At 42.4% G+C, this 72,089-nt stretch overlaps 3 protein-coding genes across 3 annotated transcripts; all 3 read right to left on the bottom strand.

Annotated features, from left to right (window-relative positions):
* Positions 1-30,573: 30,573 nt before the first annotated feature.
* LOC308162412 (interferon-induced GTP-binding protein Mx1-like) lies at positions 30,574-36,046 on the bottom strand (the record flags this gene model as incomplete). The annotated part of the gene is made up of 13 exons (XM_080536568.1): positions 30,574-30,798; positions 31,049-31,186; positions 31,592-31,768; positions 31,876-31,952; positions 32,406-32,564; positions 32,784-32,901; positions 33,292-33,414; positions 33,551-33,629; positions 33,856-34,054; positions 34,253-34,391; positions 34,468-34,622; positions 34,749-34,886; positions 35,851-36,046. 13 exons carry the CDS (start codon positions 36,044-36,046, stop codon positions 30,574-30,576), a joined length of 1,923 nt encoding a protein of 640 aa, XP_080392694.1.
* A 1,052-nt stretch (positions 36,047-37,098) lies between these two features.
* LOC308162411 (nucleolar transcription factor 1-like) lies at positions 37,099-41,484 on the bottom strand (the record flags this gene model as incomplete). The annotated part of the gene is made up of 13 exons (XM_080536567.1): positions 37,099-37,110; positions 37,364-37,474; positions 37,562-37,682; positions 37,885-37,949; positions 38,110-38,265; positions 38,396-38,479; positions 38,909-39,090; positions 39,476-39,609; positions 39,812-39,876; positions 40,037-40,192; positions 40,323-40,406; positions 40,842-41,023; positions 41,409-41,484. The coding sequence occupies 13 exons, from the start codon at positions 41,482-41,484 to the stop codon at positions 37,099-37,101; spliced, it is 1,428 nt and encodes a 475-aa protein (XP_080392693.1).
* Positions 41,485-55,768: 14,284 nt separating this feature from the next.
* Positions 55,769-62,010, bottom strand: LOC308162410 (interferon-induced GTP-binding protein Mx1-like; the record flags this gene model as incomplete). Its single annotated transcript, XM_080536566.1, has 11 exons — positions 55,769-55,993; positions 56,230-56,472; positions 56,715-56,791; positions 56,953-57,111; positions 57,324-57,465; positions 58,292-58,414; positions 58,555-58,633; positions 59,165-59,363; positions 59,484-59,622; positions 59,699-59,853; positions 61,917-62,010. The coding sequence occupies 11 exons, from the start codon at positions 62,008-62,010 to the stop codon at positions 55,769-55,771; spliced, it is 1,635 nt and encodes a 544-aa protein (XP_080392692.1).
* Between the last annotated feature and the right edge of the window lie 10,079 nt (positions 62,011-72,089).

Here is a 72,089-nt window from a genome sequence, read left to right as displayed (position 1 = left end):
TCCATGATCACAATAGCACGCTGAACACTCTAAAAATTGAATGGAGTCTCAGTCATGTACCGTTAACAGATAGAATACGAAAAGCATATTTATGGTCGTAAAACGCTCATCAGGGGGGGGGGGCGTCGCTTATGGACGAATATCTCAGCGTCACAATGGGTTATAATTCCAAACTAAATTTTCCCATGATCACAATAGCATGCTAAACAAACTGAACTTTGAATGGAGTCATAGTCATGCACCGTTAACGAGATATAATACGAAAAGCATATTTTTCAATGTCGCTCAAAACCGCACAGCAGGGGGGGGGACCCGCCTTTCTTAAATCAATAACTATTTTAAACTTTGATTTCGATAATAATAGTCCACGAGTGAAGTGATCAAAATCACAAGGACAACATACTAATCTTTAAATGGAGTCTGTAGGTTATACCGTTACCGAGTTATGAATTAATAATGCTTATGAATATGATTTTGGGAAATCCTTAACGGTTTTCATTGATTTTTGAGATTTTTCGAGAAATCACTAACGGGGGGGGGGGCCCGGGTTTTGATGTTTAATAACTTTACAGTAAAATAGTTAATTACACAATTAAAGAGAATCGTAGGGCCGACCTTTTGCCCTCATTTGTGAGTTTCTACGACATTCCGTTTTATTACAGTAATCCGCAAAAGTGGGAAATGCTTAACTTAATCGCAAAAATTATGAATGGGACCACGAAAAGTCGTGGACTTCCTGGTTCTCCTCTCTCTACCCCGGTGAGCTATAATATGAATCCGATCATAGGTGTTGAATTTGATCGAGATTTCAGCAGTCTAAAAAGGACTCTCTGGTTCTTTTTCCGGACTAAAGTCCATCGTGAACACCACGGTTCTTCTCTCTCTACCCCGGTCACGCTCTCTCATGACGGCCGCTTACAGAGCACCATCTACGGACTAAAGACCATCGTGAACACCACGGTTCTTCTCCCTCTACCCCGGCAAGTTAGTTATTATTATTGTTATTGGCCTAATTTAATTATTATTGTTATTGTTATTATTGTTATTACGTATGCACAAACATAGTTTAATTAGTTGGTTGCAATAAAAGCCTATATTTTGGATTGATATCTCTACTGTATTTATTTGATTTCGTTTGACAAAAATATAGAAACAATATTTAATAATGTGTATATATATATCACTGGTGTTCTTTTAGGAATATAAGATTTTCAATTCCATCTCGAAAATGATCTATCTAGGGAGTTATATAAAATGCTGAGACAATACTATGACATTCATTGTGTTCTTCATTAATTCCAAGTCATCTTAAGACACCCCCCCCCCCCCCCCCCCCCCAAAAAAAAAAAAAAGGGTCAAACTCTCATGCAGTACCACATAACGACACATGGGGTCGCTTGACACAACGGCAGGCGGGGAACATAGGACCCTTTTTCGGAAGCGGGGAACCGGGGAACATAGAACCCGGGGAACATAGGACCCGGGGAACATAGGCATGCTCCCGTGTTGGACATGGAGTACAGCCAGGCCGAGACGGAGGACCTGAAGAGGAACGCAGAGAGTGGAGACCTGGCCAACTCCTTCAGACTCATCAGCATGGTCAGCCACATCGGGAGCACCTCCTCCTCCGGGCATTACATCAGCGACGTGTACGACATTATAAATACAATTAACAATGAACAATTAACAATTAACAGTCGTGGCTGACGTACAACGACCTGGACGTGTCGCGCACGCAGGAGGCGGCGGTGCAGAGGGACCGGGACCGGAGCGGATACATCTTCTTCTACATGCACACGGACGTGTTTGAGGAGCTGTCTGAGCTGGAGAAGGTGGGGGGCGGCGGCCCCCCTGAAGTGGCCAGAACAGTCCTGCAGCCCCTCTGAGCCCCCCCTCCAAGACTACACACCCATACAGGACGGAGCTCTTCCCTGTGAAGGGACAGGTTCGGTGTGGGGGAGAGAGAGAGAGAGAGAGAGGGAGAACCTTTCTGTGGTACTACTGATCGCCGTCCACACTCACCCCCCCTCTTCTTGCACATTCCCCCCCCTTTTTTAACCAATAACACCCAGGCTCCGGCAGCTTCTGTCATGAAGACTCGAGCTCCGGTTCCCAACACAGATAGCCCAACAACCTTACCTTGAGGCTCCGACACCCGACCCAGACTGCAACCTCTCACCAGCACAGATCATCTTCGGTCACCCCCTTCGAGGTTCGCTCTCCTTCGTTAACAGGCTGGAGAAGTTTTCGAACCCGCATATCCGTCCTCTCTGGCGTCAGGCATGGGCTGTGAAGGAGGATGCCCTTCGTACGCGGATGTCCCGTACCACGAGTCTCTGGGGGTTAATTCAAGACCACTTCGCCCTCTGGCACTCGGTGAGAGGGTGTTTATCCAGAATCAGCAGGGCCCGAGCCCCAATAAGTGGGACAGGTCTGGGGTGGTGGTGGAGTCGCTTGGCCACGATCAGTATCGGGTGAGAGTTGATGGCTCAGGACGCCTGACGTTGCGCAACCGGCGGTTCCTCCGTGGCTACACGCCAGTCGCCCCATGTACCCAGCGGCTGCCGTCGCCGCCTCCCCTGCCTCCTCCCTCCCTGGACTCTCTGCCCCTAGCTGCCCCCTCTGGTCCAGTGGTGCCCCAGGGTGACGCCCGGCTGGGGACGGATGGGCCCCGTGTTGCTGTTCTGGGCCCCTCTCTGCTAGGGCCTTCAGGCGGGGCGTCGTCTCTTCCCGCGCCCCTAGTTCCCGCTGGTGTGGCTCCCGCTACACCTCTTCCTGCGCCGTCGCCACTGCGGCCCGCCCGCCCGGCCCGTGCTAGGAGGCCACCTAAGCAATATGACGCTGAGTCTGGCCAATGGATTTGAGCCCGTGGACCCACGTGGATTCGTGGCTCCCCGGTCTGGGGGGGATGCAGGGTGGAGTGTACTCCCGACCGCTAGGGCGCGATGGAGTACTGGGTTATGTGTTATTAGTACTCTCTGTTAAGAGGTTAAAGTTAGGAGAAGTTGTGGCTGCCATTGTGGATGCCAGGTGGTCAGAGTATACACTGTGTTTCTCCTCTCTCTTTAGGACGTGTTTGCCGGTTATACGTAAGTCTGTTATTAGTTATATGTATTTTGTTATCAGATTTTGGTGAACAGTAATCGCTCATGTTTGTTTATATCTTGTTATGGTAATTGTATTTACTCATACGCTGTATTCTCACCCACAGGGTGTTGACATCTTTGTCTAAATAAAATATCATAAACAGACATTGAGGAGTCTTCTTCATATATAATGTTAGACAGGGAGCGCAGATTTATTTTTATGCCGTTCCGAAATGAACAATATGAGGCTGGGAGGGGAAAATCACAGTATACCCACTAGAAAACACTAGACTACACCACTGATCATAACATTCTGTCCTCCAGAACCATTTGTAACCCTGGGTTACTAACCTTGCATAGTATATATTTATGTGTAAATATATAAATAATATAAAAGAAGATATGGTTGACACTGAGCGTGTGTGTCTGTGCAGGCAGCTGTGTGATGTAGTGTCATGTAGTGGCAGCTAGTATGATAGGGTATAAATGGGAGAAGGAGGGAAAAAATGGCCGCCATTTTGGAGCAGCGTGAGTGTCAGTGTCAGCTAGTATAGTGGGCTACGAATGGGAGGAGGAGGAAACTGGGCACCATTTTGGAGCGCAGGTGTTCCATGGCCACAGGGGCGCCGCTAGAGATTCTGGGCCCCATGACAGAATATCATTTTGGGCCCCCCCACCTAAACCACCCATCAACCTAAACCCAGTTGAAGTTGATGAACTATTGATGCACTGCAAGAAATCCAATGATGGACATCTTTTGTAAATGTAATTTAAAATTACAGTTAATACAGGAATCAACAATTCAGCAAAGAAATCTCAACATTCTTTAACTTATTAAATTAAGACTTGAACAACACAAGGACAAAAGTATAATTAAATGAAGATTGGAACCCAATTATAAAAGTATAAATCACACAAAAAGTAAAAAATATAATTTTAATGGGGTGGTATTGTGTCTAAATAAATGTAGATCTTGTAAAGATCAGTTGGCCATAATACTGTCAGGATTAGATCAATGAAGAATTACAGCAGAGAGATATTTACTGACTCAGCATTGCTTGTTTCACACAAAGACAACCGTGTCTTATACAAGAGGGAGCAACACAGACATGGTGCCAGGGAAATTGAATAGTGAAATGGGAAGATTTTTATTTTTACACTGCGGCAGTACTGTGGAATAGTATACCTGGAGAGCTAAAAACTATATCTAGCCTAATGCACAACGATTCAAGATAGGAGTAAAGAGATCAAATCAAATCAAAGCTAAACGCTGGGCCTTCTTAGTAGCAACATCTTTAATAAGATCCTTGAAATCTAGTGTTAAAACTTGCTGTGCGGCTGTCATTGTCCTTTGTTACTTCTTGCTCTTCTTCTTCTGCCTCTTTACCTCTTAATTTTTTTAATTTTAATTAATTTTGCCATTTAGCAGACGCTTTTAATCCAAACAATTACGAATTACAGGGACATTCCCCCTGGAGTAACTGAAGGCTAAGTGGCTTACTCAAGGGCACACTAGTAGTGGTGAGGTTTCAGGCGGGATTTGAACTCACAACCTTCCGATCACAAGTCCAACTCACTATCCACTACTAGACCACCACTACCCCCCTCTCTGGCTGCCTTGCTTGAAGAGGGCCCTGGCATGGAGTATCCATAGGTACATAATTCATAATATGTCCTATAATAGTATTAACATAATAATACATACATTACACCAGATTAGCTAACTTAAATGTTATCTAGCTAGCTAACAATATTATTAAGATGCCAGTGGTCAATGTTATTGCAATTACTGGAAGAACTATTAACTAAATATGAATATTAGCTAAAGTTGTATTCAATGCTTGCATGGTAATGCAGGCAGCATACATTAAAATATTCAAAATCTGTTTGTTAACCCCAAACTCCTACTGCCCACCTCCTTCTCCTTCAACTGGGAAGCTGCATCTGTGCATGACGTCATTAGCATGGAACATTATACTAGTTAGCTAGCTATAGCAAGAGTGCATAGCTGCTGGATACAAATTCACTGAGCTCTAATAACCTATATTTGGACCAAAATTGCCCTCATCTCATACATTTAACTGAAATTATACTGACAGCTAGTGCACTGTAAGTTAACTATACTTGAAGTTAATGTTAATTAGCTATAGCGAGCTAACTAGATCATCCACGCAGTGATTAGATCACTAAACCACTGTTTTTAGTGATTTTTTAAAAACTTTTCTCTTTTGAGACCCTGACTTTGGCTTTGCCTTTCACGACATCGTCCACGCACGCACACGTACATTTGATGCATTTCCAATCTGGCTGTCCTCCATCTGTCCCACACACATACTACAGCAGGACATGTTGGTCATGGAAACCTTGTCAGACTATTGGCGGTAACGTTCCTCTAGTCTAGCAGCTCGCGCGCGGTGGACTGAACCATGCAGTGAATAAATAGAGGGGTAAATAATAAGGCTTAATTTTGTTAAACATAGAGAAACAAAACTCCAGTTTGTTTCTTTTGTGACTGTTTTAAATAGGCAAGTTTATAGTTTAATACATAGAATTATAATTTGAAGTCGGCTACATTAACGTCCTTATGATAATAATAATAATAATATTATTTAAATAAATATAATATATATATATAAAAATAAAAAAAAGATTCTCATGGGCCCCTGTCAGTGCTGGGCCCTTAGAATCGTCCTAACTTACCACCCCCTAGCGGCGCCCCTGCATGGCCAAGGCGATGTGGTAGGAGGCGATGGTGAGCAGACTCTGCAGCTCCGGGTCTTCGCTCAGCCGCTCTTTGTGGGTCTGCAGGAAGCTGCGCAGGGTCCCGTAGCTCACGAACTCCATGATCAACACATAGGGTGCTTGGACCACACACACACACACACACACACAGACGCGCATGCACACACACACACACACACACACACACACACACACACAGACGGACGTGCGCACACACGTACACACACACACACACACACACACATACACAGACGCACATGCACACACACGTGTACACACACACGCATGCACGCACACACACACACACACACACACACGTGCGCACACACAGACAGACACACACACACACACACGCACATGCACACACACACACACATGCACACACACACACACACACAAACATTGCTCTGTGTTACATCGACAGGTAGCCATCTAGTAAAATGTATTTGTACAGCACCTTTCCCTGAACCAAGGGTCACACAGTGCTTTACATAACAAGGAAGAAACACAATAAAACATCATACAAGAGCGAAAGCCACAGCAGGTTCAAACAGGCAAAACAAGTGAAAATAAAAACAAGTAACAGACAGCAGGTGTAACAGCATCAACAGGACACAGAAAGACAGGCCCTAGGGGCTATCCAAAAGCATGTCTATACAAGACAGTCTTTATCTGCTTTTTAAAAACCTTGACCGAGACCGCTGATCTAAGATAAAGGAGTGATAGAGGAGTGATGAAGGAGTGATAAAGGAGTGATAGGGGAGTGATGAAGGAGTGAGTCGATGTTCCTCTCACCCTCAGAGCTGTTCCAGTCCAGGAGCTGGAGGACGTTCTTGTGGTGCACAAGCTTCCTCATGATGGACACCTCCACGTCTACACGCTTGGGGGTGACACCTTGAAAACAACAACAACCACTTGGTGAAAACCAGGTTGTGTGATCTTGAAGCACAGCTTTCCAAAACGTCTGCCCCTCAAGAACAGTACTCGCCCTGTACGATATTGTGTGAACAGGGTTAGGGTTAGGGTTAGGGTTAGGGTTAGTGTTATGTGGTCCTGACCCTCTTTAGAGATCTTGCAGGTGAACAGGTCGTGGCCTTTGCAGGTTCCCCGGGTCATCCTGGCCTTGTAGAACACGCCCTCCTTCCCCGCCTTGATCAGCTGCAGCAGGGTCAGGTCTGACCTGCTGAAACGACTGCCCTGCGACCCATGATGCATTGTGGTTGTTATACAATGGAATATAATCAAACCATGTGTTCTGGTTCTTCTATACATTCTATGTATGAATTCACATGCTAAGTTAAGTTAAGTACATACATCTGTTCACTTTTATGATTGTTGTGTCTGCTGCCCTTGCAGAGGAGAGTAGGACACTTCTCGTAAGCAAATTAATTTCGATTGGTCATCGCATCAGTACGCTTACCGGTTGCGGGGGTCTCCATGGTAACATGGAGACAGACTTGGTTTTGTTCCGGTGCAACAGGGTCCGCTCGGCCTCCCCTTGTTCCTGCACCTCCTCGAACCTGCCAGGAGGGGGCTGTGATGAGGTGGCGGGGGGCAGGAGGGCCGGAGACTCCTCAGAGTGAACGTGTACGCGTCGCCCTGCTCCCCCCTGCAGGTGTCTAATGGTTCGGACCAAGGAACGGTACCTGAGGAGAGTGAGAAGGGATGAGGACCGATCCATATGGCACAGGAGGGGGGGGGGGGGGCTCTCTGTTCTGAGTATCTACTGCAGGAGGAGGCTGGTGGAGGTAGTAACTGGAGAACGGGCTCATTGTAATGCATGGGATGGATTATGTAAGGAATGGTATGAAAATATTTCTACCTCCACCAGCCTCCACTGATCTACTGTACTAACTGACTGCAGGGTTCCTACAAGTTTCAACAAGTCAAATGTAGACCTAGCACCTAATTTCTTTAGACCTAATAACTGAAACTTTGGGCCTTGTAAATCAGATTGCTGGATTTTAGACTTTAAGGCTTTTTAAGACCAGCACGGGAACCCTGTGACTGGCACTAATGTCTGAACCCTTATACTAACCCTAACCCTTATACTTGACCTCTTGAATATACTTGAAATAGAACACATATCTGTGTGTATGGGTGCTATGGGTGCTACATGTCACCTATGGGGCTATACCACTATACATCCACCACCATACAGACCCATTCAGCTAACATCCACCACCATACAGACCCATTGAGGTAACATCCACCACCATACAGACCCAAGAATCCCTCTTTCCAGTTTCAAGCTCTTGCTGAGGGACATACAGTGCGAGTCTTTTGACTTGTTCTTGCAATGGAGTTGACCCTCAGTTTTGCCCATTGCTGACCCCTCCCTGTCCCTAGCTCTTTAGCTGTCTAGTTTTAGGTTTTGTAGTTTTAGTTTAGTTTTAGACTGTAGGCCAGGTTTTCTATTGTATTTGTTTGTGGTGGATGTTGTTGTTGTATGCCTGTGAACAGGTCACACTTGAAAATGAGCCCTTGGGGCTCAATGTGTTTTTTACCTGTATAAATAAAGGTTAAATAAAAAATAAAAATGGAGGCAGCACGTCTTACTTCCTGAGCCACAGGGTCCCCAGCAGCAGCAGAGCCAGGATGGTGAGTGCTGAGACCCAGATGAGGCTGTAGTGGGCCGGGCCCAACACCTCCTCCTTCCTGTCTGCGGGACCGGCACCTGGCAGGGTTCAGAACCCCACAGAACCCAGGGTGAGGAGCTGGGCCACACAGTGTCATCTACTACCTAACACAGAACCCAGGGTGAGGGGCTGGGTCACACAGTGTTACAGGGCTCGACATTAACGACAGACGGCGCAGGCGCCAGACCAGACTAGATGATCGTGAGTGAAGATATTATCAAAGCGTACGGGTGATCGACAGGCACGTACGCTTTGATAATATCTTCACTCACGATCATCTAGTCTGGTCTGGCGCCTGCGCCGTCTGTTGTTCTTCCTGCACACAGGTAAAAATCTTACTACCTGACTACCAGAAATTAGACTTTGGGTACAATTATCTCAAATTATGTTACATACATGTATTGGAGTGAGTGGGTTATGAGGTAAAAACACAAAGACAAATAAGTAACTCACAAATTAGTGTTGAGTTGGCTACTTACTTATTGTGGCAGTTGAGTTAGTTATTGTGGCACCCATGTCATCTATGCAAGGTCGCTTTTTCGTCCAGTGACATTACCTGAGTGAATTCAGACATATGACGGGCTGAGAGACAGGTATCTGTTGCAGTGCTCTGAAATCACACACACACACACACGTACGTTCGCGCACACGCACACACACACACACACGCGCGCACGCGCACGCGCACGCGCACGCACACGCACACGCACACGCACACGCACACACGCACACACACACACACACACACACACACACACACAGAGACATGGACAAAGTAACAGACAGATATGAGTTCTAATGAGTTGAGCTGCTGAGAGTCGGTTGTCATTTAGATCGCCCGGTTGGCAAAGGTTAAAGGTTAACGGTTAGATGTGATTAGAATAAAGGAATAAAACCCCATCACTTACATTGCAAGCATCACAATGAGCCTGTCCTCCGATTTCTACCTCCACCAGCCTCCACTGATTTCCACCCAGATGTACCGCTGGGCATCTAACACTACAGGGTCTAACACTACACCCAGACTCTAGAACACTTCCACGTCTTGTAGCTATAGACTCTACAGCGACATCTGACTGATACACATCTCTTGTCTGTTTGTGGGAACCTGTGTCTCTCTCTGAGGTCTTGTGACAGAGAAGAGAGAGAGAGAGAGAGAGAGAGAGAGAGAGAGAGAGAGAGAGAGAGAGAGAGAGAGACAGAGAGAGAGAGAGAGAAAGAGAGAGACAGAGACAGAGAGACAGAGCGAGAGAGAGAGACAGAGAGAGAGAGAGTGAGAGGGAGAGAGAGAAAAAGAAATACCCTTTCTTTCTCAGAAAACAAAAGCAGGTGGAGGAGGCCTTTAGTTTGCGTGCCGACCACATCGCATGTAGGCTATAGGAAATGCACAGTAGCATCTCAGGGTTAACTCAGGGCATTGAGTTCCTTCAGACACATAACAGGGGAGGCTGGTGGAGGTAGACATCAGAGGACAGGCTCATTGTAATGCATGGAACGGAATGAGGAACGCTATCAAACGTCATTGTGATGAATACCTCGACTGGCACACAACAATAACACCTAGACACAGGTGAAGAGGTGCTTTCTGTGGCTTTAGTAGTAAAAAAGCAACAAAAAAACAGTTGCATGGGGGGTGGGCAGGGTCTTTCAAATACTTCTGAATGAATGAATGAATGGTCTTTATTGTCATTGATATAGTACAGGTACCAAACAACGAAATTTGGGAGGGGGGGCTCCCCTGGTGCTAGGAAAAAAAACTAAAAACAAGAAGGGAAAAGAGCTGGTTTACATAAATAAAGGCTATGTACACCAGTGGAGGCTGGTGACTTCCAGAATTGAGGAGGCCAATTTTTTTTCCGCTTGCTCGCTTCACTCGCAATGGAATGTTCCCGGTTCTTCTTATCTGTCTTTGTTAAAAAATTATTAATTTGTGTTTGGCGGTACTGAAGGGATTGGGACACTCTCAGGATGGTGGATGAAGCAGCTTTTATTGCCTGCACAATGGGTCATCAAATAAACAAAACAATTGGCATGAATCTCTGGTCCGCCTGCAGCAGCTATTGTCCCTTCTGCTCAGGCTCACAACATTCACCACAACATACTACATACAATCAATGACATGTCAAAAGCACTCAAACACTATGTCAATCAGACACACAACATACAATTCAGAACAATACTTCATCCATTTCTAATATTTATCCTGCAGAACAGCACTCATACGCGTGTGGCGGAAAAAGGTACTACACGGAGGCCAGGCCTCCTGTGCCCACCCATTTTCAGTGATTTGGCCAATCACATATTGCCATGAAAAAAATTGCATTACATTGACTTCTATGAGAAACCACTTTCCGACAGGAGGCCTGGCCTCCGTGTAGTACCTTTTTCCGCCACACGAGTGTATGAGTGCTGTTCTGCAGGATAAATATTAGAAATGGATGAAGTATTGTTCTGAATTGTATGTTGTGTGTCTGATAAAAAATATAATTATTGCTTTTTTAAATCTCTCTCTCTTCTCTAAAATTATTGGGGAGGCCAGGCCTCCTCCACCTCTATGGAGGAGCCTCCACTGATGTACACTATCCACTATACTATACTATACAAATAAAACACTGTGCTGTACTCTATGCTATGCTATACCTATTCTAACATTTCCTATCTCTGAACCTTATGTACCCGAGGGTTGTCATATTGCACATAGTGTTATTGCACATTCATTTAAAGTGTCGCAGTTTGCAGGTTTGAAATGTTCACAGTTGTGTTTCAGTGTTGCACTTGATTTCAATCTAGTAGCTGCCATCAAATTGTCTAGATTGTCCAGGGCCTAGAACCTAGGTCTTTGCTGTGTTCAGGGCCTGAATGGCCCTGGGGTAGAAGCTGAGCTTCAGTCTGTTTGTCCTTGCGAACATGGTCCTGAACCGCCTGTTCGAGGGCAGCCGAGCAAAGTGTTCGTACCCAGGGTGGGATGGGTCTCTGGAGATCTTGGAGGCCTTCCTGAGGCAGCGTGTGTTGTACAGCTCTTCCAGAGAGGGGAGGGGGGCGCCGGTGATCTTCTGGGCCAATCTCACGACTCTCTGTAGCGCATTCCTCTCTGCGGCTGTGCAGCTGGAGAACCAGATGCAGATGCAGTAGGTGAGGATGCTCTCCACTGCGCAGCGGTAGAAGGTCACCAGCATCTCCTGTCCGATGTGGTCTTTCCTGAGGACTCTCAGGAAGTAGAGCCGCTGTTGTGCCTTCTTGATGATGGCTGCTGTGTTGATCTTCCAGGACAGGTCATCCTGTATGTGCACCCCCAGGAATCGGAGGGTTGAGACTCTCTCCATGCTCCCTCCATCGACGAGCAGGGGCTGGACCTCAGATTTTTTCCTCCTGAAGTCCACGATGATTTCCTGGGTCTTTGACTGGTTCAGCAGCAGGTTGTTAACCTTGCACAGCTTGCCCAGCTGCTCCACCTCATCCCTGTACGCCGCCTCGTCCCCCCCCGAGATGCAGCCCATCACGGTGGTGTCGTCTGCAAACTTTACGATGGAGTTGCTGGGGTGGACGGGGGTGAAGTCGTAGGTGTACGACTTCTGACCAGAAGTAGGCTATTTGAAAGAAAGTTGCAGACTATCAGACAAACCATCGAGTTCCGGGTTGGTTAGATTTCCATTCCATGTATTACAATGAGCCCCGTCCTCTGATTTCTACCTCCGCCAGCCTCCCCTGAGTTATGTGAGTGACCAAGGTTGCAGTGGGTGTGAATAGAAAGAAAGAAAATCCCCCCCCCCCGTAGTTCTCAGCTCAGAGATGAATCTCATTGTCTCCGGAAGCCGCTGCTCCAATCAGAGACCCTGGGCTGTGGTTTCCTTCAGTCACAGTGACCTTATTCACACACGTGTGCTGCTTCTAGCTAGCACGAGAGCCCCCCTTTCTCTCTCTCTCTCCCTCTCTCTGTCTCTCTCTCTCCCTCTCTCTCTCTCTCTAGCTCTAAAACAGACCTCTATCCAAACCTCTGTTAGACCACTAGCTCTAAAACAGACCTCTAATAGACATCTATCTCTAAAACAGACCTCTAGACATCTATCTCTAAAACAGACCTCAATTAGATCTCTATCTCTAAAACAGACCTCTATTAGAAACATATTACAGTATGTTGCATGTTTAGTAGGTCTGCAACAAATGTATTTATTCATTATGTTTTATCTTTGACAACGTATTTCTTCCTCCCACCATCTCCTATTAGTTTTGTAGAGGGGTGGCATAATTGTGGTGAGCAGTTTCAGTGGTTTGATAACTGATGCTAACAAAGGCTAGCTACCTTACTCACAAAACAACAAATAACTGTTTGGCTATCCTAAGTAAACAACACAAAATCCTAGTAAACAACACATGTAACTCACTAAAACTTACCCAAGAACACAGCAGAAGGTCTGTCTGCAGACGACTCTCCCATGAATAGTGAACTGATGTGGAGATCAATGTCTGAAATTCCATTGTCTTCTTCGTCATCGTCAGATTCGGAGTTCGGAGGTCCCGTTATGTATAGTCCAATATTAAGGAGTTCATTAATTGCCCACTGTCGATATTTCTGCCTGCTTATGAATTTCTGTTGATAGCATTAGCGAGAGCTTCAGCATCCATCTTGTAAACTTGTCAACAAACAGCTCCACACGCACATGGCTACTTATATACAGCTGGGGTGAGCGTGGCTACACTCACTGCCACACTAATACCCCCCACCCGACTTTGCTAACTAAATGTAGGTATTTAGTGAATGTAAAACTATTGGTTATGATGATATCGAGTGGGTTCTTCATCGCTTCATTTGTCGTCCTATGCCAAAAATCAACAACAAAAAAATCACAACAAGACTTGTTTGGCTCGATTGTGAGGTTTCACAAGTAGTGAGTATGGGGCCCTTTTCTTTGATCTCGATTTCCTTTGTTCTTTTTTATGAGGGGGGGGGGTCATAAAACATGGGCTCTTTTACAGAAGGGGGGGTTTATTTACCCCCCGCGTTGTGGTTTTATTAACCCTCGCCATTTGTTCAGAACACGCAGGTGTTTAGGAAGGGGGGCCAAAACGATAGTTGACGCAGGTGTTAGTTGACACACACGCACACACACACACACACACACACACACACACACACACACAGGGTTACCCTAACCCTACCCCTTAATTAGGAAGGGGGGGATGCCCCAAATGACTAGGGGTGAAATGTAGCTGTCTAGCTGTGTTTAAATAACGAATATTGTTGTTAGAAAGAGACTTAGGGTTAGAAATGAAATTAGAGGAAAAGATGCCCAGTGGGAGCGAACTCTCTCTCCGGTCGATACAATATATAATAACATATAATACTCACATTATCATGTCCTTTCGGGCTTTCATGTGGACAGGGGATGTCATACTGTCTCCCTAAAAAAGTATGTACATAGTACATCTATGTATGTCTATCTGACTCTAACTCTAACTCTTAAGAGAGTGAACGGGGGTTTCGTATCAGCAGTCAGATATGCGTTCAGACAGCCTCTGTTGTTAGACAGACACATCGAGTTGCTTTTCATGCCTCTCTGCTACTCCCAACCCCTCTCTCTCTGAAGCGTCATTCTGACAGCAAGAGACAATCTTGGTCTCTGACAATCTTGGTTACCAGAATGGTCCTAGAGTTTGCGTCGACATCGACTGCGCAAAATGGGGAACGTGTACAATCCTGTCAAACTTTGCCAAAAGGACACCCCCGCAAAAACACATCTAGAATGCCAGGTTTGATCAACCTGAATGTGATACCTTCCAACCAGCTGCATCCCAAAATACCCTGCATCCCAAAATTGCCATTGTAAATTACAGATAGACCTGTTAGAACATCAGTTGGCTTTTAGCGGACCTCTTGGACACCCAATTTATACCAAGTTATACCAATAGTAGCGGCCAATAGTAGTGACTACCCCATCCCTGGCATATTACTTTTTCAGCTATCGCCAACATTCACAATGTTATTAACATGTTTATAGAAATAGACTGTAAATTGTAGTAATGACAACAATTGGCTTTATCGCAACAAAACATGAATCAAATGAATCAAAGTAATCGCGTTATTTCCAGATTGTAAGCTTTCAAATGATGTGTCATACATAGACATCGGGGAAAAATGTAAGACAACATGAGTATTTGAAACTTGTTAACCCTGAAAACTAAACATTTCAGGGTTGTAGATGTTGCTTGGCCGAGCATTGAGATTGTTTCATCATCGCGTCTTTTTGAGAACGCACTAACGGTACCCAAATGCTTGGACGCACAGCCGAGTGCTGGCGAACGGGTTTTGATTTGATTTGTTGGTGAACTTATAATACAGGGCAGGTATTATAAGGCTACTGTGAGCAGGCTACTCGGAATTCACCTCAACACCTCATATCAGCACGGCTGTCAACCGATTGTCAAGTCAAAAACAGAACTGTATCATTTTACGCCCGAAAATAAAACCTTAGCCTAACTCACTCAATGAGCGACATCTGAGACAACTCAGGAGACACTTTTCAGGAACCCTCTGCCTAATACCATCAATCATACTATCATATACCACATAAATTATTAGATTGATGGTATTTTATGCGGTATATGATAGTGTGATTGAAGTGCCCCATCGCAGACAGGTTTAGAGAGAACAACAATGAATGAATCAAATGAATCCTGCTTTTTTATGAGGGTGGGGTCATAAAACATAAGCTCTTTTACAGAAGGGAGGGGGCTTATTTGCCCCAGCGTTGTGGTTTTATTCACCCAGCCAGTTGTTCACAACACCCCCCAAACGGAGGGTTGGGTCAAAACGAAAGTTGACGTAGAGGAGGAGGTGTTAGGAAGGGGATCCCCCCAAATGACTGGCAAGGGTTGAAATGTATTTAAATAGACTTGCTGTATCTATCACTTTAATGTCAAGGACTCAACAATGGATACTTGTGATGATTTCGCATGTATGGATTTCAATGACATCGGATCAGACGCCGAGATCGACCGGCTGGGATCGCTAGTGTTGGCACCGCGGAAGAGGAAGAGGAAGAATAAGCATTATCCTGATCAGACATTCGGACTTTTCATGAGATCACAGGCTGAAAATGTCACTGGTTTTGTCACTTTGAACGAGGGGCGCACCGCCTGTTATTCCTTCAACAATGATGACCGTGTGGTGCAGCTCTATGTGTTAGAAGCGGGGAGCAAACATGATCAAACGACTGCAGTTGTGCCGTTCAGTGCTGGAGATTGGAGAATGTTACGTAATCATGTAATGCCTAAAATGGCAGGAGCTGTGGACCCTCCCTGTCAAACATTGTGGATTGCTGACAACCCTGAAATGACATACTATGTGTGTTTGAGTTGCATCCAGGACATTGACAATGGTGACAATGGTTCTAAGTACAAACCGACTAATGCAATGAAAAATGTGGCGTTGTGTTACGGTGGTATTGGCAGAAATAGATATACATTCAACATGGAATATGTCGCAATGTGGGGGCATCTTAAAATGTTAGTGACCTGGGATGAGTGGATCATTATGGAGAAAATAATGGTCGAGATAGACCAGATCTTTGAATGGTCGACTGTCAGGAAGTTGTTGCATTACCCCGACGATGAGATGATGGAGGTTGATTAACAAGACTTATTTACTTCTCGTGTGTGTGTGTGTGTGTGTGTGTGTGTGTGGTTTGTGGGACTGTTTACACCGTGGTTTGTGTCGATTATAATAAAAACGTTTTAACATGAAGAACATTTATTCGTATGGCTTTATTTCATTCTGGGGCATTCAAGTCTGGGGGCTCCGAGGTGTCACAGAGAACGTGTCATGTGGAATGGCGGGGTGTTGCTCAGACGTCTGTCTAAAATAATGTTTGGTTAAGGTGTTGGTTTTAATAAGTTTGATATGACCATGTGATATACAAGTTTCAAACGATACGCATGGCGTCTGAGTCTGGCTTTAGTCACAGCGTGAGTTCGCTCGGCAGATCACACCCTCGGCAGACGCTCATAAAGGTGTTGATTTTAACCCTCATTTTAAAAAAAGGTTCACGAATGCTTCAATAAGCATGATGACGTTTGGAGGGGAGCTGTTTAAATGGTATATAAGACAGCTCTTGATGCAGACACTTTCATGAGAGAGAGAGCAGAAGGTCTGTCGAATTCTTCCCTTTCACTTCCGCGAGAGATCCTGACGAATTCTCCAGCCTCGAGTGCATTCAGAGACCCGAAATCGCCATGGATGTTAATATGTAAGGTAAGGCAAGGCCTTTAATGTGTATTAATAATCAAATGATTAATAATCAAATAATGTTTACACTATGTATACAAGTTATTAAAATGAAAACATCTGTGAAAAAGTTGCAACCGTGTGTATGTGTGTGTGTGCGTGTGTGTGTGTGTGTGGGGGGGCGTGACTGTTTAATAATATGGTTGTATTTATATGCGTGTATCCCAGGTTTGACGCTGGCATCCCAGACCTAGGCGATCTGTCTGAACACTTTTGGGCCGGAGTAATATCTGCTGCAGAGACACTGCAAAACACTGCTGTTGATGGGTCAGAGTACTACGACGATGAACTCAGTAGAATCTACTTAGACGATTTGGATAGAGAATCGGCCGACGCTGAACTCAGTAGAGGCTTCTTGGGGGGAGAACAGGACGTCGCTGATCCCCCCTATACACAGAGGTATGATGTTTGAAAGATTAGCAGAAAAGGAAATGATTTTGAAACATGTGTGACAAATGTATTTCTAACAATATGCTGAAACTATCTATATCCATAGATTACAACGAGTGATTGAGAGGGTCAACAACACACCCCAATCGTCAGACAGCGGACTGGACACCCCTCCATACACCCCGGCTATCAGGCCTGCTGAAGCCCCCCTTGAAGGTCTAGACGGAGGGGAGTTGAGGTCGACGCCACTCTTGTTGAATATTGCTGATCATCGACCCAGGTCTGAACCTTGTGTTGCAAAGATAACCCCCAACTCGTTTGGTCGTGTTGTAAATAATCGTAACTTGTTGGCTGCATTGAAAAAGCATCAGTTTCTTAATGCACAGGGTCTTAACGATCTACAGCAAGCTGTGAAGCATAACCAGGACGCTATTGACAAGGTTATCCTACTTACGTCTGTAAACAGCCAATGTTTGCAAAGGCTAGAGTGTAATGGGTTGACTTATAAGGAAGATATTGACAATGTTGTGAGACTTAATGCAGTAGCCACTCATCAATATTTGCAAAGGCTAGAGAGCAACGTGGGTATTTTAGAGCGTATGCTGTATAGTGTAAATGTCTGGTTGGGTCAAATTGAAGCCAAGACGACAGCGCTGATAACCAATGTAGCAACTCTGTCTAGTGCCCTATCAGAGGTGACTGGTCTCAATTGGGTGTCCGCGTATACGGCGATTATGACTGTTTTAAAAAACGTAAGAATTCAACAAGACCCTACTGTGGCTGAGGCTAGAGATGCTGAATTGGGGCATGCCCCCCAAGCATCGACCAGTTTTACAGATGGTAATGGTTCAAAGAGACCTAGGGTGTAAGTCACCCATATTTAGGCGTAGTGTTGTGTAAATATGAATTGTTTTCATTTATTATTTTTCATCTAACTCTTCTTAGGTACCTACTCATTTCTTAATATTGATTTATCTGTATTTTATACTTTTTGATAATGGAGCCTCAGGACAAGAGGCGTAGAACAGACATCCAGGGGTCTGGGGTTTGTCCAGATACACAGACAATTAGGTCTAATATTGAGGCAATTAGACTTATCAATCAACAGCTTGCGAGTTTTAACACACAACAAGCCACAATTGAACAGTCTAATATGACAAACAGAGACAGCATGTTTTTAACAAGACAGTGACATGGTGACGCCTCACCCCCCACAGCAGATGTGTGTAACATGGGCGTCGTCAGCTTGATTAATTATGAGCTTGCGAGTTTTAACACACAACAAGCCACAATTGAACAGTCTAATATGGCCAACAGAGACAGCATGTTTTTAACAAGACAGTGTCATGGTGATGCCTCACTCCCCACAACAGATGTGTGTAGCATAGAGTTAATCAATCAAGGTTTTAAAGCATTTAACAGTCGACATAGTGTAGACGGTGGTACTACACTAGCAGCTAGTCAAATAGCAGCTAGTCAAATAGCAGCTAGTCAAATAGCAGCTAGTCAAATAGCAGCTAGTCAAATAGCAGCTAGTCAAATAGCAGCTAGTCAAATAGCAGCTAGTCAAATAGCAGCTAGTCAAATAGCAGCTAGTCAAATAGCAGCTAGTCAAATAGCAGCTAGTCAAATAGCAGCTAGTCAAATAGCAGCTAGTCAAATAGCAGCTAGTCAAATAGCAGCTAGTCAAATAGCAGCTAGTCAAATAGGTGGTGCCCTGGGGGTTTGTGGTGTTAATATTGCAAATAGTGACTCATTAAATTCACGAGATGTTGAAAACATCAGATTGTACGGTGGGATTGTGGGCGAATATAGAGTTACAGCCAGACCCCATTTCAGGGGTTTAACATTGAACAGAAACCTCAATTTTAGAGGGGTTGCTACGAATGACATTGTTAAATACATGGATGGCATAACAGCCAGAATGACAGAGATCATAGATTTTAGCAGAAGGGTGGGGGGTGATAATGCATCTCTGAATATTACCATAAGAGGTTCTAGCATACAGAGCTCTGGTAACAGACTGTTAAACACTAAACAAGGTTACGATAGCGAGTTAATCTTACAAGAGTTTGGCAAGATTTTACAGAGTAATGACAACATTATGATTGATGACAGCTTAGAAGCTGTAGTCTCTATTGCACGTAACATGAGTGGTGGAGGCCGCACAAAGAAGCTGACCAGACTAGCCCGTGATGAGATTTTGATCAGAAAGAAACTAAATGTATACTCTCCAAACAATACAGCAGACAATATGTGTTTCTCACACTGTCTATCTAGCCCGACATATGAATCCTAATGTGGCCGACAGAGCAATACCCCGCCTAGCGACCGAAATACATGCAAAAGCAGGGTTTACACAGGATGCTGAAATAGCCCTGGATGACATAGCCTCGTTTGAGAGGGTGTTAGATGTTAAAATAGCTGTAGTAACCATGAGTGTAAACAATCAGATGCAGTGGTTTATGACAGGTAGCGCGTCAAACAACAATAACGCATACTTGTACCTGCAAGACAATCATTACCACTTAATAACTAGTGTCCACAGGTTCTTGGGGACCAGCTATTTCTGTAAACATTGTTGCCAAGGTCACAATAGTTATAGGTCGCATCGTTGTCCACATCATTGCTCGACGTGTGCAACGGAAGGTTGTTGTGACAATGGTAGATCGTGGGTGTACTGTTGCGATTGTAACAGATGGTGTCATTCCCTAGAATGCTACAACAGACACAAAGAGAGTATGACCACCCCCAGAGGTAGCACAATACCATCACAATGCAATACATTGATATTTTGCAAAACCTGCGACCGAATTTATCACCGCGCAGGTAAAAAGCATAAATGCGTCATAGGTAAATGCAAGTATTGCAGGGTAAATCTCGTCCCAAATTCCAAGCATGAATGCTTTATACAGCCTATGAAAGCTGGTAAGCCAAACAACAAACTAATCTTCTACGATTTTGAAACTAGATTTGAAGACGGCAAGCATGTTGCTAATTTTGTCTGTGCTATGACATACGACGGTAGAGAATTCCATGCTACGGGGGAGGATTGTGTTGAAAAACTTGTCAAACATTTCAGAAACAGTTTGTTTGAGGGCTATACATTCATTGCTCATAACGCTGCTGGGTTTGACCATCATATTCTGGCAGAATATTTATCGAGCGTGGGGTTGGTAGTTAAAATCATAATGAGTGGGGGTCGATTGGTGCTAATGATTGATGATGTGTTCAAACAGCGTTATATTGATAGTTATTCTTTTATACCTATGAGGTTGTCAAAGACCGTTGCTGCATTTGACTTACAAACCCAGGATAAAGGCTTTTTTCCTCACAAATTTAACAAACGTGTGAATGATCGTTACATAGGCCCATACCCTTCAAAGGACATGTACGGCTTTGAGTATATGTCCGATAAGGATCAAAAGGTTTTTGACAGGTGGTACGAGGGGGTCAAAGATTAGGTGTTTGACTTTCAGAAACAGTTGCACGCATATGGCGTGAATGATGTTGTATTGTTAAGAGAGGCTTGTCTAAAATACCGGCTTGAATTCCTGGCGTGCACAGATGTTGATCCATTTAACCAATCAACACTAGCCGCCTGTTGCATGGCTGTTTACAAAACACAATTCCTGCCAAAGGATCTTGTTGCCTTGACTTATGACAATGCGTACATAAAACAACACAAGACCTATTCTGCTGTGTCGATTGAATGGTTGGAGTATGTTAAACACACTCGATCTGTTTGTGTACAACATGCTTTAAACGATGGGGAGAGAAAGTTTGGGGCATACCACGTTGACGGCTATTATGAGAAAGACGGGGGTAAAGTGGCTTTGGAATTTAACGGTTGTTTTCACCATGGACACAATTGTAAACATGATCCAAATCATTTAAACCCTCTCCTTCAAAAGACATATGGAGAATTGAGAGCAGAGGCCGATGTGAGAGCCGAGACACTTGAGAGGGTTCATGGGCTGACTGTCGAAATCATGTGGGAATGCCAATGGCAGAGGGCTAAACGCCATGATCAGCAAGTTATTAATTTCATGTCAACATACACACACACAGAGCGATTGAAACCTAGGGACGCACTCTACGGGGGCCGTACTAATGCCTATAAACTCTACCACAAGGCTAGTGTTGATGAGAAGATACAATATCTAGACTTCACATCGTTATACCCCTTCTGCCAAGCTCGTAAGTCTTACCCAGTGGGTCACCCCCAAATCATCTTCAACGATTTTGAGCCCCTGGAGAATTATTACGGTTTAATCAAGGCTACTGTATTACCCCCCAGAGGGCTGCTCCACCCTGTTCTACCCTATAGATGCGGAGGTAAACTAATGTTTCCCTTGTGCTGCAGCTGTGCAGAGAGCGAGAATCAGTCAGGGTTGTGTACCCATACAGATGACGAGAGAGCCATTTCAGGTACCTGGGTTAGTATCGAATTGTTAAAATCTATAGAGCTTGGTTACATAGTCACCAGGGTAGACGAAGTATGGCATTTTGCTCAAAAGAGTGATGACTTGTTTGCAGGATATGTAAAAAAAATCTTGCAATATAAGCAGGAAGCCAGTGGTTACCCTGAACATGTTGTGTCTGATGTCGACAAGCAAACCTATGTGGATAATTATTACGCCAAGGAAGGGATAAGACTCGATCCTACTAAAATAGTTTTAAATCAGGCCAGACGATCTATCAACAAACTACTCCTAAACAGCTTGTGGGGTAGATTCTCCATGAGAGAGAATCTCCCCAACACTGAATTGTTGAAGGATCCTGAAGATTTTGCTAGATACATATTTTCAGCCGATGTGGACTTGAAATACTTTGCATTCATATCTGACACAGTTGCATTGGTCCAGTGGGCTCATGCTGACGGGGCTTTATGGAATACAAAGGATATCAATGTCTTTCTAGGAGCTTTCACAACTGCACATGCCAGGCTCGAGTTGTATGATCTGATGTATAAACTGGATGACAGACTTTTGTACAGTGACACGGATTCGGTGATCTTTGTCACAAAGCCAGGTGATTGGGTCCCTCCACTAGGCCCATACTTGGGGGATTTAACTGACGAGATAGGGGGCGGCGACCATATTGTGGAGTTTTGTTCAGGGGGGCCTAAAACATATGGTTATCGAACTTTAAAGGGTGTTACATGCATGAAAGCTAAAGGTATTACCCTGAACGCTGAGAATTCCAAAGTTGTTAAACTAGACACTCTGGTGGAGCTAGTTGATCATTTCGTAGCCGACAGGCACAGCACAAGTCATGTGTTGGCCTGCACTGATAATATTGTACGTGTTAAGAAATCTCTCACATTGAAGAACACAACCGTTGTCAAGAGGTTTAGAATAGTCTACAACAAAAGGGTTTTAATGCAAGACTACACAACCTTACCGTATGGTTTTTGAATCATGGCCGATTTTGGCAATAGTGATTTTGATTTTAGACTACAGCATCCGTTCAGCTTGCTGTTGTCGGGCCCTTCTAACTCGGGTAAAACCTATTTTGTTAAGGAGCTGTTAACTAATGCAGAGCTTTTACTCTCGCATCACATTGAAAATATTGTATACATATACTTGCTGGCAACCGTTATATGATGATTTGTTAAAGATTAGGGATATCAATTTTGTCAAGGGGATTCCCGAAAGACTAGACAATGATGAAATCCTGCCGGTGTCCAAGAATAATTTGTTAATCATTGACGACGTCATGAATGACGCCAGTAATAGCCTCGAAGTTGAGAAGGTTTTTACCCAGTATGTTCACCATAGAAATCTCAGTGTTTTATATCTAGTACAGAATTTGTTTTTCCAAGGTAAAACCAGTAGGACAATTAGCTTGAACACAAACTATTTAGTGTTATTTAAAAACCCCCGTGATAATAATCAAATCTCTGTATTGGCTAGACAAATGTATCCTGGTAATACTAAATATTTTATGGAGTCATTTAAAGATGCTACAGAAGTCCCTTATGGGTATTTGTTGGTTGATTATACAGCTAAAACGCCAGAGGCCTATCGTCTCAGAACAGCGTTATGCTCCCCTTATCAGGTTGTGTACAAACAGAGGAAGACGAGTGGCTGAAATGTCTGAATTCTGAATCCAGAATCTCATAGAGACTTGTTGTGGCATGATTGGGTCTAGATTTGTTATTTTAATTTATTTTATTTACTTGTTTTTTGTTTTAACATTTTTAACACTTGTTAACATTGTGAATGTATTTCTGCTACAGCCAATTTGTATACAATGTTTGTATTTTTTATTTTTATTGTGAATGACTGTGAATGACTATGTTATTGTTTGACTAAAAACCCTTGCGCCAATTTGTATACAATGTTTGTATTTTTTTTTTTTTATTGTGAATGACTGTGAATGACTATGTTATTGTTTGACTAAAACCCCTTGCTTGACTAAATAAAAATGATTGTAATGATACATGAACTCTGATAATTTATTTGACCAACATTTTATTGACTTGCACAATCTTACACAATTGTCTGAACATGTTGAACACAACTAAACACATTATGAACACACACACACGGTTGCAACTTTTTCACAAAACGTGTTACCATTGTGTCATTTTTAAACAGATTAGAAGAATATTTAGATAATCAATCTAATAATTTATGTGGTATATGATAGTATGATTGACGGTATTAGGCAGCGGGTTCCTGAAAAGTGTCTCCTGAGACACCTGGGGGAGCTGGGACAGCTGGGACACCTGGTGTCTCAGTGTCTCAGGTGTCCCAGCTGTTCCAGCTGTCCCAGCTGTCTCAGCTGTCTCAGATGTCGCTCACTGAGTGAGGTAGGCTAAGGATTTATTTTCGGGCGTAAAATGATACAGTTCTGTTTTTGACTTGACAATCGGTTGACAACCGTGCTGATATGAGGTGTTGAGGTGAATTCCGAGTAGCCTACTCACAGTATGCTTATAATACCTGCCCTGTATTATAAGTTCACCAACAAATCAAATCAAAATCCGTTCGCCAGCACTCGGCTGTGCGTCCAAGCATTTGGGTACCGTTAGTGCGTTCTCAAAAAGACGCGATGATGAAACAATCTCAATGCTCTGCCAAGCAACATCTACAACCCTGAAATGTTTAGTTTTCAGGGTTAACAAGTTTCAAATACTCATGTTGTCTTACATTTTTCCCCGATGTCTATGTATGACACATCATTTGAAAGCTTACAATCTGGAAATAACGCGATTACTTTGATTCATTTGATTCATGTTTTGTTGCGATAAAGCCAATTGTTGTCATTACTACAATTTACAGTCTATTTCTATAAACATGTTAATAACATTGTGAATGTTGGCGATAGCTGAAAAAGTAATATGCCAGGGATGGGGTAGTCACTACTATTGGCCGCTACTATTGGTATAACTTGGTATAAATTGGGTGTCCAAGAGGTCCGCTAAAAGCCAACTGATGTTCTAACAGGTCTATCTGTAATTTACAATGGCAATTTTGGGATGCAGGGTATTTTGGGATGCAGCTGGTTGGAAGGTATCACATTCAGGTTGATCAAACCTGGCATTCTAGATGTGTTTTTGCGGGGGTGTCCTTTTGGCAAAGTTTGACAGGATTGTACACGTTCCCCATTTTGCGCAGTCGATGTCGACGCAAACTCTAGGACCATTCTGGTAACCAAGATTGTCAGACACCAAGATTGTCTCTTGCTGTCAGAATGACGCTTCAGAGAGAGAGGGTTTGGGAGTAGCAGAGAGGCATGAAAAGCAACTCGATGTGTCTGTCTAACAACAGAGGCTGTCTGAACGCATATCTGACTGCTGATACGAAACCCCCGTTCACTCTCTTAAGAGTTAGAGTTAGAGTCAGATAGATATACATAGATGTACTATGTACATACTTTTTTAGGGAGACAGTATGACATCCCCTGTCCACATGAAAGCCCGAAAGGACATGATAATGTGAGTATTATATGTTATTATATATTGTATCGACCGGAGAGAGAGTTCGCTCCCACTGGGCATCTTTTCCTCTAATTTCATTTCTAACCCTAAGTCTCTTTCTAACAACAATATTCGTTATTTAAACACAGCTAGACAGCTACATTTCACCCCTAGTCATTTGGGGCATCCCCCCTTCCTAATTAAGGGGTAGGGTTAGGGTAACCCTGTGTGTGTGTGTGTGTGTGTGTGTGTGTGTGTCAACTAACACCTGCGTCTACTATCGTTTTGGCCCCCCTTCCTAAACACCTGCGTGTTCTGAGCAAATGGCGAGGGTTAATAAAACCACAACGCGGGGGGTAAATAAACCCCCCCTTCTGTAAAAGAGCCCATGTTTTATGACCCCCCCTCATAAAAAAGAACAAAGGAAATCGAGATCAAAGAAAAGGGCCCCATACTCACTACTTTCACAATTGCCGACATGAGGACCTTTTAATGAAACGGTGTCACATAGCCTATGTATTCTCCTTGAGCAGTCAACATCAACTATCAGCTATTTCGCTAGCAAAAACGAAAGCTAACTTATTTGCGAAACAGCGCCCCCGCCACCACGTCGGCGTAGTGCCGCAACTGCAGTTAGAAATGACAGAAATCCACCGACACGATCTCTGCCTCTCTCCAACCTCCTTCAACTACGAGTTTTACTCCGCTTGCCCATCACACAGGGTGTCAGATATATATATATATATATTATGTCATTTTCGGTGTCACTTTAACTTGTGAACTTACCTTTAGCTGTCACCATGATTAATTGTAGACACATCACACTCGAGGGAGTGCTGTTATACTGAATATCAGCACGGCTGTGATTCGGTCGTAGGTACGAGGTTCACAGCCGTGATATTCAGTATAACAGCACGACCTCGAGTGTGATATTGCTTAATTATGACCATATACAACAGTTCTACAGCGCAATGTATTAGTTAACATAAATGACAACAGATTATGATTTGTTTGTTTATTTAATCATTTATTTTGGCTCCGTCAACAAAAAATAGTTCCGCAACTGGACTGTTGCCTAGTAACCTGAACACAAACATCTGCAGGCTAGCTACTTTGTATTAACGGTCATTTCGGAGTGATACATAATAGTTAAAAGTCCCAGTGCTGTTATACCAGGGACGTGCCGTCCATATAAGCAGGGTAAGCAGTGCTTACCCAACGAAAAAATAAATAAAAAATAAAATAAAAAAGAAAACCGTGAAAATATTAAAATAAAAGTGCTTGTAACCGTTTGTTTGTTTTCATTAAAAGAGTCGTATTTTAGGTCCCAGGGCAGCAGGAGTCATTCATTTTGATGTTGCATTTTTAGCGCCACCTGTAGGAGTAAAGCACTTCCTACTCTGCAAGCACTCCTCTCTTTGCTTTCCCTTGCGTACATTCGAATGCGTGAAAATGTCCTTTTTATTTTTTTCCGATGCCTCAGCCCGCTGTGTAACGTGACCAGGGTAAGCATGCTTTCAGCCAATCAGAGTAGTTCTTTCATTCCGATAAGAGCTACTGATTGGCTATCATTTTCAAGTTCACAAGGTCACAAGTTCATCAAGTTCACACTATTCTGCTCTTCCCGGCAGAATAGTTTATGCTAGCTCAAACAAAGGATAACTTGCGAATATGGACATTACTGTCAGTGTCAGCGACCTAAAGGGATTTTGTAGACTGGGCTGGACTGCAAAAACAGAACTACTGGCTAAAGGCCGGCCAAAGCCACCGCTCAACGATCTGCACACCCAGAAAGGGAGAGTCGCTAGGGGGTTCCAACAAGTCTGGTATGAGCGGAAGAAATGGCTATGTGGCTGTGCAGAGACCAATCGCCTCTTTTGCTACTCCTGTACACTGTTTTCTACAGGTTATAGTGTGTGGATTCAGAAAGGCTACGAGGACCTTAACAATCTTACCAACGCGCTCAATAAACACGAGAAGACGGCAACACACATCAGAAGCCAAGTAGCCCTGAAAACCTTTGGCACCACGACGCGCATCGACTCAGCTCTGGATGAGCAGACGAGACTGGCCACAGAAATTCACAACCAAAAGGTAAAAGAGAATAGAGATATTCTAAACAAATTAATAGATGCCACCTGCTTCCTAGCTAAGCAAGAAGTATCATTTCGGGGAAATGAGGAAGGCAAGGAATCTCTGAACCGTGGGAACTACGTGGAACTGCTACATCTCATTGCCAAATTATGATTCGAATTTAGCCACCCATTTAAGATCATCCACTGTTTTCTCTGGTCTTTCAAACAAGATCCAGAATGATCTGATTGAGGCAATCGGAGACGTTATCATCGACAACATCAAAAATGAGATTTCTGAAGCCCCATTTGTTGCTGTCGAGGTCGATGAATCGACTGACGTAACCAACAGAGCCCAGATCTCAGTCATTCTGCGCTACGTGCTCAATCAAGAGGTGAAAGAAGCCTTTTTAGGTTTCGATGATGTGAGTAATGATAGAACTGCCGGGGCTGTCGCTGATTATGTTTTGAGCGCTTTGGATACATTTAACTGCTTTGGAAAATTAGTTGCCCAAACATACGACGGAGCAGCCGTTATGGCGTCTAGTTTAAATGGGGTTCAGGCCAAGATTAGAGAAAAGATCCCAGAGGCTATTTTTACGCACTGTTATGCTCATAAATTGAATCTCGTATTATCGCAATCGGCGAGGTCTATTCCAGAATGCCAGGTATTTTTCAAAACAGTGGAAGGCCTTTCATCGTTTTGTTGTATTGTTCTTCCCATGATGGATGTGTGTTTATCTTGTAGATAGTAATAGTTATTTGTCTGTATTATCTTGTAGATAGTACTAGCTTTTTTGTCTGTCTTACATGTAACGATGAATTGAGAATCAAGGACCCCAATTGAAATAAGCCAGTGGCTTTCTTGGGTTTTTATCCTGTTAGTTGACCTTGTATGTAATATGTACTTTCATGTACCTACTTCTGCAAATCTTCTAATAAAGTTTTCAATCAATCAATCAAATCATTTTTCAACAAATCGACAAAGCGCACAAAACTCCTGGATGAGGTCGTCAAACGCCGATTACCAAGAGCAGCACCGACACGGTGGTCTTCACACTCACGCCTCGTTCAGACAATCAACCATCAATATTCGGATTTGCGGACCATGTTTCAGTCGATAATCGATAATCCTACAAACTGGGATAATGAAACCCTAATGATGGCTACAGGCTATGATGCATGGCTGGCAAAGGCCTCGACGTGCTTTCTCCTAGACATTTATGAGGAGATTTTCAACATCACTGATGTGCTGTTTAATGTGCTGCAAAAGAAGGGAATGGACATTGGTTATTGTTGTTCTAGGATCCAAGATACAATGACCGCTTTGGAAAACAAACTTCAGGACTTCGATGCGCGCTACGCTCAATTTGACCAGAAACGCAGCCAGCTAAATCGCACTGAGGGGCGAGCGAAACCCAACCAACCCATCAAAGACCAGAGGAAGATACTTTATAACAGGATTTGTTTTGACACGCTCACACAGATGAAGGCTAGATTTAGCAACTTCGAATGTTTGAATTTCATTGGCCTTATTGACTGCAAGCAATTTAACCAAATGTCAAAAGAATTTGACAAAGCCAAATTTGAGAGCCTGGCTTTGTATCATAAATATTTCGATTTCGTTAGACTTAAGGCAGATTTAGTTGGACTTTACCAAATCCAAGAGGTGAGGGAGAAAACACCTGAGGAGATGCTTGGATGGATCATTCAGCATGACTTGGCTGAAACAGTTCCAGAGGCAACAAATTTGATTAAACTAGTCCTAACCATTACCAGCAACAACGGCATCTGTTGAGAGGTCATTTTCAACTTTGAAGAGAGTGAAGACCCTCACTCGAAATCGCACTGGACAAGGACGCCTTTCATCACTGGCCCTGATCTCAATTGAAAAAGAGAGACTTTCAAAACTGCAACAGGCGAGTGACTTCTACACTAAAGTGACAGAGGTGTTCCTTCGCAAGGAGAGGCGAATGGACCTCGTTTTCAAGTAAAGGTAAGATATCATTTTTAAATTTACTTTGCTGGTTTATATGATTTATATGATTCGCGAGGCTGGTGGCGATCTTTAGCAGGCTGGCTACTTGAAAATATCTTGGTTCAAAAAAGATTGAACAATGAGCACCCCTGATATAGTCGAAACTGGCAACTGTTTTTTTTGTTTTTGGTAATCTGATCACAAAGTGACACTACCGTTTATTAGCGGGTTCTAGGGCATCAAAATTGCATTTCCTTGAAACTGCGTTCACTGATAGCGTGTATGTGTAATTACGTGTATTTCTATATTTTATGCTTACCCAATCTAAAAGCTCACGGCACGTGCCTGTGTTATACTGTATATCAGCACTCATGGAATGCCTCTTGTCCAATCAAATTACTTGGTCAGAACTAACTAGTGTATAATTTTCATTAAAAATTGGATAAATATTCTCAAAATTACAATGGGGTTAAATCACAACCACTTTAGTTATCTAAAAATATGATATGGGCTATACTCTACTTTCACCGCTAGATGGTGCTGTCTCGCCAGTAAAGTCGTGATTCTGATTCCAGGCTATATAATGTGTAATAACCATGTTTCTATCTGAATTAACAATAATAGAAAACGACCCTTACTGATTTATTTAATTTGGGTTACGCTTAAATGTTGCTTAAAAAGCACAACTCAATGCTGATGGTGGTTTAAAAATAAATGTTCAGGTACCCAGAATCACTTTTATTTCTGTCACGTTCAGTAGTCTACATATTTGATATAAAATACAGACATACTGTTAGAGGTTGCATTATGACATTTATTCCATCATCTACACCAGGACGTGTTGAGTCACATCGTAGGGCTCAGTGGGGTGTCTTGCTTTGTCTTTTAAGAAAACAACATAAAAATACTTTTTGACCTATCTCTGGTACAATGACAATGGTAGCTGTCAATTCACAAGCAGCTTGTTGACAAGTCATAGCACACATGAATAACTGTATCTTCTGTATACCTCTCAACATGGCCAGAATGAGCAAGAGGTAGGCTAAAATAAATGTAATAAAACTGACCAAATATAGAGCCTCTTTGACCTCAGTGTGCATTAAAGAGCAAGTGATTGTTTATCGCTTATGCACTCTTTGTATTCTATGGTCCCAGGACACCAGCTAAACGATACAGTACATTAATAAAATAACAAAACATGTATTTACAACTTGCATACAAATAAAGTAAGATAAACACAAATACTCAGCATTTCTCTATTACTACTTCAAGCACTCTCAAGATGACAAGCAAACTCTGCATGTCAGGCCAGTGTCTACTCTAGAACTGTCTACTCTAGAACTGTCTACTCTAGAACTGTCTACTCTAGAACTGTCTACTCTAGAACTGTTTACTCTAGAACTGTCTACTCTAGAACTGTCTACTCTAGAACTGTCTACTCTAGAACTGTCTACTCTAGAACTCCACCAGATAGATGCGTGCTTGCGTCAGGCGTTTGAGACGACTCTGCAGTTTCGCCCTCTTGCTGCCAATGTCAGTGTCCTCCATCAGCAGCTGCTCCATGTTGTCCTTGTCCTGTATCATATGCAGCATCTCACTCTGCAGCTGAGAGGCCGACTCCTGCAGGATCAGGTAGCGGATCACCATGTGGACCTGATCCGCCAGACGCTGGCTGGCAATCTGGTGAAGACCAGAAATAAACATGACTAAATGGCAGCAGGGGGCAGGGACTATGAACTTCCTCTCACACCATCACACTTGTACACACACAAACATGCATGCATGCAGACACGCATACAGACCAACACAAAGGACACACACACACATACTTGTGCAGTGCATGTGTGAGTTTAGAAGAGGAACATGTTGGGGCTCCTAGGGAGCCATGTGAGCTTGAGAGGGTCACATCAAAGTACTGATTGACACTTACTTGATAATAGGACTTGAGTTGCAGCAGCATCTCCTGCAGAGAGGCCTGGTTGTCCCTGTAGTATACAGGACTCCTCCCTGTAGGGAAGCAGCTCATTTGAATATAACATTGATACCAGACAAAGATATACCAGAATGTCTGCATAGAGATTAGCATTGGGGGTATGTGACTTTGCCTGTGGTATATGGATGCCGTATGTACATAACTATGTACATATTTAAATACTGCCGTATGTACATAACTATGTAAATATTTAAATACTCGTATTAATAAAAAAAAAAACACAAGTAAAAACACATTGATGCTCTCTGACTTTGGCCCTAGTGGGATTCAGAGATCATCCTCACCACTCTTTAAGACAGCCGGGGCTTTTTCCACAGCTAGTACGCTGTTTCCCCTGCTGATCCCTCTGCTTCTGCACACAGCAGAGAAGTGATCTTGCTTTCCACAGGAACTGCATGTGTGTCCATATGAAGGGCATTTTTCCCTTTTTCTTTCGTGTTTTCCTCCACAGTATTGGCATTGTATGAAGTTCTGTGTCACTGCTTTGCGTATGTCCTCTTCCTCTTCCTTATTCTCCTGCTCCTCCCTCTTCCTTTTACCCAGGCTGTGGCTGTAAGTGCTGTCCTGGGTGTACACTATCAGCTCCATCTTGAACTGGGTCCTCAGCATAGACTCGGCTGTAATGTCATTCTCCAGCTTAATAGCTTCGATCTTAGTCTAGAGGAGAAGCAGGCGTTCATCTTACAACAAATGGTGGTGCAAAATAATATACGCCAACTGGTGATGGACGACTGTATGGCAATATACATTAAACAATTTTATACCTTAGCTGTTTTCAGGAGGTGAGGAAATCCGGTGAAACTGGTCCGAGCCAGCCGTATGAATTCCTTTCTCATAGCATCTAGAGAAGTATCAAAAGAAAACACTTGAACTTTTGCCAAACAACAAGACAGAACAAGAAACCGATCCAAGTGTGCTGATACTATTCTGACTTACTTTTTTTCTCTAACAGTTGTTTTTTTTTAAATGTTTTTTTGTGGGGCAGTCCCACTCATATTTTTCATTTTATTGGACAGGCATAGTGAAGACAGACAGGAAAGTAAGGAGAAGAAGGGAGAGAGGTCATGTTAGCAGGGCATGGGCCAGATTCAAACCCACGCCGACATGGGCATATGTGTGCACTGTAGACCGCGGTGCTAGACCACTGGACCACCCCAGGCCACGTAACAGTTGTTTTTAATACTTTAATCCCAACAGGCACTCTTGCAGCTCACTGAGAGCTCTGCAGCGGTCCTGTAAGCTTTCTTCCCATATTTCCAATTCCTATATTTTTATATTCTTAATAAACACATACCTGATATGTCCTTAAGCTTCTTGACCGCTGGTTCTTCCAGGTCTTTCATCTGGTCCTTCACCATAAACTCAAATGTCTCGTAGTTGGTAAACCCTGGAAGCTCTCTTCCACGGTACATGTCCTCATAGTCAGCCACCTCTCTCTCAATCTTCTTGTTAACTGCAATATCAAATCTCTTAGATTCTAAGACTTAGAACAATATTTTGATGTATACTCAATTGATCAAGTTCATGAGCAACTACGTATGCAACATGCAAAATGGCAAAAAATAAATTTATATTTCAAATCAAGGTGTCAGCATTGGAAGTACAAGTTCTTAATTTTAGGATTTCTTTTTACATTGTGGGCAAAATATTTAAATTTAGATACGGTACCCACAGGTCACTCCAGAGTGGTCCAGATGGACCTTCCACTTCCCAAACTCTTCCCAAACTCTTTTCTGCAGCTCATCTCCGGTGGCCATACTGATAGCATCCTGGGTGAACGCTGTCACTTTCTGAAACATGAACATGAACATCAGGGAGAGAGTGGTGGTGTGTGGAGAAATAGCAACCAACAATTAATTGATCTAATTTAATTTAGAATTATTTTGGGGAATTGAAGAAAGCCACTGAAGTTAATTCTTATTGAGTCAGACCCCCCCCCCCCCATTTTAGAATCTTAGATGTTGTCAGATCCCATAAGAAAGGAGGTGGAATCGCCTCCTTTTTCAGAGACAGTTTTAACTGCAAACAGGCATCCTTCTGAGAATTCTTATCATTTGAATATCTTTCAGTCGTTTTTAAATGTTCCACTCAAATTCTTTTTTCGACAGTGTTGTGCAGCACGAACCGCATACTAGTCGCACAAGTGACGCAGAAGCATGTAGAGGCCTTAATGGACGTACATCGACCAGGAAGTTGAGCCTCTCTGCTGCGTCAGAGGGAGGTCCAGTGCTGCATCTCTCCAGTTCCATGCGTGTCTGCGCCAGCTTAGCTTCAATCTGTTCCTCCAAACGAGGAAGGGATTTCTAGAAAACAAAACATGAAGACCTTCAAAGTTCATTACATGTCTGTCTTAAGATGTTCAAAGGCCACAGAGGAATATAGGAAGTTCCACAACTTGGAATATAAAGTGCAGTGAAATGTAATGAAAGACGAATTCACCTCAAAATGGTGCACCAGTTCCAGGGTTAGCTTCTCCGCCAGTTTAGGGATGGTTGCATGGCCTTCATCATAAAGTGTACTGTAGAATAAGAAACATGCTAAACCCAACAAACAGCTTAAATCCCAGCTTATAAATTGCTTATAACGAGCTTAAACACACTTAAATAAGTGTTCACATTTGTAAAATGTTATGTGGGGCAGTGAGTTTGTTATAGGGGAGCGTGTTAGTCATAGGAGCCAAAGCTATAGACTGCACCTTTAAGGTAAAATAAGGGCTATTTGAAAATATATGTAAATGGTCTGACCTGAGATGTGCGTGCTCTTTGAAGAAGACCTTCTCCCTCCTTGTGGCTTCGGTCAGTGAGACCTGCTCCATGATCTCTTTCTGGCCCCGGCACTTGACTATCATGTAGCCTTTAGTCAGGGGGATGACCTCATTATGAACAATCTCAACCACGGTCTCCTCCGTGCCTTTGTCAACCAGGTCAGGCTTGGTCAGGATGCCTGTGCAATGATAAACACACACACACACACACACACCCACACACACACACCCACACACACACACATACACACACACACACACACACACACACACACACACACACACACACACAGTTATATCATCATGATTCATAAAGATCCAGCCTCCTTTCTAATAATCAAATGTGCACTGCATAAGATTAATGTTGATTTATTTACCTAAAGTCCTTTCCCCCTCTGGGTCCACCTCCTGTGCCATCTTCAAAGCCTCTGTGGTTGCTATGTCAACGTTGCATGGCACAACTACCAAGCTGATTGTTTCTTGCCTTGTGATGAACTTCCGTATCAGTCTCTTGATCTGGAAATGTAGATGTACATTGTCAAAACTGCCTTTTGTTTTCACAATCTTTAGTGAGGGAGGACCGTGCTTTTACCTGCTCCCCGATGTTCTCAGGTTGACCCTTGACAGCCACCCTGGCGATGCCTGGCAGGTCTATGAGTGTGAGGTCTGGCACATCAGGGGATGCTATCTCCAAGCTGATGAGGTCATCACTGATCCCCACTCCCACACCAGCCATCTCATCCTGGGCTGGAGGAGGGGAGGCACAAGAGTACAGAATGTCACTGAGAAGTGATGGAAAGGGAGACATAGGGGAGAAACACACTGACTACTGCCAGGCACCCCATGATGTGAAGTGCAGTAAAGTGAACCCACCTTCTCTGATTTCATACTCCACATGTGAGGGGTCGTCAAACTCCTTCACATAGTCCCTGTAACTGATTTTTCCATGCCATTCCTCTCCTTGTCTCGTTCTCTTCATCTTCAGCTCAAGAGGGCATCTAGTCACAATACCTACATAAAGGGGAGGAGGAGCGGAGAGAAAAATGAAATAAAATAATAGAAAAGTAGACCTCGGCCTACACAAAAAAAAAAGATAAAAATAACAAAAAGTAAACAATTTCACTACATAATTTGTGATTACGCTAGGTGTTTATACGTAAATACGTTGTGAATGATTGGGTCTGTTCATATTAATTCCCTTTACACACCCCCTCTGTCCACCTGCACTTGTTTTTATGCCCCCATACGCTCATGTCTGATCATTCTCTGCTTTTAAGCTTTTCTGTGTTAATGTTAATACTGTTTTCTAATGTTTGTTGGCCTGTTTCGTAAGTGCTTATTGCTGTTGTTGTATTTGGTGGCTGTGTCTCAGTGGTTATTGTTGTACCGTATTTATGTTTGCTTGACTGTGTCTCAGTGTGTATCGTTGTATTGGTTTGTTTACTGGCTGTCTTGGTGTCCATGTTGTATCTGTCTTAGTGTCCATGTTGTATCTGTCTTAGTGTCCATGTTGTATCTGTCTTGGTGTCCATGTTGTATCTGTCTTGGTGTCCATGTTGTATCTGTCTTGGTGTCCATGTTGTATCTGTCTTGGTGTCCATGTTGTATCGCTGTGTTGAGTCCCAGCGCTTGTTGTTGTATTATTGTCTTTCCTGACTGTGTATCAGTGCTTACTGCTGTATTGTTGTGTTTGCTTGGCTGTGTCCCAGTGCGTTCTGTTGTATTGTATTGTCTTGTGTTGCCTGTCTGCTTTTTGTGCTTACTGTTGTGTTCCATTCTTGATGTCCGTTAGTGCTTTTGTTGTATTGTTTGTGTTACATGCTTATTGTTGTTTTGTTTTTAACATGTTTTATCTTTCAGCCCTCCTCCCCTTTCCCTTTATGAGGCAGGCCGGCATTGTAAATAAGAATTTTGTTCTTAATTGTCTCGCCTGGTAAAATAAAAATATAAAAATAAAAGACTTGTGTGAACTCACCGCTCCCCCTGGGTAAAGCCACCCCCGACAGCGCTTCCAGCACGGAGCTCTTCCCCGAGCTCTGGTCCCCGATCACGGCTATGGCTGGCAGCGCCAGGTCCCTCTCCACCCCCAGGGAACGGAGGGAGTCGATCAGGTCGATGCAGGTGCAGGGACGCACCTTCTCCTCATACTGGTGGTTCAGCGTGTTATTCATGAGGAGATCAGTGTTTAAAGTGTTTAAAGTGTTTAAAGGAAACTTAAAGCTCAAAGCCGCGGGTGAAGTCAATGCACTTGAGATGGAGAGAGGATGGATGACTTCTCTCATGTGACGGTGAACGAACAGGTTCAGTATATAAATGATACAACTGTTCAGGGGAGTGGCATGGGGGGGAAACCGATTCTAAAGGATGCAATGTGAGGAGAAAGCTCATTAACTTTCGTTTCCTCAGAGAGTCACGTGCCTATTGTCAGCTGACCAGGGTTTTTCCTGGCTCAAAATGAGGCGGATGCCTACATATTCCTCCCAGAAAGTGGTAAAATGCTTATGGTGCTTATCATTCATCACCTGAGAGATACGAGCTAACTTGACCCCAAGTGGCGCTTGGCAGGACAAATGCCGTGACTCCACAATCCGAAAAATATGATTCATTCAAACTTGGATAAATATTCTCAAAATTACAATGGGGTTAAATCACAACCACTTTAGTTATCTAAAAATATGATATGGGCTATACTCTACTTTCACCGCTAGATGGCGCTGTCTCGCCAGTAAAGTCGTGATTCTGATTCCATTTATTACCATAAATCCTCTTTTAGTAGCCTGGCTGTTCATTTGCTTAATCACAGAGTGCATCTGGTGTGTGTGTTTGAGACAGACTAACACCGTTGCTGTTGCCAAACTGCTGCTCAAGCCCACGATATGACAGAGCTGAATATATCATACAGGTTCTGTCTACTGAGAACAAAGATGTTAAACAAAAATATATACAAATTAAAATGCCAAATGAAACTAAGATCATTCATTCAACATGTTCTAGATCCCCTGGAACAAGTAGTCACAACACTGAGAAATAAGAAGGAATCAGTAGGTAGTCGGCGCACGCATCCACGCCGCTGAGGTGTGTGTATCAATCCTTCTGTAGGATCCATTGCGACCGTTAAGTCAAACAACGACTCTGAAATGAACACTCAGAAAACTAAATCATGACTCTCAAGTCAGTAAAAAAGAGTCGCTCAAAAAGAGTGACATCATAGGGGTGATTTTCCTTAAAACCCACTCTACAGAATGCAGAAAAATCACAGTTTTCACATGTGTACACTTTTATCGGCGCTGGAGATAATGAACGTGATGTTTAAAAACGGTGACGTGTCCCTTTAAACCTCCTAACTTTGACGAAATCAACGCACTTTCTCTCACTGACACAAACGGCGCTCGGCAGAAAAAATCGTGAGTCAACTTGACGAGCGTCACTGTCTATAATGCCTATGATGACAGGTGAAGCTGACAGCCTTTTACCTCTCAACTTCTCACCTCATATTCTCTCTGTAGCTCCAGGGCCTTGCTGATCCACTTCAGTCTCTTCTTGTCAGAGAGCTGGGACCACTGTCTCCTCAGGGCCTCCTTGAGCTCCTTCTGGCTTACCTGGCAACAAAAGTGAATCGGTTATTGTGAGATGAGTGTTTTCCGAATTCCGTACTTGTAAAGTCAGGTTCCCCTGGATACACTTACGTCAGGGTGTAGCTTCATGTAGGTCTTCTTCTCGTGGTTGTACCACAGCTGCTGGGGCGTCTTGGGCTTCTCTGGGAGATCAGACTTCTTCTTCTCCTCTATCAACTCGGGGTGGTCCTCTCTGAAGTGAAATAGAGCCAAAAAGCCGGTTTGTTAAAGGAGCATTAAAAGTATTGGATTTAAAGTGCAATAATAAAATCAACTCAACATCTGAACTAGACCAAGTTATCTAAACTTGACGATTATCTTTAATAGCTATAGTTTAAGTGGTCCACTTAGACTGCCCACCATGACAAATGTCAACAGGAGAGAGAATGACTCACTTGAATCGTGCCATATTCTTCTCAAACGACTCCTTCTCTCGCTGAAATTCTGTGATATACTTTTGCTGTTGGGAACAGAACAGAAAAACACAATTAGTCAGTAGCAGAATGATTTCATTGCATGTCTTCATAAGGCTACATTTTTTTACATTGTTGATGGGATGGAATCTGTCTTTGAATAAATATTTATTCAAAAAGACATGATGACTGCAAATTGATCTTCACCTTTCTCTTCTCTGGGAGCTCCTTGTATTTCTTGGACAGAATTTTGGTGAGGTCCAGGTTGCTCATCTCTGGGTGGATCTTGGCATACTTGGCTCGCTTCTCCATGAAGAACTGGAAATATGGTGTCAGAGGCTTCTTTGGGAAGTCTGGGTGGGTCTTTAAAACAGTAGAAATATAGCATCATTCACACAAGAATTCACACACAGAAAGGTAATTTAGCAATTCCACTACTCCAACTGTCAAATCATTGCATTTTATATGTACAACAAAATATCTGATCCTTTACCTTCAATTTCTTCCCTTTGTAAGGGTTCTTTACATACTCAATGGCATCAACTATGAGCTCCGTCAAGGTCCTATACTTCCGTACCTAAAAAAAGTAAATGAGATACAGTAAACCTCCAAATGAAACTCAGATTTAGATACATTTTCCATTTCAGTGACTGCAGCAATACAATTACTGTCTCATAGATCAATTTGCTGTTGACATAATCTACTCTACATCACAGGGCAATTCCCTTACAACTGCCCAAATTCCTAATTATACATTTTCTAGCCACATTTCTTGGAGAGGAAACTCGCAGTCACACACAAAAGTGTTACTGTAACATGGGTAATTCATTCTCATGTCTCCTTTACAGACAGATGTAAAACATATATATTTTTTAAATGTATGAAGTTTGCAAATGCTTCCCACATGATTTGTTTCATGATAGTCATTTACTGTAGGTGAAAGTTTGTTTACTCAGTCTTCATATACATTATAAAATGGCCTTTCTGTGAATTCTGATTGGCTAACCTCGGTGGACACCTTTGACCACTTCTGTTTACACATGTCACTGGTGAACCCTCCAAAGCAGACCTTCTCCCAGTCAAAGTGGGACTCTGTGGTCTTGTATTTCATGGCATCCACATCAGGCAACAGGCTCCGGATCCTCTCCAACAGGATCAGGCAGTCCTCCTTACTCCACGTGTCCAGAACTGCACAGGTACAGGTACAGACACAGAACATGTCAAGGCCAGTTTTATTAGACAGACACAATTTAACCTTGTGCTGACCCAAAATAAAACTATAAGCCCTGACAAATATACGGTCAAATGTATCAATCACATGTGAACGGAATTCAATGGATACATCTCAACAAAAGTATGTTATTATTACACTTGTTTCATCAAGGCAAGATAACATGAGGAGCGTGGAGAAAAACAGGTTTAACTGTGCCAGACTTCCAGACAAAATATAGGCTAAGCTTATAGCTTTTGATCTTAACAAAACAAAAAGCATTGTTTGGAGGAATGGCATTCTGCAAGAGATTGTCTAATTCCACATGTTGGTAATGAACATGGACATGTTAAATCAGCCTACCTGGCTCAACCTTTATCCTTTGACCAGTCTGAGGCTGTGGCGCAGTGGACACACCAACACTGCTGCTGCCATTCATGGCATTCTCTGGGAGATCAGACTTCTTCTTCTCCTCTATCAACTCGGGGTGGTCCTCTCTGAAGTGAAATAGAGCCAAAAAGCCGGTTTGTTAAAGGAGCATTAAAAGTATTGGATTTAAAGTGCAATAAAAAAATCAACTCAACATCTGAACTAGACCAAGTTATCTAAACTTGACGATTATTTTTAATAGCTATAGTTTAAGTGGTCCACTTAGACTGCCCACCATGACAAATGTCAACAGGAGAGAGAATGACTCACTTGAATCGTGCCATATTCTTCTCAAACGACTCCTTCTCTCGCTGAAATTCTGTGATATACTTTTGCTGTTGGGAACAGAACAGAAAAACACAATTAGTCAGTAGCAGAATGATTTCATTGCATGTCTTCATAAGGCTACATTTTTTTACATTGTTGATGGGATGGAATCTGTCTTTGAATAAATATTTATTCAAAAAGACATGATGACTGCAAATTGATCTTCACCTTTCTCTTCTCTGGGAGCTCCTTGTATTTCTTGGACAGAATTTTGGTGAGGTCCAGGTTGCTCATCTCTGGGTGGATCTTGGCATACTTGGCTCGCTCCTCCATGAAGAACCGGAAATATGGTGTCAGAGGCTTCTTTGGGAAGTCTGGGTGGGTCTTTAAAACAGTAGAAATATAGCATCATTCACACAAGAATTCACACACAGAAAGGTAATTTAGCAATTCCACTACTCCAACTGTCAAATCATTGCATTTTATATGTACAACAAAAAATCTGATCCTTTACCTTCAATTTCTTCCCTTTGTAAGGGTTCTTTACATACTCAATGGCATCAACTATGAGCTCCGTCAAGGTCCTATACCTCCGTACCTAAATAAAGTAAACGAGATAGACATACAGTAAACCTCCAAATGAAACTCAGATTTAGATACATTTTCCATTTCAGTGACTGCAGCAATACAATTACTGTCTCAGAGATCAATTTGCTGTTGACATAATCTACTCTACATCACAGGGCAATTCCCTTACAACTGCCCAAATTCCTAATTATACATTTTCTAGCCACATTTCTTGGAGAGGAAACTCGCAGTCACACACAAAAGTGTTACTGTAACATGGGTAATTCATTCTCATGTCTCCTTTACAGACAGATGTAAAACATATATATTTTTTAAATGTATGAAGTTTGCAAATGCTTCCCACATGATTTTTTTCATGATAGTCATTTACTGTAGGTGAAAGTTTGTTTACTCAGTCTTCATATACATTATAAAATGGCCTTTCTGTGAATTCTGATTGGCTAACCTCGGTGGACACCTTTGACCACTTCTGTTTACACATGTCACTGGTGAACCCTCCAAAGCAGACCTTCTCCCAGTCAAAGTGGGACTCTGTGGTCTTGTATTTCATGGCATCCACATCAGGCAACAGGCTCCGGATCCTCTCCAACAGGATCAGGCAGTCCTCCTTACTCCACGTGTCCAGAACTGCACAGGTACAGGTACAGACACAGAACATGTCAAGGCCAGTTTTATTAGACAGACACAATTTCACCTTGTGCTGACCCAAAATAAAACTATAAGCCCTGACAAATATACGGTCAAATGTATCAATCACATGTGAACGGAATTCAATGGATACATCTCAACAAAAGTATGTTATTATTACACTTGTTTCATCAAGGCAAGATAACATGAGGAGCGTGGAGAAAAACAGGTTTAACTGTGCCAGACTTCCAGACAAAATATAGGCTAAGCTTATAGCTTTTGATCTTAACAAAACAAAAAGCATTGTTTGGAGGAATGGCATTCTGCAAGAGATTGTCTAATTCCACATGTTGGTAATGAACATGGACATGTTAAATCAGCCTACCTGGCTCAACCTTTATCCTTTGACCAGTCTGAGGCTGTGGCGCAGTGGACACACCAACACTGCTGCTGCCATTCATAGTGCAGTGTCTGAGGGCAGATCAACTAACGCGCTTTTTTACAACCCTGAAACCCAACAGAAAACACTTTCATTCAGTCATTAAACCAAATTTTGGTTTAAAGCTGAGTTCTGCCACTGGCAAAAACTATAGCTATCTAACCGAACACGGGAGACGTTCAGTGACAAGTCGAGACATAGCCTACCTTCGAGCTCTGCGCGGTAGAACAACTAAACTAAAACAGCAATATGCGTACAAGGTTGGGGCGCCAGACCCACTTCCGGGAGCTGGACGAGGGACTTCCGGGAAGACGGTGCTGGATGGCGAGAATGGCGGATCATGGCAGAGGAAGAGGGTGGGACCGGACTGTGAATGGACGTGAGATGACAGGTGGTAGGAACAAACCAGGAAGTGAGGAGGACGCAGGAATGGTTGTAGATGGCGGGGAATTTGAGAGTCCGATAAATAGGAAAGCTAAACGTAAAAAGAAGAAACAGCATCATGATGAATACAGTTCACGTACTGAATCCGATGATGATGTAATTGTTGAAGAGATAATTGATCGAAAGGAAGAGAATAATAAAGTAATTCTGAAACTGCTTGATGAAGGTGCTTCGTTTGGTGAATGGAATCCGATGCGTCTAACCACATCGATAAAGAGAGCGATAGGAGATGTGAGTAGTGCAAGAGTTCTACGGAATGGATCACTTCTGGTGTTTTGCAGAGATGGTTTGCAGCGAGGCAAGGCTACAAAGCTTACTATGCTTGAGGGTAAGAAAGTGCTAGCAACATTGACCAGTGATAAAAAGATGGTTCGAGGTGTGATATCGGGCATTCCTTCAAATGTGTCCATAGAACATATTAAGGATCACTTGAAGGGAGCTAAAATCAGTGAGGTAAAGCGCCTGAGAACCACTCGCAATGGAGAGAAGTGCGATAGTTTGTCAGTTCTTCTGATATTTGACGAGGAAAGGTTACCTTCTAAAGTATTCATCGGATATATGTGCTATGATGTTAGGCTATATATTCCCCCACCACTGAGGTGCTTCAAGTGCCAAAAGTTTGGGCATGTGGCGGCTGTGTGCAAAGGCAAGCAGAGATGTGGAAGGTGTGCTGGTGACCATGAGTATGGGAGATGCGAAGAGAATGCCAAACTAAAGTGTTGTAACTGCGGGGGGGAACATAGCTCTGCTTACGGGGGTTGTGAGGTCAGTAAGAAAGCAGCGGAAGTACAGCGTGTAAAAGTTTCTCATGGGATCACATATGCTGAAGCAGCTAAAAGAGTGATGAAGCCAGGTGGATTCGCCGCTAGTGCTGAGATCGTCAGGGCAGAACAAGGAGAGGAGAGCAGCATAACTAAATCATGTGAGGGATGTAGTAAAGTAAAGGAAGATACATTGGTGGTGGGGAAACATGATTTTGTACTCTTTATGGTTGATGTAATTAATTGTTCCTCACAAGCGAACAGTAAGACAGAGAAGATAAAAATAATAGTGAAAGCAGCGAAGAGATATCTGGGAATAAAGGGTCTGGAATGTGATGGAGTTGAGAAGATTCTAAAACTAAATGCACAACTACACTCATCACCTGGTGATGCTGGTCCTTCATAATGTGCTTAAGTATATTACAGTGGAATGCAAGAAGTCTCATTGCTAATGGACAGGAATTTAAAAAATTTGTTGTAGACTTACAAAAGAAACCTAATGTAATATGTATACAGGAAACATGGTTGAGACCGCAATGGGATTTTGTAATACAGGGTTATGTAGGTATTCGGAATGATAGGAAGAATGGGAATGGTGGTGGTGTGGCTACATTTGTTAAAAATGGGACAATATTTAAAGTAATTAACTTGGGGAAAGAACATGAGTCAATAGTGGTGAAAATTTGGACAGGGAAAGATGAGTTTGTAATAGTGAACTATTATAATCCATGTAAAAGATTATGTCATGACACATTAGATATGGTGGGTGCACAAGCACAGGGTAAAGTGATATGGTGTGGGGACTTTAATGCACACAGTGCATTGTGGGGGGGTGAAAGAACAGATGCAAATGGTTTAATTATAGAGGGATTTATAGAGGATAAGGGATTGGTGTGTATGAATGATGGGAGAGGTACTAGATATAATAGTGCTCAAAATAAGGAGAGTGCAATAGATTTAACACTGGCTTCAATGGGAATTGCAGGTATCACAAATTGGGAAGTGTTAAGGGAGTCTACAGTGGGGAGTGATCATTACCCTATAAGTATTATGCTTGGAGTAGAAGTAAATCAAGAAGAGGACATTAAGATACCGAGATGGAAGTTGGATAAAGCTGACTGGGAGAACTTTCAGCAAATTAGTTGGGTCAAGGTTGAACCGTTACTTAGAGAGGAAATATTAGATGTGGATGAGTTTAATGAGAAGTTGGTGTCAGCCATTATAGAGTCAGTACAGGAAACAATACCGATGAGTAAAGGGTGTAAAGATAGGAAGAATGTACCTTGGTGGGATAAAGAGTGTTGGCAAGCAGTTAAGCATAGGAATAGTTCATTTAGACAGTTGAAAAAACATCATTCTCTGGAATCATTAATTCAATATAAAAGGGCACAAGCAGTAGTTAGGAAAACTATAAAAACAGCTAAACGGACATACTGGAGGAAATATTGTAATACGATAGGAAGGGAGACTAAGCTGTCTGATATATGGGGAATGATCCGAAGAATGAGTGGAATTAAAAGGAATTATGTAATACCAGTGTTGACAGGTAGCAATAAATCAGCAGTCAGTAATAAAGATAAGGCAGAACTTCTGGCAGAAACACTAGTGAAAGTTCACAGTTCAGGTAATTTAACAGTAAATGCTAGACACCGTAGGGATACAATTCTTGCTCAGAATATAGATGTTAATGTAAAGAAGAGTGCAACAAGGGATAGTTTAGATTTACCTTTTACATTGCTTGAATTAAAAAGGGCTGTAAATGTGAGGAGGCAATCATCACCAGGGAAGGATGGTATTTGCTATAGTATGTTAGCTCATATGAAGGATCATGCATTATATGTAGTATTAAAGTTGTTTAATAAAGTGTGGGAATCAGGTAAAATTCCAAACAAATGGAAACACTCAATCATTGTACCTATTTTAAAACCAGGTAAAGACCCATCAGATCCATCAAGCTACAGACCAATAGCACTTACATCACAGTTAGGGAAAACTATGGAGCGAATGATCACAGAAAGGCTAACATACTATTTAGAAAGTAAAGAGTTGTTCTCTCCTTTTCAAAGTGGGTTCCGTAGAGGAATAAATACTATGGATTCCATTTTACGTCTTGAGTCAGAAATTAGGAAAGCTCAAACTAACAAAGAAATGGTGTTAGCTGTCTTTTTCGATGTTGAGAAAGCTTATGATATGTTGTGGAAGGAAGGATTGCTAATCAAATTAAGTAAACTGGGGGTAGATGGTAGGTTATATAACTGGGTGTTAGATTTTCTTTTTGGCAGGACAATACAGATAAGGGTAGGGACAGAACATTCAAAGGAATACAGGGTTGAGAATGGGACTCCACAGGGGAGTGTTTGTAGTCCAGTATTATTCAATGTCATGATTAATGACATCTTTGAACAAATAGAAAAAGGAATAGGGAAGTCTTTGTATGCAGATGACGGGACCTTGTGGATAAGGGGGCGGAATCTGAGATACATAGAGAAGAAAATGCAGATTGCAATTGAGAAGGTGGAACAATGGGCAAATGAGTGGGGGTTCAAATTATCTATACCTAAAACACAGGTAATAGTTTTTTCTAAACGATCGAGAGAAGTGTCATTGAAATTATATGGGCATACTTTAGAACAGGTTCATGTAATTAGATTCCTTGGTGTTTTATTTGATGAAAAGTTGACCTGGAAACAGCACACGGATAAAGTAAAAGATAAATGTAAAAAGGTCAATAACCTGTTAAGATGCCTGTCAGGGAGAGATTGGGGAGCAAGCAGAGCAGCATTGTTTAATGTGTATCAGGCTTTGATGAGGGCTTCTCTAGATTATGGATGTTTAGGATACATGTCAGCAGCAGTAAGCCATCTTAAAAAGTTGGATGTGCAACAATCACAAGGACTTAGAATATGTAGTGGAGCTTTTAAAACATCCCCAGTAGCAGCAATACAAGTTGAAGTTGGGGAACAGCCACTGTGGATACGCAGAATTAAACTATTGTTAGCTTACTGGGTTAATCTCCAAGGTCAGAATAGTTCACATCCAACTAGGTCTATTGTACAAGATTGTTGGGAGCATAATAAGACTCATTATATGAGTTTTGGATGGATAGGGAATACAATAGCAAAAAGGTACGATTTAGATAAATTACGGTATAGTCCAGTAATCCCGCACTCAATTATTCCACCCTGGTTATATGTGAATCCATTAGTAGATTTAGATATACAGCAAGAACTACGAAAGAAGTCCAAACATGCACATCCTGGGAATGTGGTACAAAACTATATTGGTCAGCACTATACAGGCAAGTTCTTAATTTTTACAGATGGCTCAAAAGACCCAGAGACAGGACGTACAGGAGCTGCAGTATTCTTCCCACAGTATAAAACAGGAATTAAAAAAAGAACCACTGATCATTTATCAGTGTACACAGTGGAGCTCCTAGCAATATTGACAGCATTAGAATGGTTGGTAGAGAATAGGGTTAGTAATGCACTCATTGCCTCTGACAGTTGGGCAGCACTGTCAAGTATCAGATCGTTGAAATCATGCAGACAGGATATTGTTTTCAAGATCCATCATTTAATTTATGTAATATATAGTATGGATATCACTGTTTGCTTTGTTTGGGTTCCTGCTCATGTAGGGGTAGAAGGAAATGAAGATGCGGATATATTAGCTAAGCAGTCACTTAAATCAGAATCAATAGAAATGGATATTCCACTTAGTAAAGCTGAGGTAAAATCAATCATTAAAAAACACATGCAGGAACTATGGCAAGAAAACTGGAACAGAAATGAAACAGGAAGGCATTTGTTTAACATTCAAAAGAAAGTCGGAATAGGAAGTAGGATGGGCAGGAACCGGAAAGAAGAGACAGTGATATCCCGGCTCAGGATAGGTCATACTGGGTTGAATGACACACTTTACAGAATAGGAAAACACCCAAACGGCATTTGTGCACACTGCAATAACCCGGAATCTGTTCAGCATGTGCTGCTGGAATGTGGAAAATATGAAGAACAGAGAAAGCTCCTGAAAGCAGCAATTCAGAAAGTTAAGTTAAGGTTTACTGTAGGGAACTTACTTGGAAACACAGATAAAGTAAATAACCAGGTAATTAAATATCTGAAAGAAACAGGATTGATAGGTAGGATTTAACCCTACCCCTCCCCACCATTTTGTTTATTTCTTTCATTTACATTTTTCCCCCTACCCCTCCCCACCATTTTGTTTATTTATTTCATTTACAATTTTCCACCTGTCAAGCTAACGTTCCACACAGTCCGGTAGGGGGTGGTAATGCGCCACACAGTCCAGTAGGTGGCGGTAATGCACCTTAAGCTGGTTGCCAACCGCCAATCAAATAAAAAGAAGAAGAAGAAGATGACACGTGCACTGTTATGTATTGAAAGTGTAATTTTGAGCTATGTGGACCACCGTAGTTGGAGTGATAAAAAGCGGATAGGTAAATGCGGAAATGATTATGCCTGTATACCTGCGATGTGTTCAGTAAAGCTACTACGGATATAATCAAAGTGTTTCGCCGCCTCTGCCTCCATTCTTGATCGGGAATTATCGATGTTATTGTCTACATCAGAGGTTCCCAAACTTTTTTTAACCAAGGCACCCCTGAAGCTTTCCCCCTTCTCCAAGGCACCCCAACTCTACGAAGATTTAAAAAAAATGCCTCGGAGCTTAAACTAAAAACAATACACGATGAATTGGTTTGAAAATGTGTGTTTATATATAATACATAAGTATTGCCCCAATGAATTTTAACAAGATAATAAAAGTCATAAATGAACTGTAATGGATGGGCAAGAATGCATAGGTCAGTCAAACTACCGCTAAATTAAATAAAATGGTGGCCCTCAAGGATTGTACAATATGGGAGGAGACTCAGAGGGAATTCTTCACACAAATAAAATATCAACGGCCTGTATAATCAATCAATGGAACAATGCTTTTTTTTGGGGGGGCTTAAAATAATGCCTTAAAATGTAATTCTCATTTCAATGCTCATTCTGAGATTATTATTTCACATCTGAACCAAACGGGTAACTCACAACTATAATAATTTAACAATAATAATCATGACAGAATTGTAAAAATTGAGAGAAATACAAAACAAAGAAATATGTTGTATCAATATCATCTTCCAATTGTTCTTTGTATGGCAAGTCGTGCTCACTGACAAAAGTTATCAGTTCATCTCGGAGCTCATAGACACGGGATAACACCTTGCCCCGCGACAGCCAGCGGACCTCTGTGTGTAATAAGAGCCCCTCATGCTCGGACCCCATCTCATTGCACAATGTGCTGAACAGCGGTGACTTCAGCGGGCGTGATTTTACATAATTAACAATTTTCACAGCTTGGTCCAAGACTTCAGTGAGGAGTAGTTAGTTAGTAGTAGGCCTAGTTAGTAAATTAATATCTTTCAAATCTGAGAAATATATATTTTATTTGCTTATGAACTCCATTGCACATGTAATAAACAAACGTTTATTAATGTATTATTATTATAATGTTATATTATAGTTTTTTACTTACTTGTTTTTTTTTCCTTCTTTTTTTTTACGAGCAGATTTGGCGGCACCCCCGGACAGGTGCCGCGGCACCCACTTTGGGAACCTCTGGTCTACATACATAACAAAACAATTGGCGACGAGAATCGACGAACCTGTGCGGCGGTTTTGTTTCCCCCTGGATTACAAATTATCACCGGCGGGAGTCACGATCAGGGCGGTGTGCGTGCTGTGAAGTTCGGGAAAAGAGAAACTCACACTGCGCATATTGGAGGAGAGTAAACAAGTAAGTGAAACGGACTTACTTAAAGTGGGAAAATGCCGATGACTGGAGCATTTGGACAGTTTGATGACACTTTAGAGACTTGGAATGCTTACACTGAACGGCTTGAGTTTTTAGTTATTGCAAATGACATTAAAAATGACACGGTGGTGGCAACCTTCCTCAGTATAATAGGAGCTAAAACGTTTGGCTTGCTAAGGGACTTACTCCAACCAAACAAGCCAGGTGCCTATTCTTACACGGACATTGTGACAACGTTAAATGGACATTTTTGCCCAAAGCCTTTGGTGATTGCAGAGCGGTTCAGGTTCCACAAGAGGAATCAAGAGGAAGGTGAATCCATTACTCAATATGTAGCAGTACTGAGGAAATTGACTGAACATTGTCAGTTTGGCACATCACTGTGTGACACTCTGCGTGACAGACTTGTGTGTGGATTAAGGAGTGAGGCAATACAGAAGCGCCTGCTCACAGAGGAGCACCTCACATTTAAGACAGCTGTGGATATTGCAATATCAATGGAGCTAGCTGCCAGGGAAGCACTGCAGCTAGGGGCTGCCTCAAGAGTGCATGGGGTAGCAGCCACACATGATAGACAGAGAGGGGGTACCCTGGAATGTTATCGTTGTGGGAAACGTGATCACCTGTCATCAGAATGCTGGGCAAGGGAGCTCCTATGCCATCACTGTGACAAGAGGGGACACATTGAGCGGGTTTGTAGAGCTAAGAGAGAGAAGTCAACAAAGGACACCTTTAAAGATAGGAAAAAGTCAGACAAGGCAAACACAGACAACTGGCGGTCAAAGAAGAAACTGCACAGTGTTAAGCAAGGACAGACAAGCAGCAGTGGAACAGACTCAGAAGAGGAGTTACCAATAAAGGTGTTAACTGTAAAAGGAGGCTCGGCAGCCTATAGTGTCACCCCGTTATTGGAAGGACATCCCATTACGATGGAAATCGATACGGGAGCCGCTGTATCACTAATGTCAGAGACACTGTTCAAGAAAAAACTGAACCATATGCCATTGACTCAGGCAAAGCTCATTCTAAAAACATACACAGGTGAAACCGTCCCCATGGTTGGGAGGGCTAAGGTCCTAGTTGAATTAAATGGACAAAAAGTTAGGCTTCCGATCTATGTGGTCAGAGGGGACTATCCAGCACTGATGGGCAGACCATGGCTGGAGGTGATGCGTCTGAACTGGAGAAAGGTGAATGCAGTATCAGAAGATACCACCGGCCTATCAGCAGTGTTAAAGCGACATGCAGCTGTGTTTAAAGACGAGCTGGGGAGCATGAAAGGTATCTCAGTCAAGCTGCAGGTCAAACCTGATTCCAAACCACGCTTTATGAAAGCCAGGACTGTTCCCTATGCACTCAGGCCAAAGGTCGACGCTGATATACAGAGGCTGGTGAAGATTGGGGTCATTGAGCCAGTACCATACAGCGACTGGGCCACCCCCGTGGTCCCGGTAATCAAGAGAGATGGATCAGTTCGCCTGTGTGGTGACTTCAAGGTAACTGTTAACCCGGTGCTGACTGTTGAACAATACCCTCTTCCAGTGATTGAGGACCTGTTTGCTGGGTTGGCTGGTGGTAGGGATGGACGGTTTTTCGGTTAAACCGAAAACCGGGGTTTATAAAAATAGAAACGGTTTTTTATCAAAACCGTCTGAAACCGTTTTTTTTTTTTTTTTTTTTTTTTTTTAGAAGAATAAAATAGAATAAGAATAAAACTGGAACATGTCACATGTTTGTCGTGTGTGAAAATAACAATGATACAGTCTGAATCTGCCGCGCAATGAGTGAGAGGTTTGGTCAGTTGTGAAGAATAACTGAGGATTAATATCTAATTGGGATTATATTTAAGGGTAACGAATCACTCTATGGGAAAGATAGTTGCCTTCAGTTATTGGTAGATAGGAAAGTTTTTTTTACAATTACTCGCTTACATTTAATAAGATCATTTTCGCTGCTCTCTGTAAAGCGCATTGGGTCACTTTTGTGAGAAATGCGCTATAGAAATAAAATGTGATTTGATTTGATATCAATCAATCAATCAAACTTTATTTATGTTCTATAGCACAAATCATGCATTGAATGTAACTCCAAGTGCAGTATTTACTAAACCACAATATAATAAAACAAGAGCTATACGGATCAAGAGTGTTTGTGCACAGCGCCACTGTGTGTGAAGGCGCTACTGAAAGTGATGACAGAACGCATGTCTCAGAAGATACGCGGTCACTTAGTGACGCAAAGGTAGTTCTGTATTTATCTCTATCTGTATTAGTACATTTATTTTGAAAGCTCTATTTTGACAGCTCTACCATGGGCACTTTTATTTTGATGGGGCATTCTTTGTTGATTGACTTACGACAGTTCAGGACGAGTCAGTCTCGCGGCATGTGGTTTTTATGAAAAGCTTTAAGTATGTTCACTGCATAATTCTAAGTCTAATATTTCAGTGATTATTGAGCAGTATTCAAATATTTAAATACATTGAGCAGCAGCTGAAACTTTGTCTAAGAACCAAGATATTGAGAAAGCAGTTCATTCAATGAAGACGCTGTTCCAAGAGATGATCTTCCGTGCAGGCGTGCACCCTGGATCAGCGGAGCTGGTGTGTTAAGTGTTCATGTGTTTTCATGTATGGTGTAGCTTACAAAAGTCTGCCTTTCCACTTATATTTGTGAAACTAAGTAGCCTAAATGTGTTGCGACTGTGCTTACGGTGTTTTAATGGTGTTCGACATGAGTGTATTGTAGCAGTAGGGCTCAATTATTTGAAATTGGCGCTCTTTTTTTCTTTTTTTTTTTTACATATTATTATTATTATTATTATTTTTTTTTACTGTATTTTTCGGTTAACCGGAAAACCGCGGTTTTACTCTCTGACGGTTTTTCGGTTTCAATAATTGGAAACCGTCCATCCCTAGCTGGTGGTAAGAAATTCAGTAAAATCGATCTGAACCAGGCCTACCTACAGATGCATGTTGAAAAAGAGTCACAGGAGCTCCTCACCATCACCATCACCACCCACAAGGGTCTCTTTAGATATCACCGTCTGCTGTTTGGCATCACCTCCGCCCCGGCAGTGTTCCAGAGGGCCATGGATCAGGTCCTGAGTGGTCTCTCTGGTGTGCAATGCTATCTGGATGATATCTTGGTGACTGGAAAGGATGATGAAGAACATCTGCTGAACCTGGATAAAACTCTGGGAAGAATATGGCTTACGTGTTCGCCAGGAAAAATGCGACTTCTTCAAGGCAGCAGTGGAATACCTGAGCCATGTCATCGATGCAGACGGGCTCCACACAGCGCCCTCTAAAGTGACCGCCATTTCAGAGGCTCCTGCTCCCGAGAATGTGAGCCAGTTGAGATCTTTTCTTGGGCTTCTAAACTATTATGGCAAGTTTATTCCACAGCTGGCTACGCGGCTAAAGCCGTTGCACGAACTACTGAGGGAGGGCAAAACATGGTCATGGTCAAAAGAATGTGACGCAGCGTTTAACATAGCCAAAGCAGCATTGACCGACAAGAGGGTGTTAACACACTTCGACCCGTCCTTGCCTCTCCAACTCGCATGTGACGCATCGCCATATGGAGTGGGCGCCGTGGTGTCCCATATCACACCGACTGGAGAAGACAAACCCATCGCGTTTGCGTCACGTACGCTGAGCACAGCAGAAAGGAACTATCCACAGATAGAGAAAGAAGCATTAAGCATTATCTTTGGAATTAAAAAGTTCCACACTTACCTGTTCGGAAGGAGGTTCACCCTGCTGACCGACCATCGTCCTTTGACATCCATCTTGGGTCCGTATGCAGGGATACCGACCCTGGCAGCAAGCCGCATGCAGCGCTGGGCACTGCTCCTCAGTGCTCACAACTATGACATTAAGTACCGGAGGTCAGGGGCACACGCCAATGCGGATGCTTTGTCACGCCTTCCACTTCCTGATCACCCTAAGAGCAAGGAGCAAACCATTTTCTACTTTGACATGGTGGAGAGTGCCCCGGTGACTGCTCACCGTGTCAGGAAGGAAACAAAGGGGGACCCCATCCTCTCCAGGGTGTTTGACCGCGTTATGAGAGGGGATCTGTCACAGGTTCCTGACGCACCACCGGATCTTCAGCCTTACCTTTCGCGGGGGAAGGAGTTGACGGTGACGGCTGGATGCTTGCTCTGGGGCATGCGGGTCATAATCCCGACAAAGCTGAGAGAACCAGTCCTGAGAGAGCTACACTCAGGCCATTGTGGCATCGTCAGGATGAAAGAGCTTGCACGCAGTTACTTCTGGTGGCCTGGGCTAGACTATGACATTGAATCTAAAGCCAGATCATGCCCATCATGTCAAGTCATCAGAAACGCACCAAGCCTGGCTCCGCTGCATCCTTGGGACTGGCCAGCGTGTCCCTGGCAACGAGTTCATCTGGATTTTGCAGGACCAGTTGATGGAGCTATGCTGCTGGTGGCCGTGGACGCACACTCAAAGTGGCCTGAGGTGGCTGTCATGTCCACCATCACCTCGGGGAAGACCATTCAGATATTGAGGGAGATGTTTGGTCGATTTGGACTCCCTGAGCAGATCGTCACTGATAATGGGCCATCTTTTGTATCAACAGAGATGGAGGACTTCCTACAGAACAATGGAATTAAGCACATCCTTTCAAGTCCATACCATCCATCCAGCAACGGATTGGCAGAGAGAATGGTGCAAACTGTAAAACATGCCCTCAAAGCATCCAAGAGTGAGGCTCCCTTGAAGCAACGCCTTGATACTTTTCTATTCAAGTATCGTAATACCCCTCATGCAACGACTGGGACCTCGCCAGCTTACCTTCTAATGAAGAGGCAGCTTCGGACACGTCTTGATCTGCTGCGACCTACCTCAACGGAAACATCAGTCCACGAGAAACAGCAGGAACAAGTAAATCAGCGAGCTAAGCGGTCTAAAGACAGACAGTTTGATGTTGGAGACTCTGTCCTCGCACGCAACTACACTACTAAGGAGAAATGGACCCTTGCCACGGTCCTCCGGAAGACTGGACCTGTTTCCCATCATGTTCACACCAAAGACAATCAGACATGGCGTAGGCACGTGGACCAGTTGTTGCCTAGAGAGCTAGGAGTGACCAGCCCCACATCCGGGGCATCAGGATTCGCGTTCACGGACGAGCTGACACCACACCTGAGCATGCCGGTACCTGCATCGGCCACACCTTAGCCGCCTGCAGTAGAGCCAGCACCTCCAGACCCCTCGGTGATCGAATGCCCTGTGATCGAGCTGGAACCCAGCCCTTCTCCGGTGCTGAGGTGCTATCCCCCAAGAGACAGGAAACCTCCTGAGCGCCTGGTGCTAACCCTGTCTACCATCTCTCCCTAGTTGACATTTAATGTGTATGATGCTAATGTGGACATTATCATTTAAGGGGGGAGGAAATATGTTATGTATTGAAAGTGTAATTTTGAGCTATGTGGACCACCGTAGTTGGAGTGATAAAAAGCGGATAGGTAAATGCGGAAATGATTATGCCTGTATACCTGCGATGTGTTCAGTAAAGCTACTACGGATATAATCAAAGTGTTTCGCCGCCTCTGCCTCCATTCTTGATCGGGAATTATCGATGTTATTGTCTACATACATAACATGCACCTTCGCACAACCGCTGCGACGTACAATGCAAGCCGACACTCGCTTTGATTGTTTTTGTAACCATGTTTCTATCTGAATTAACAATAATGGGTCATTTCTTTTATATGGTGGCTTTTCTGTCCCCAGTACAAATCATGTTGTATTTTTGGACAAATACTAATTCCATTAGTTTTTAAATGTACAGTCAATTGTTATTATGAATACAATGATATGAGCTTCTAAGTTGTTGTTTTTTTACATTTTAAAGGCTTTGGTTAAAGATGTAAATGGGAGTTTGCCATGTCCCCAGTGTTGTTCATTCAACTTCAAAAAAAAAAAAAAAAACTAATAAAAACATATACATTTCCAAATATGTTATTATTATTTAATTTTCCTGAGCAATATCTATTGAATTAAATATAGTTTTTTATCAACAACAACAAAAGATAATTGTGCAAAAAATGAAGGTGGTATGTTTGTCCCTGCGGTCACTGTCCACCCTGTTGAGCTGTGTTAATGTCCCTTTAAAAAACAAAACATAATTTCCCAATCACATCACTCTCATGAGGTGACATCACATCAGTGGAGGGGATTTCAAATGTGGTAAGATGTGTGATTTTCTACCTCTTTTACCATCTGATTTTGATGTTTTTATCCAGTGAGTTTAATGTGGTTGACCATAATGTGTCCACCCTGTTAGGCCTAAATATTGGAGCGATCAATCAAATTGAATAATTTCAAAAAAGTGATTAGTGCAAATTAGATTCCTCATCAAGTATTCATGGTCATGCTAGGCATTATGCTAACACTGGCAGGCTAAAGGCTAACTTTAACTCAAAATGTCCACCCTGTTAGCCCTATTCAACTAACAGTGTATTCTAAATAAAATACAATTTAGGTGCCTGAGCTCGACCACTATTTGTTTTTTTAAATATAGGTAAATCAACAATTTATTTTTCACAAGTTATGAAGTCCAAATGGCACCCTATAAAAAAAAAAAACTAATAGAAAACGACCCTTACTGATTTATTTAATTTGGGTTACGCTTAAATGTTGCTTAAAAAGCACAACTCAATGCTGATGGTGGTTTAAAAATAAATGTTCAGGTACCAAGAATCACTTTTATTGCTGTCACGTTCAGTAGCCTACATATTTGATATAAAATACAAACATATGTTAGAGGTTGCATTATGACATTTATTCCATCATCTACAGCAGGACGTGTTGAGTCACATCGCAGGGCTCAGTGGTGTCTGTCTTGCTTTGTCTTTTAAGAAAACAACATTGCAAAATAAAAATGCTTTTTGACCCATCTCCAGAATGAGCAAGAGGTAGGCTAAAATAAATGTAATAAAACTGACCAGATATAAGAGCCTCGTTGATCTCAGTGTGCATTAAAGAGCAAGTGATTGTTTAACCCTAACCCTTGGTCCCAGGACACCAGCTAAACCATATAGTACATTAATAAAATAACAAAACATGTATTTACAACTTGCATACAAATAAAGTAAGATAAACACAAATACTCAGCATTTCTCTATTACTACTTCAAGCACTCTCAAGATGACAAGCAAACTCTGCATGTCAGGCCGCTGTCTACTCTAGAACTGTCTACTCTAGAACTGTCTACTCTAGAACTCAGGCCACTGTCTACTCTAGAACTCCACCAGATAGATGCGTGCTTGCGTCAGGCGTTTGAGGCGGCTCTGCAGTTTCGCCCTCTTGCTGCCAATGTCACTGTCCTCCATCAGCAGCTGCTCCATGTTGTCCTTGTCCTGTATCATATGCAGCATCTCCCTCTGCAGCTGAGAGGCCGACTCCTGCAGGACCAGGTAGCGGATCACCATGGGGACCTGATCCGCCAGACGCTGGCTGGCAATCTGGTGAAGACCAGAAATAAACATGACTAAATGGCAGCAGGGGGCAGGGACTATGAACTTCCTCTCACACCATCACACTTGTACACACACAAACATGCATGCATGCAGACACGCATACAGACCAACACAAAGGACACACACACACTTGTGCAGTGCATTAGAAGAGGAACATGTTGGGCCCCTAGGGAGCCATGTGAGCTTGAGAGGGTAACATCAAAGTACTGATTGACACTTACTTGATAATAGGACTTGAGGTGCAGGATCATCTCCTGCAGAGAGGCATGGTTGTCCTTGCCGTTGACAATATTATTATTGAATAGGCTGGTAGGACCATCCTCCTCGTCCTCCCTCTTCCTTTTACCCAGGCTGTGGCTGTAAGTGCTGTCCTGGGTGTACACTATCAGCTCCATCTTGAACTGGGTCCTCAGCATAGACTCGGCTGTAAGCTCCTTCTCAAGCTTAATAGCTTCAATCTTAGTCTAGAATAGAAGCAGTCATTCAGTTTACACAACAAATAGATTCAAGTTTAAAGTTTATTGTTACGTCACATTACACAAGTTAAGAGAGTAAAATTATTAGGCTTTGGTTCTTGACATTACATTGCAGCACAAAACACAAGGCAATAATAATTCAAGCGTAATTCAAGATAAAAAGTGACAGTAGCACGGGACATAAGTGGCAAACAATAATAGGCATAATACAAGATAAAGTTGTTCTATACCTTTGCTGTTTTCATGAGGTATGGAAATCCGGTAAAGCTGGTCTGAGCCAGCCGTATGAACGCCTTTCTTACAGCATCTAGAGAAGGAGAAAATTATGAAAACGCTTTTTGATATCAAAACACTTTTACCAACAATGCCCTGAGGAAGGCCATAGGCTAAAACATGTGGGCATTTGCCTGTTTTTTAAAGAGACACTTGTAAGTAAAAGGTAAGGATACATTTTGAATAAGCACATACCTGATATCTCCTTCAGCTTCTTGACGGCTGGTTCCTCCAGCAGTTTGATCTGGTCCTTCACCATCACCTCAAAGGTCTTGTAGTTGATGAACCCAGGAAGCTCTCTTCCACGGTACATCTCCTCATAGGTAAGCACCTCTTTCTCAATCTTCGTGTTAACTGCAATATTAAACATTATCCCTTCAACATTATTTTGATTCAAACTCAAGTTTTAAGAATTAAGTTAAAAAGAAGTGCAAAAATTACTAAAGAAAATATATGTTTTCTAATCAAGATATCAGCATTCTATGTACTTCAACATTAACAGTTGCTAAAAGTTCTTTATCTTAGAATATGTAGGCAAAATATTTGAATTTAGATATCGTACTAACAGCTCTTTCCTGAGTGGTCCAGATGGACCTTCCACTTCCCAAACTCTTTTCTGAGCGTGGAGAAGATGTTAAACCTGTCTCCACTCTTCAGCTCATCCCCAGTGGTCATGCTGATAGCATCCTGGGTGAACGCTGTCACTTTCTGAAACATGAACATGAACATCCATCAGGGAGAGAGTGGTGGTGTGTGGAGTAATAGCAACCAACAATGACTTGATTTAATATAACTGTACATTATTTCCTGGAATTCTACCTAACAGCAGTGTTACAAAGAAAGATAACGCTTGGGTGGCCTGGGGTGGTCTTCAGTGCACACATATGCCCATGTCGGCATGGGTTCGAATCCAGCCGATGCCCTGCTGGCACCCCCTCTCCTCCTTACTTTCCTGTCTATCTTCACTATCTCTATCCAATAAAATGACAATTATGAGTGGGACTGCCCCACTCAGAAAAAAATAACCTTAAAAACAAAAGAAAAACATATGAAGCTTGGTACAAGGGTCAATGCTAAAGCCCAATTTATACTTCTGCGTAAAATCTACGCCGTAGGCTCACGTGCACCTGTCCAAAAATGTAACTATGCGGCATACCTACGCAGACCGTAAGCACTGTGATTGGTTCGCTTGGTAGCACATGATTCCAACATGATTCCGACTCTCGTAGGCCAAAATGCGGAAGCCATGACAGAAATGTCATTTACTTTTTCTGTAATTACTTATTAATAATGATTAGAAAAATTATGATAACAATCTTATTATCTTAGTTTAATGTCATTTCAATGCATTATAGACATTTTCTTTTCAACAAGCATAAAAAGAAAATCGCTATTATGCTGCTATGAGTACACCGACCAACGCGACGCAGACCGACCAACGCAGAACTATAAATTGGGAGAGCCCTTGCGTGGGCTACGGCGTAGCCGTGCGTAAATCCAACACGGAAGTATAAATTGGGCTTAAGGGACGCACATCGATCAGGAAGTAGAGCCTTTCTGCTGCGTCAGAGGGAGGTCCAGTGCTGCATCTCTCCAGTTCCATGCGTGTCTGCGCCAGCTTAGCTTCAGTCTGTTCCTCCAGACGAGGAAGGGATTTCTAGAGAGCAAAACACACGAGACATGAAGAACCCTAACCCTTAAAAACTGTTACTTACAGTCTGAAGATGTTCATGGCCACAGAGGGTCAGCAACAACTTGGAATATAGAGCAGTGAAATATAATGAAAGATGAATTCACCTCAATATGGTGCACCAGTTCCAGGGTTAGTTTCTCCGCCAGTTTAGGGATGGTTGCATGGCCTTCATCATAAAGTGTACTGTAGAATAAGAATAAACCCAACAAACAGCTTAAATCCCAGCTTATAAATTACTTATAAAGAGCTTAAACACACTTAAATAAGTGTTCACATTTTGTTTTTTAAATGTGGGGCAGTGAGTTTGTTTTGGTGAGCGTGTTGGTGTTTATTTAACCGTTGATGATTCTGTCACAGGAGCCAAAGCTATTTGGTTGTGAAGTCTGACGTCAAACGTGACGTTTAGCAATTTCCGGGTCCAAACCAGTGTACTAAAGAGTACCAGTGTACTAAAGCGGTAGAATAACAGTTCAATCGTTTTTTAGACTGGGATCTATTCATACAACAAGGGACACAGCACTTTCCAGTTTTTCCCATGTTGTCAGCGTCTTTGAGCCTCGGAAAAGCGCTATAGAAATATAATTTATTATTATTATTACTGCGGCATTGCGAAGAGAGCGCCTCAACCAACTTTGGACCCGGAAATATACCCGAATAGACTGCGCCTTTAAGGTAAAATAAGGGCTATTTGAAAATATATGTAAATGGTCTGACCTGAGATGTGCGTGTTCTTTGAAGAAGGCCTTCTCCCTCTCTGTAGCCTCTGTCAGTGAGACCTGCTCAATGATCTCCTGCTGGCCCCTGCACTTGACTATCATGTAGCCTTTAGTCAGGGGGATGACCTCATTATGAACAATCTCAAGCACGGTCTCCTCCGTGCCTTTGTCAACCAGGTCAGGCTTGGTCAGGATGCCTGTGCAATGATAAACACACACACACACACACACACACAGTTATGTCATCATGATTCATAAAGATCCAGCCTCCTTTCTAATAATCAAATGTGCGCTGCAGAACAAGAATGTTTATTTACCTAAAGTCCTTTCCCCCTCTGGGTCCACCTCCTGTGCCATCTTCAAAGCCTCTGTGGTTGCTATGTCAATGTTGCATGGCACAACTACCAAGCTGATTGTTTCTTGCCTTGTGATGAACTTCCGTATCAGTCTCTTGATCTGGAAATGTAGATGTACATTGTCAAAACTGCCTTTTGTTTTCACAATCTTTAGTGAGGGAGGACCGTGCTTTTACCTGCTCCCCGATGTTCTCAGGTTGACCCTTGACAGCCACCCTGGCGATGCCTGGCAGGTCTATGAGTGTGAGGTCTGGCACATCAGGGGATGCTATCTCCAAGCTGATGAGGTCATCACTGATCCCCACTCCCACACCAGCCATCTCATCCTGGGCTGGAGGAGGGAAGGCACAAGAGTACAGGGGCGCTTAGGTGGCGTAGTGGATTAAGCGCTGACCATGTACCGTATGGAGGGTGTATCATGCCGTATTTAAATACAATACACACATCGGAATGCAATACACACATCGGAATGCAATACACGTGTAACACTAAATACAATGAATGAATGAATGAATGGACTTTATTGTCATTGCTACAGTACAGGTACCAAACAACGAAATTTAGGAGGGGTGGCTCCCCTGGTGTTAGGAAAGGGGAAAAAAAACACTTTTAAAAAAAGATCACAAGAAGGGGAGGAGCTGGTTTACATAAATAAAGGCTATGTACACTATCCACTGTACTATACTGTACAGATAGACGACTGGGGTTATCATATTGCACAATACTATTGTTTCACGTTATTTAAAGTGTCACAGTTTGCAGGCTTGAAATGTACATGTTTGTGCCTCAGCACTACACCTGATTTTTTCAGTCCAGCAGCTGCCATACAATCCGTCCAGACTGTCCAGGGCCCAGAACTTAGGTCTTTGCTGTGTTCAGGGCCTGGACGGCCCTGTGGTAGAAGCTGTTCTTCAGTCTGTTTGTCTTAGCGGCCAGGGTCCTGAACCGCCTTTTCGAGGGCAGCCTGGTAAAGTGTTCGTACCCAGGGTGGGTCGGGTCCCTGGAGATCTTGGAGGCCTTAATGCAAATGCAAAAATACGGAATGTTTGTGCCAAAATAAAAGCAATGTGTATTACATTTGAGCGCAGCGTATTCCATTCGGTCATGAGTGTATTCCATTGAGCATGTGTATTACATTTGGTCACGAGTGTATTCCATTGAGCATGTGTATTACATTTGAGCGCAGCGTATTCCATTCGGTCATGAGTGTATTTCATTCGAGTGTTGGTGTACTCATTTGCATTGCTTTTCGATATCCCATGTAAATCCGATGTAATTTGCATTGTATTCCATTCCGATGTAGGTATTATGGCACCTACATCGGAATGGAATACAACCTTCCGGTTCCGGCCATAGGTTCTGCCCTTTCCGGCCATAGGATTCGCGATGCCAACGATGACGACGAAGACCCATCTTTAAATACCACATTCACTCTTGGAAAATGTCACTACAGTTTCTGTAATAGCTTATTAATAAAGATTCGAAAAATTATGCTGACCATCGTATTATCTTAGTTTAATGTCATTTCAATGGATCATAGAACTTTTATTTACAACAAGCACAACACAAAAATCGCTATTATGCACCGTCTTTGCCCGTGAATAACACCGGCTGTGAAGCGGCTAAAAATACAAGACTATGCTGGATAACTCCACCATCGGTATACGGTCATTGTAAGCCATCAACCACCCCGCTGGCACCCCGGGAAGTAATGTTTCGAACCCCGAGAGCATGCATAAATGTCTATCCGAAAAGAGTACACTCTCATCGGCCTCTGCACGCGCCTCTTCTCGGTAACGTGGAGGTACGAAAACCCTGGTGGTTATACTCCACTCTTTCTTTGTGGATGTCATCTGGGAACATCCACTATTTATATCAGGCCCCTTCAGAAAGATCTGGATCTGGATCCTGTAAGTGAAGCAAGCTTTCTTAACACATCAGATTCCTCTGTTATGACTTTATTCCTTCTTGATTCCCATGTCTGTGTGCTTGATGTGAGGGTTGGACACTTGCCTTTATATTATCGTGTACTGTATATTTAAATTAGTAATACACTGATTATTTCTGACTTGTACAGTAGTACCTCCATTAGTATTAGGACAAAGTGAAATTTAAGGATAAAACAGTACTGTATTGTCTGTTATTGTATCAAACTTGTAGCATATATCTGATTCGATCAGTGTTGTATTTGTCTAATTCTAGGTGCCTATGGATGTTGAACCATGTAATGGACCCATGGTGGGCTGTTTATATTGTGGTCAACGATTCCTACACTCAATTATTAATGAGCATGTGGACAGTTGTTTGTAAGTTTGACATTTTTGTTATTTCATATGCCAGTATTTATGAAACAATAGTATTGGTAATTTCAATGTAGTAACCAAATGTCTAAACATTTCTTCCTTTCTTCCGCAAGGGAAACCCCCATGCCCCCCTCCACCTCAGAGGGAACCTCCACGCGCCCCTCCACCTCAGGGAGAACCCCCATGCCCTCCTCCTCCTCAGAGGGAACCCCCATGCCCCCCTCCTCCTCAGGGAGAACCGCCATGCCCCCCTCCACCTCAGAGGGAACCTCCACGCGCCCCTCCACCTCAGGGAGAACCCCCATGCCCCCCTCCTCCTCAGAGGGAACCCCCATGCCCCCCTCCTCCTCAGAGGGAACCCCCATGCCCCCCTCCTCAGGGGGAACCTCCATGCGCCCCAACACCTCAGGGGAGGGAGCAATAAGCCACGAGCAACCTGCAATTGGTTTGTGCTTTTTTTTACTGTTCAAAAAGTGAACAGAGTGCAAAAAAAAGCAGCATCCACACACTCAAATCTGTGCAAAAATCATTGTTTATTGCGAGCTGTGTGACACAGGTGTTTTGTGCATTGGCTAATCAAGTGATGTTGTTTGAACACCTCAGCTAAGTCTGATCACGGATGAGCGGTGGTATTTTCACTATTTTGACTGTTGAAAAAAATGTATAAAATTCACAAGTGATAAGAATAGTTGCTATACTAATCAGTAATACTACATTGTTATTCATGCATGAATTCCTATTGTTACTGTTGTAAAGCATGACTTTTTAGACTTTTGAAGCTCTGGTTTTGAATGTAATTCAGTTTTGTTTTCACAGAATGGAAGACGGAGGAGAATATTGAGAGAGCAGCACTCTTATTCAGGCAGCATCTTCTGCGAAATGCTGAGCACAACCCTGTCCTCCGTGTCAGACTTGACATGAAGGACGGTTCAGAAGATAAGGAGAGGAGTATTTTGGCTTTCTATAAGCAGCAGAACGTGAATTGGGCCAGTCCCCTGTTTGTTCACTTGATCTGTAATTTAATCAATTATATAGTCTAATGTAATTTAATCTCTAGTTTCTAAATCTCTAATTTACTAGTCTACAATACATATCTCTTGTTTCAGTTACAATAAGTGTTTCGTAATGTTTAGGTGATGAAGCTGTCGGGCCGGGAGTTTCTCGGTTCTTTTTCTCAATGACAATCTCCAAACTCCAATTTGGATTTGATATCAGTCTAGGTACCTCTTTTACTTCCATATTAAATGTGCTGTTCCATTAACACAACTGATAAACTGTTGATACATTTATTTATTTAACCATGAGTATTCACACAAGGCAGTGTCATTTGCATCAGCAACTTGGTTTTCCCTAATTATTAACTAAATAGGCAATGACTACTGACTACATGAATTAACACAGGCCGTTTAGAATCCATTATAAGCAACCAAACAGATAAAATAATGTATTGTGCAACGTACTATGCACAGTTTTTTGTATATGTAAGCTTTACATTGCCAAACTCGTAAGCCCCTCAAATTACAAATGGCAAATAGGTGTCAGATATGACAAAAAGCACGTTTTGTGCTTATTCATAAAAAACTATTGTGGATGATAAATGAAACTTGTTCTCATCTCACTCCATTTTCCAGGTGGACCAGGGGGGAAGACCCTTTTATTTGAAGGGGAGGAAAATCATTTTGTGCCATCCACTTCCAAAGTCCTGCTTGACTGGGCTTTTTGTGGTTGTGGGCAAAATGATTGGCCATTCTTTTATCCACGGGGTCCCAGGTTGACTGGACTGAGCCAGGCACTCTTTGACGACACTCAGCTGTCCTGTCTGGACTGCCCAGACATGGACATACAGGAAATGGTTGAGATTGTGAGTTCCATGTTTATTAAAAGATTTTCCCTCCATATCCTTGCTTATCATTTGCATTTGACGACAATGCTGTAATGGTGAACAACATTAATGTAGTTCGGGATAAGTGCCTGCTAGTAATTGAAATCAAGGGTCAACTGATTGTGTAACAACATGATAATATTTACATGTAACCTTTTAACAGGATTCGTGCTGCTTTGTTTGTTTTGTAATTCACAGCTTGATGGCCAGAGAAACCTCAGGGAGGACGAACAGCAAACCCTGCATGACCTGTGCCTGAACTGGGACCTGCCCCAACTCACTTCTGACAATAGGAAATGGCTGGCTGAGAAGATTCTCATCCATGCAGTAGGTTTCAGTATTTGCTGTTGAATCAATTGCCCTTTGGAGATTGCTGTTGTAATCAGGTTAGGCTCATGTCTTAACCAAGGCATTGGCCATAGAAGTGGATTCTTCTTCTAATAACTATTATAAATATTTTTCTTCTAATAACTATTATTGGAGGTCCTTGGCCGGAGAAGGGAGCAGGTGAAACAGCTGAGGAAGGGGCTGAAGGAGTGTCAGGTCCTTCACCTTTTAAAGGAAAGACCGGAGGCAGTGGAGGTTCTTCTTCCAAGATCGTCAAGCGTTAATAACTCGATGCCTCACACCAGTCAAAGAGTCAATACCTGGCCTTGTCACTCCTTGCATGTCCAAGAGTACAGTATACTCACTATGTCCCATGTTATGGAAGTGTACATGACAGTTTTAACTGGTCCTATAATCCAAATATTTTGAGTAAAATCGTCTTATTTTCATAGATGATTCTAGGGCGAATTGTGTGGCCAACAGCAGAGAGCGAAGACTCGGACGACGACTACTCCACCAATATCTCGCTACTTGAATGCCGGTGTCGTGTGACTGGGTTCTTGAGGGAATATATTGAGAAAGGTAAGTAATCGATTTGTATTGCTATTTATTCTAGACCGTTGTGTACGTGACTGTTCTGTTGTCTGACTTGCAGGTAAATTGAAATGTCCAATTGTATTCGACAGAACATTTCAGGGAATGTAGTTACATTTTACAGCACTGTGGATGTCCAGTTGTCAAATAGTCAGTTTGTTAAACGCGTGTCTTTTTTTCTGCAGCCACATCAGAAGAACTGAACCAGCTTTTGAAGTTCTGGGTAGGGTGGAGTGTTCTGCCAGAAGTACTTCATGTTGAAAATTGCTCGGTCCAGATGCCCACTTCAGCCACATGCACAGAACTGTTAAAGCTACCTGGTCGCTACACATCCTTCCAGGATTTTGCAAATGATCTTGTGGCTTCTGTGTCCACAACTGACACTGGATTTGGACTTCTCTAGTCACTCCGCCTGCCTGACCCCCAGCCTGTCACATTGCCACTGTGTAGATGTTAATAGAACTGTTTGTAACATTGCCACTGTTTAGATTCAAATGGCAGCTTGCCCTGATGTACCCTCATGTATGCTGTCCAAATGCGCTCACATGCACAACAATGTTTACTGCTTGAAGGATTAACGAGGGGGCACAGAAACCACAGTACTTTTCTGACCAAGTAGTGTGTATAAAATAACTATCTGACCAGACAGGCCATTTCAGGACATCTCTTACCTCCTAGACCTAGGACAAATCTACTGTAATTCACAGAGCCATAACAGGATGGAACTCTTAACCATGTTCGCAAGGACAAACAGACTGAAGCTCAGCTTCTACCCCAGGGCCATTCAGGCCCTGAACACAGCAAAGACCTAGGTTCTAGGCCCTGGACAATCTAGACATTTGATGGCAGCTACTAGATTGAAATCAAGTGCAATACTGAAACACAACTGTGAACATTTCAAACCTGCAAACTGCGACACTTTAAATGAATGTGCAATAACACTATGTGCAATATGACAACCCTCGGGTACATAAGGTTCAGAGATAGGAAATGTTAGAATAGGTATAGCACCCCGCGGTGGTGTAGCGGTCTACGCACTGGCCGCTAGTGCATGCTGCCCACCGGGGCCGGGGTTCGTATCCCGGCTCGCCAGATCCAGATAATGGCCGAGGCACACGGGAAGCGGCATATTGGCCGGCCGCTTCCGAGGGGGGGTATAGGAGTATTTCTGGACTAGGATCCGTCGCGCAACACCGCCCCCTGGGGTGCCGGAATAACGGTACTGGGCTCGAGGAGCCAGTCAGCCTAGTCTGCCTGGCGCCCTCCTCTGGGACTGCCGGCCACGGGGTCGGGCGGCGGATCCAATGCAATAGGCAGGGGATAATTGGATGCTAAGTTGGGTTGAATTGGCTACCAAATTGGGTGAAAAAGGGATAAAATCTGAAAAACAAAATTTAAAAAAAAAAGAATAGGTATAGCATAGCATAGAGTACAGCACAGTGTTTATTTGTATAGTATAGTATAGTGGACAGTGTACATAGCCTTTATTTATGTAAACCAGCTCTTTTCCCTTCTTGTTTTTAGTTTTCTTTCCTAGCACCAGGGGAGCCCCCCCTCCCAAATGTCGTTATTTGGTACTATATCAATGACAATAAAGACCATTCATTAATTCATTCATTAACCCAAGCATGTTAGTAAAACTAATTCTAGATGCACTTTCAAGAAAACAATACAAGAGCACTTGATACAATTAACTCTGAATGAACAGTAGATTATTTATCTCGTTTGCTGATCTGTTGTATTTCATTATTTTATTTTTATTAAAATGTATAAATGTATTTATTCTTATTCATTTATTGTTATTATGATGTATGTTTACAATTTTTTACAAAAAATGAAATAACATTCTCTGTTGCAGTCCTTTGTCTTCAAGTGCTCCTTTGTTCCACAAGACTATCTATACTTTAGATCAGGCCTATTCAAATAGCGGCCCGTGGACAGGTGTAGGTGTGATAGAGTTGATATGGAGGGTTAGGGTCTGATAGTGTTGATATGGAGGGTTAGGGTCTGATAGTGTTGATATGGAGGGTTTTCGTACCTCCACGTTACCGAGGAGAGGCGCGTGCAGAGGCCGATGAGAGTGTACTCTTTTCGGATAGACATTTATGCATGCTCTCGGGGTTCGAAACATTACTTCCCGGGGTGCCAGTGTGACGGGGTGTATCTTTTCATGAATCACTCTCAGCTGGATGGCTCACGTTCATTTATTCTGTAGAAAACAGTGCATCAAATTCTGGACACGGGACTTGCAGGGTCATCGAGCTACATTCGCATCAGTGGTTAAGAATGAACTGAGCCATATAGTAGTCACTCACACTACACAAATTATAACAATAATATAAAACAAAAATACAAAAGGTGTAGACTACATAAATCTTCACTTGTGTGATCATATAGTGGTATTCATTTAACAATAACAACAAGAAATCATAACATCCAAATGCATGGAAAAACCACGCACTTGGAATACGCATGCGCACCACGTGCAACAATGGCTGCAACCTGACTGCTAGGTAAGCCGCGAGCGTGTTGCAAACTAGCGAGGTGGAAGACCCAACCTCATACAATACGGTCTACTAACAGAACAACAGACATATAATAACACAACAATAATAATATTACCTGTAGAAAACAGTGCATCAAATTCTGGACACGGGACTTGCAGGGTCATCGAGCTACATTCTAAAATGGTGTTACACGAACATTCACGTTAGCGCCATCAATGTTAACAACTTAAAACTCACATTACTAAACTTGTGGCATGTTCCAAACTAAAATACTATAACCAGAGAAACTCAAAACAGCTATCTTAATCATTAGACATTCAAATAAAACATAGGTACATTAATAATCTCTTAAATTATATGCGATCTCAGACCCTGCAGAAAACATGACCTTACCGCATCAGTGGTTAAGAATGAACTGAAATGCCGTAGCTACCCCCTCGAAAACAAGACGATGCATCTCAAGGGATTGAATCCTGTCATCAGAATGTCAAAGAAATAAATCAAATATGGTCTTTGTCTCAACAGAAGGAGTGCTCAGTGTCAAGTGCTGACATAGAGACACAGTACCAGCAAAACCCTCAGGGATCCATGTCCTTCACTCTCAACAGGCAGCCCTACACGCTGGACTTCCCAGGTACAGCATTCACTGTCAACAGGCCAAGTTTAAATGTAGATTGTCAAGTCGTGAGCTTAGAATTATACGGTTCTATCTCCGTTTAGGGCAGTTCAGAGATAATGAGCGTCAAAGTTTTTACATACCATTATGTTTTATGAGATGGAACCTTTGTATTTTCTTAATTACTAACTAAAAAATGTCAACATTTTAAAAAATAACACCACACAGGCATTAATAAACACCTACTGGATCAGATTATGTAAAAAACTAAATTTTGACCAAAAATTGAGATAGAACCTTATAATTCTAACGTCACAAAGTGTTACCATGCTGACCATAAGATCCATCCTGAAGTAAATAAGTGTTATTCAAACTTTTTTCAGTAAATCATCCACTGAAGTCCAAACATTCAGCACATACTGTGCTGTACTGTAGCAGTATGCAGTGTTTTTATTAAGCACTATGGAAATGATGACAGAGACTAGACTGTGATTGTGATCAATTCTAAAAGTAGTCAATCATTGTTGAGGGTATTGTTTGATAAGATGTGTAGGGTTCATTATTGCCATAAGAGTTTAAAGCGTTTACAAATATGTTTCTCTTTTGCAGCCATGACTCAAACCAGCTTAACTACACAGAGGACACGCAGGATCAGGCGTGTTTAGATCATCTGCATTGGGAATGACAAGTCAGTCATCCTTGTCACCACGTTGACTGTAGTGGTGTTCTTTAAGTCATATTCGTATTTTCAGGTTGTGCATCAACTTTTTGCTGCTATTGTTTACAGGGTTCATTAGCTTCTCACAACAATGCTGTATCTGTGACAAAGCACACATTGTTGTTTGTACATTCAATACACATATGACACATTTATTTCAAAGGCTAGAAATATATGAAACTGTTTGAATTGAATAGCACTCTGCCATCATCTGATGAATCAACTTCAGGTTTACATTTTGTTATAACTCTGGTGTTTTATGAAGCAAAACGGTAATAGGAATATCATATATATATATATATATATATATATATATGATATTCCTATTACGATATATATATGATATTCCTATAAAGCTATAATGCCATATCAAAAGCCATTTATGTTTTTTCAGCATATGCTTCATGTAGTTCCAACTCTTCCACACAGTATTATGCTTTTTCTTTTCAACATAAACACTACACCTCCCTGATCTGTAGCTGTACCTTGCCGCTCAACCTGCCACGATGTGTCAGACTGTTATTGAAGAACCATGACAAGTTGTCTCAACTTATTTAAGCCAAATGTTTGAAATGGATCACCATCATGAAATGGAGTTAATCAAATGCATGCAATTCAATATACAGTGTTCGAGTAAATGTGTGCTCCTTCCTTATACTGCCTTCCTTTTACTTTATTCTAATAAAACATGTGAAATGTCCATGTAATTATTTTGTGCTTGCTTCAACTCTTCCACATAGTATTTAGTAGTGATATATGTTTGGTTTCTTTCAACATAAACACTACACCGCCCTGATCTGTAGCTGTACCTTGCCCCTCAACCGGCCAAGATGTGTCAGGAGAAATGCAATCAAGGAAAGGATGCAAGGACATTCATGACATAAAAATTATCGTTTTAACCATACTTTGAAAGTGTTTGTTTACAATGGAGTAAAACAAGCAAATATTTTGGGTTCTGATGAGGTAAGACAATTGAACTAGAGAGGTACCATTTCTGTGGAAATTGTGAAGTGTGCTGGCCCCGAAACCCATATAAGGGTATTTAAACCAAGTATAAACGCCATCCCTTGATATTGAACGTGTAAGGTAAAAGCTTAACATTTTTGTGAGCGCGTGTCTTCCAAGTGAGTCTGCGGCCCCCTGTTGGTCAATACATAAATTCTGTGGGCCCCATGCCATCCAAGTTGCCCATCCTTATGTTTACAGCAAGCACACTAATAAAGTAACAAAGTAATGGCAGACCATGATAACTTTGAGGCCTGGAAGAACCGACGGACGTGCTGGAACCCTCTTCCCTGGGGCCGGCGCGCAGCACAACATTGCCATAGCAACCTTCACCAGCGACTTCAACTTCTATGATAAGATCAACAAAGCGGTCAAGGGGGTATTCCATCAACGTCACTAAAGGAAAATCCAGGCTTATTCTGACCTATTATTTTTCAATAAGAGAAGCTTCCCCTACAGGTCTCTCCACTTCCTTTTGACGGATGCCATGCGACTGTTGAATAAGACTGAGACCTGCTACCAAGGCATCAGCGGCTCTCATAGCAACTGCGTTGATGGAGGCCAACAGAATAGTGCGATTAGGACACCTCTAAAATGTATGTGCACTATTTGATATTACAATGTAAATAATTGGATTTGAGCTAACTACTGATAGTCTGTGCACATGCTATAAATAAACAGTGGCCCAGTGTAAGTAATGGGACAGCAAAAGCAATATTTGACACGAGAAGCAACAGTTTTCAATTCAAATGGATTTGGTATACGAGTGAATCAATGAATAGACATATACATGCGTTTAAAAGCAGCAAAATCCAGTTTATTTTAGCTACACAGACCAACAGTCAAAATAGTAAACAGACCAACAGTTTAACAGTCACAAGTGCCATCTAAAATTGTAACAAAAAACTGTACCCTTCACAGTAACAACAAACCCATTGGTCTCAGGATGCCTCTAAGCCTGCTACTTCTTCTGCTTCTTCTCTTTCAGCCAGTTGCTGAGACAAATTTGCCTGTTTACATTTTCAGAGCTCAAGGCTGCCATCTGTATTATCTGCAAGGGAGAAAAGTCTATCACAAGGGACAGAAGTGGCAGGGCTGGCCAAATAGAAAAATAAATAAAAAATAAATCAATAAATTAAAAATGCTTTACAAACTGAAAAAGGTCGAGTAGTAATAATAAAAGACACAAAAAAAGAGATAAAAGAAAGTATAGGGGCCTAATTAAGGTAGTGCTGGGGACACATGGGAAGGGGAGGGGGGGGAGAGGGTTAACTGGTGAAGGCGAGCTTGGAGAGGTGGGTTTTGAGGGCCTGTTTAAATGTTGGAATGCATGTTTGTTACACATGTAAGCTTGTTCCATCCACTTCCATCCTGTAATAATATCATAATGATTGAGGTTATTAAAAAAAAAAAAAGTAAAAAGCAACGGCAATGATTGTTGTTTATTTATGTACTGACCGATGAGACGGGTGCTTCTTTGGGTTTGGATTCCTGGTCGATCTCCTTCTGTAGCCTTCTGGTCTATGGAGCATAATGAAACACCTGTGTTATTCTACCTCACACTCAGACAGTCCACTTCTGTACAGCGCTTAGCATGTAGAAGAAGAATAACATTGCTAGTGTCCCTGTATCCACGACGATGCACTCATAAGGATGAATTCATATTCATCGTCTATTACCGTGTTAAATGTTTATCTATTTACTTTCTATATATATATATATATATTTCACTGTCTTTGCCGTTCTAATGTGTTGTATGTATTGTTCTATGTTGACCCTGAGTATTTCTGTTTATATGTTTGTTTTTATTCTTGCCGGGGCCTCTTGGCCAGATCCTCATTGAAAATGAGAATTTGTTCTCAACTGATTTTATCTGGTTAAATAAAGGTCAAATAAATAAAATATATACATCTATTCTTGTCATGTTTATTTTCTTACTATCCTCTATTCGTACTATCCTCAGTGATAACAGCGGTCACTCCTATAGCTTGTGTTTTATTCAGGAAAACGTCACAACATGTTCAAAGTTAAGCACAACCAACAAACTAGGAGTGGACTTCCTGTCATCGTAGCGAGGCTGTCGATGCGTCGTAGCGTAGGCCAGACTAGTCGATCTAACCGGAGCGGACAGTGATCTAACGGGTCAGTGGTGATCTACCTGGTCAATGTTGACCTCGTCTGTGTTCCCCGTCTTCTCGGACAGGAAGACAACGTCCACCTGGGCGTCCGTCTGAAGCAGAGACACAAGACATCAGGGGGGTATTCCATCAACGTTGCTAAAAGGAAAATCCGGGCTTATTTTTGATAATCTCGCGAGATTTATCCAAATTTGCTTGGATTTTTTAAATATAAATCTTGTGAGCCTTAATCAGAATAAGCCTGGATTTTCCTTTAGCGACGTTGATGGAATACCCCTCTCAGACTTCCCACTCACACAGAAAAAAACATATCAGGAAAAGTGTTTTTTAATACATTCAATAAGGACACCCCTCTCGATGTTTGTACGTTAGTATCTTGATGAAACTAACCTGGATATTTTTTTAAAAAAAAGTTAAATGCCAATATTAAGTTAATGTCACATACTGGGGCGATCTTTCAATGGTCCTAACGTGGAT

The sequence above is a fragment of the Nansenia antarctica genome (genome assembly GCF_963989245.1).
Source record: "Nansenia antarctica genome assembly, chromosome: 7".
Lineage (NCBI taxonomy): Eukaryota > Metazoa > Chordata > Actinopteri > Argentiniformes > Microstomatidae > Nansenia > Nansenia antarctica.
This window is presented reverse-complemented; position numbering and strand designations above follow the sequence as displayed.